This window comes from Scyliorhinus canicula, chromosome 4 (assembly GCF_902713615.1).
Source record: "Scyliorhinus canicula chromosome 4, sScyCan1.1, whole genome shotgun sequence".
Taxonomy (NCBI): Eukaryota; Metazoa; Chordata; class Chondrichthyes; order Carcharhiniformes; family Scyliorhinidae; genus Scyliorhinus; species Scyliorhinus canicula.
The window spans coordinates 240,699,804-240,771,892 of NC_052149.1; positions in this window are offsets into that span (position 1 = coordinate 240,699,804).

Consider the following 72,089-nt stretch of genomic DNA (forward strand, 5'->3'; position numbering starts at 1 on the left):
AGGTCAGAGTGGAGGTCCGAGTGGAGGTCGGAGTGGAGGTCAGAGTTGCGGAGCTTTGGGGTTGTCCAGCAAACCTGGATTTGGTGCCGCAAACACCTGAAGGAACTTTTAAGACCATCGAGGACGAGTCAGACACCATTGTGGAGATGGACAGGCATCGATGGCGATGTGAAGACTCCAGTAGGGGATTGTCTTCTGTGTTCCCCAAACATGTGAGGCCGCATGACACACACATGTTAGTCTACACGAGACCTGGAACTTTAAAGGGGTTTTGTTTGAGGAGAGGATGGTCATGTAAAAGGCTCAACGGTCAGTTTACGCAAATTGTAGCGTCCTCACGGCCCATATGTGGAAAGAAATGATTGGACAGGAGAATCAAAACCATAGAAATGTAGCATTTTAATGACAGGTGAAGATGGCACACATTGGCAGGAAGAGAAGCAAGGCTGGAGGTCGTGTGTGTGCCAAATGTGGCCATCCTTACACCATAGAGAAGAAGGTCCTGTAGCTGGTGCTGAATGAGTGGAGCTGGTTCACTGTGCCTGTGAGTGTAAGAACCATCGCAGCTCCCCGTGTATTGTGCACACACCTGTACTATAAGTGAGTAAATTTGCCATAGTCCCAGATGACCATAGGCTGCTTTCCCCTTTGAGGGGGAGAGCTGACAGGTGGTGGTTTAACCTGAGGGTTGCCACACCTCAGGCGAGGGTCAAAGTTGAGAAGGCGGGGCCTTCAGGGATACCTATGTTATACATTGTTGGTGAATACACACTGGCAGAAAATTGAAGGAGTGATACCCATTTCTGAATATAAACATTCCTGGTTTCCCTGCTGGTGCCTCAGTGGTGACTTGAGTGTGAGCAATGACACCTTGCACCCGCTGGAAAGCCAGCCTTAAGTGTGAGCAATGATACCTTCAAACCATTGGGAAGCCAGCCTTGAGTGTGAACAATGATACATTGCACTGGTTGGGAAGCCAGCCTTGATTGTGAGCAATGACACCTTGAAACCATTGTGAATTCAGCCTTGAGTGTGAGAAATGACACCTTCAAACCATTCGGATGCCAGCCTTGAGTGTGATCAATGATACCTTGCACCCGTTGGGAAGCCAGCCCTGAGTGTGAGAAATGACACCTTCAAACCATTGTGAATTCAGCCTTGCGTGTGAGCAATGACACCTTGCACCCGTTGTGAAGCCAGCCTTGAGTGTGAGCAATGATACCTTGCACCCATTGGGAAGCCAACCTTGAGTGTGAGCAATGACACCTTGCGCCTGTTGTGAAGCCAGCCTTGAGTGTGAGCAATGACACCTTGCGCCCATTGGGAATTCAGCCTTGAGTGTGAGCAATGACACCTTGCACCCGTTGTGAAGCCAGCCTTGAGTGTGAGCAATGGCACCTTGCACCCATTGGGAATTCAGCCTTGAGTGTGAGCAATGATACCTTGCACCCATTGTGAAGCCAGCCTTGAGTGGGAGCAATGACACCTTGCGCCCGTTGTGAAGCCAGCCTTGAGTGTGAGCAATGACACCTTGCACCCGTTGTGAAGCCAGCCTTGAGTGTGAGCAATGACACCTTGCACCCGTTGGGAAGCCAACCTTGATTGTGAGCAATGACACCTTGCGCCCGTTGTGAAGCCAGCCTTGAGTGTGAGCAATGATACCTTGCACTGGTTGGGCTGCCAGCCTTGGCTGCAAAGCCTCCCTGGCTTTTTCCACGTCTCAGGATGTTGTCAGTGTTGAAGGGATTGAATTTCTCAGCCCAGTGAATCGTGGTATTTGTAAGAACCTGTCTGCAGTGGTGTGCTGCCAGCTGTATCATCCCACTCGAACCAAAGCAGGCATCCTAAAGTGACACAGATGTGAAGAGGGTTCGTGTCATTGTGTCTTTCACTGCCACAGAATCAGGTGACCATCCACACAACTGGACAATATCTCAGGGGCCAGCATTTCACATCGAGAGGGGAGAATGGTTCACGAGAGGAGAAGCCTCCAACGCTTAAGCATTTGCAGATGTGTCACATGCGTCCTCTGCACACGATTGGCAGGATATGGCCTTTGTTCGAGTCGCTGTGCCTGCTGCTCCCTGCCGTCAGCAGCCCCTTCTGTGGCTGCTGCTCCAGTATAGCTGGCCTCCTCTCTCTCCCTCTCCTACTGACTGGATGAGCTATCTCCAAGAGAATATAAGGTGCTTATGTTGGACTCGGCATTAATACTGCAGTGATTCGAGGTTAGAATGTTTGCAGACATTACATTCGTTCATGGTTTTTTAAATGACAATAGTTTCAATAGTCATCAGACTTTTAATTCAAATTTCACCATCTGCCACGGTGGGATTTGAACCCGGGTCCCCAGAGCATTGCCCTGGGTCTCTGGTTTACTCGTCCAGTGACAATACCACTACTCCTCTATGTATTGAGGTGTACACAGATATATTCCAAAGGTTCATCCACATCCAAGGTTAACCAATAAAATACCTGTCAGCAGCCTCTCCTCTGGATGTTTCGTCAACTTAGGGACTGCAGTGGTTCAATAAGGCAGCTCACCATCACCTTGCCAAGGACAATGAGAGATGGGCAGTAAATGCTGCCCTCGCGAGCGAAGTCCACATCCCGTGAACAAATCTTAAAAAAAGGGCATCGTCCCACCTCCACATTTTATAGCCATAAAACCAGAACATTTAAGAGCAGAAGTTGGCCATTTGGTCCATCGAGTCTGCTCCATCATTTCAATAAATCATGACTCATTTGATATGATAATCCTCAACTACACTCTCCTGCTTTATTCCCATAACCCTTGATTCAATTACTGATTAAAAATCTGTCCATCTCAGCCATGAACATACGTAACGACCCAGCCTCTACAACTCCCTGCGGTAAAGAATTCCACAGATTCACTACCCTCTGAGGGAAGAAATTCCTCATCATCTCTGTGTTAAATGGGTGCCCGCTAACTCTGAGATTATGCCCTCTGGTCCCAGACTCTCCCACAAGAGGAAACATCCTCTCAGCCTCAACCCTGTCAAGTACCCTGTTAATCCGATCTGTCTCAATAAGGTCACCTCTCATTCTTCTAAACTCCAATGAGACAGTCCCAAACTACTCAATCTCCCCTCAAAAAGAAAATCCCACCGTACACGGGATCAACCTGGTGAACCTTCTCTGGACTGTCTCTAATGCCAGTAGATCTTTCCTTCGATACAGGGACCAGAAATGCTCACAGTTTTCCAGGTGTGGTCTAATTAATGCATTGTATAGTTTTAGCAGGACTTCCCTATTTTAATACTCCATTCCCGATGAAATAAAGGCATTATTGCATTTTCCTTTCCTACTACCTGCTGAACTTGCATGTTAGGTTATTGTGATTTAGGCACGAGGACCCCCAATCCCTCTGTGCTGCAGCTTTCTGCAGCCTGTCTCCATTTAAATAATTTTCAGCTCCTTTATTCTTCCCACCCAAAGTGCAGAACTTCACATTTTCCGACATTATATTACATCTGCCAATTTTTTACCCCTCACCTAACGTGTCTATATCCCTCTTAAGACTCTTTGTGTTAGGGCGGCACGGTGGCGCAATGGTTAGCACTGCTGCTCACTGCGTCGAGGACCCGGGTTCGATCCCGTGTGGAGTTTACAAGTTCTCCTTTGTCTGCGTGAGTTTTCTCCGGGTGCTCCGGTTTCCTCCCACAGTCCAACGATGTGCATTTAGGTTGATTTGCCGTGCTAAATTGCTCATTAGTGTCTAAAGATGTGCGGGTTACGTGGGGTCGTGGGTGGAGGGCAGGGGAGTGGGCCTGGGTCGGGTGCTCTTTCAGACGATAGGTGGAGACTCAATGGGCCAAATGGCCTCCTTCTGCACTGTAGGGATTCTATAGATTCTATGGTCATGCCCAAACCCGGCAATAATACATTCACTTTCCTCATCAAAGTCATTAACATATATTGTAAACGATTTTGGCTCCAGCACTGATCTCTGTGGCACACTACTGCCATCCTGAAAATGCCCCTTTTATCCCAACTACCTACCTTCTATTACTCAGCCAATCCTCTCCCTGTGCTGTTTGGAAGTTGGAATGAAAAGTAAAAGTGAAAGTAAGTCACCACAGTCCCAGATGACCAGAGGCTTCTTTCCCCTTTGAGGGGGGAGCTGACTGGTGGAGATTTAACCTGAGGATCACCACACCTCAGACAAGGGGCAAGGTTGAAAGGTGGGACGTTCACAGATAACCTCAGCCAGTACGGGAATTGAACCCACACTGTTGACCTTGCTCTGCATCACAAACCAGCTGTCCAACCAACTCAGATAGTCCTTAAAAAAATAAACTGACAGTGATTTAACTTTACTGAAGATTTGTAAGATGCAAATTAACTTTCTAACAGGATATCACAGATACTTTGATCAGCAAAATGGAGACTAGCAGTCTGGAGACCCAGATTATAACCACGTCGAGTTGCAAAACACAGCTCCTGCAGATTGCTTCTGATGCCAAAGTGGTAATCTTATGGCTTTTCCTGTTGGCAGAAATCCTGTCCTGTTACAAATGTACACTGAAAGTTGATGCCTGTTTCATTAATTCAAACACACAATAATTAATGATCCTTAATTGGATTGGTTAACAAATCGTGATCCACAGGTACAGCATTTCCAACACACGCGATGGGCTCCCCACTGAACCACTCAACTTCTCCTTTGGAAATTATCCTTTGAAGGTCACCTTCTGCACTAAGGCAATTGGTATGAAGTTGGTTCTCTGCTTTTATTTCATATTTTCATCCATGAACGGAGCAGGTTTCAACTCAGTCTGACAATGGGAGGGCTCCTATCGTAGGTTTAGCAGCCTGCTCTGATTGTATCGCTATGATGGTTTCCTTAATTGAGGCTGATAATTCCAAGCATGTTGCATGTGCTTCACCCAGCTGTGGTATTGGGAGATTTGCACGAGTGAGTTTCAGAGTGGAAGGCTCACGCATCCAAGCAGTGTAATACCAAGCAGCGGTTTGAGATTCAGAACTCATAAGCTAATCGTCGGATAATGTGAAGCTCCCCTAATCTCCCTATTTTGATCATGGGGGATTGCAAAGGATCACAGAATAACAGAGTTGGTGAAGGGCATTTGGCCCATCTCGACCTTTTGCAAGACCTATCCAACTTGCCCTACTTGCCCGATCTCCCTGAACGTCTTTCCCCTGCGACCATTGATGCAATTCGCTTTGGAATTATTATTGAAACTGCTTCAGCCACGCTTTCAGGCAGCACATTCCAAATCTTAATAACTTGCTGCGTACAAAACATTTTCCTCAAGGTGTTTTGTCGTCCTGTTGATTACTTTACATCGGTGGCCTGTGGTTACCAACCTTTCCGCCATTGGAAATAGTTTAATCTTACCAGGCTGATTAATGGTGGACATGCGGCAGAGGAAATTTAACATGGACAAGTGTGAAGCTATTCATTTTGGTGAGAAGAATGGGGTGCGGTAAAATAAAATAAAGCATGCGATTCTCAAGGGGAGCAGGAAAATATGTGCAAAAATCATCAGCAGGGCAATACCGGAGAGTGGCTGATCTGTCATACAGCATCCCGCGGCTTTAGAATAGATGCATGGAGTTCAAAAACAGGGAAGTTATGATCAGCCTGTACAAAACACTGTTTGGTCTCAACTGGAGTATTGTGTACAGCTGTGGGAAACACACTTTGGAAAGGAAGTGAAGGCACCAGAGAAGGTGCTGGAAAGAGTCCAGGGATGAGGGACTGGAGAGTTTGGAGAATCTGGGGTAGTTTTCCTTGGCGAAGAGAAGATTAAGGGAGATTTGATGAGAAGTATACAAAATCATTTGGGGTCTGGACAGAGCAGATAATGAAAAATTTGGATCTCGAATAACGGCGAGTCAGAATACAGGAGGGAGATAGAGAACCTAGTGGAGTGGTGCAGCGACAATAATCTATCCCTCAACATCAGCAAAACTAAAGAGCTGGTCATTGACTTCAGGAAGCAAAGTACTGTACACACCCCTGTCAGCATCAACGGGGTCGAGGTGGAGATGGTTAGCAGTTTCAAATTCCTAGGGGTGCACATCTCCAAAAATCTGTCCTGGTCCACCCACATCGATGCTACCACCAAGAAAGCACAACAGCGCCTATACTTCCTCAGGAAACTAAGGAAATTCGGCATGTCTACATTAACCCTTCCCAACTTTTACAAATGCACCATAGAAATCATCCTATCGGGCTGCATCACAGCCTGGTATGGCAACTGCTCGGCCCAGGACCGCAAGAAACTTCAGAGAGTCGTGAACACAGCCCAGTCCATCACACAAACCTGCCTCCCATCCATTGACTCCATTTACACCTCCCGCTGCCTGGGGAAAGCGGGCAGCATAATCAAAGACTCCTCCCACACGGCTTACTCACTCTTCCAACTTCTTCCATCAGGCAGGAGATACAGAAGTCTGAGAACACGCACGAACAGACTCAAAAACAGCTTCTTCCCCACTGTTACCAGACTCCTAAATGACCCTCTTATGGACTGACCTCATTAACACTACACCCTGTATGCTTCATCCGATGCCGGTGCTTGTGTAGTTACATTGTATACCTTGTGTTGCCCTATTATGTATTTTCTTTTATTCCCTTTTGTTCCCATGTATTAATGATCTGTTGAGCTGCTCGCAGAAAAATACTTTTCACTGTACTTCGGGACACGTGACAATAAACAAATCAAATCCAAATGTTTGCCATTTGCAGAAGAATTGAGAGTCAAAAGACACCGATTTACGAAGATTGACAAGTGAACAGAAGGTGCCAGGAAGAAAAACCTTTTTACACAATGAATGGTTAGGATCAGGAATGCATTGCCTGTGACTGTGTTGAAGGCAGATTAAATTAAATGTTAGGAAACTGAGATAGTTTAAGTAATGTGTGTTTTAAGTAAGGTTTAAGTTTCATTTTTGTTTCTGTGTTTTTGTGCTAAAAAAGGCTTAGTTTCATGTTAAATAACCGTCTGAGGGTTTAGTTTTACTTTCAACTTTGCCTGCATTTGTAATGGAGGTTTTTACGACCTAAAAGCAATTCTCGTTTTTTTTTTAAACAAAGCTGTTGCTTTGCAATCAATGGCCCATACTAAGAAAGGAGTTTGAACTCGGTAATGCAGAGGCAAGAAGCATGCCACAGAAACTTCCTGAACAAGCGGGGCTGCAAGTCTCAGGAACCAGGGAGAGGAATACCGAAAGGGGAGGTTGAAATCCTGGATACAGATCCTTGGTGAAGACATTTGAGAGAGAGCTTTGTGTGGGAGAAGATTTTAAAGTGCGTTCTTCATGGGTGAAGTTTGGAAACTTTTGTGTGAGATCTAGATTTCCAGTGAGACAGGTTGGCTCAGAATGTGACAAGTATCTGAGGGGATTTCATGAGAAATCCACAGAAGTCGTTTGGGTGGCATCTGTCACTTAGTTTCAGAGTGTCATGTATCTGACCACATTTCACCTGTTGGTTTACGTGGACTGTGTACTTGCCGACAACAGTAGAGAATCAGATAAAGTTTGTATCTTATGCTACGCTTAGAAGTCTGTACACACCTGCAAAGGTATAGCTGGGGTGAAGGAGTAGTGCATTAATGTTTAAATGTGTTTGTTTATTGAAAGTTAATCCTGTGACTCTGCTCATCCATGTCTCTAGACAAAAAATAAAAATTAGGCAGTCGGTGTCTCCATTCCTGAGACTAAGTGTTGTCGCTGGGGCAGCCTTCATGACGTTCTGCCACAGCACAACTGGTGCTGCACATGAAACGATTCATCGACCATTGAGGGGAGCAGCGGCAGCACATGGAACACGACCGATTCCAATAAAAAATGGTATCAGGCTCGCTGGGGTCGGGATTGACACTTGATAGGCTGACAAGCTGCAGCCTCATATGAGCACTCCGCTCCCCACACACACTCTTCCCAGCCAGCAAGATGGCACTGGGTGTGCTTGTGTGCGCGCCCACCCCATTGGTGGGTCGGCTGGAGCCAGAGAGTACTTAGGAGGGGTGGCCTGTGGGGGCACCCATATGACTCATGGTGGCAGGTTCACAGTGGGATGTCAGTGGTGTGCACAGCTGCATGGCGGCCTGGCAGGCTCCGGAAATTGTGCGCCGGCAATGGTGCTCTGGCAATGGTGCTCCGGCAATGATGCTCCGGCAATGGTGCACCGTCAATGGTGCGCCGGCAATGGTGCTCCGGCAATGGTGTTCCGGCAATGGTGCGCCGGCAATGGTGCTCCGGCAATGGTGTTCCGGCAATGGTGCGCCGGCAATGGTGCTCCGGCAATGGTGCTCCGGCAATGGTGTTCCGGCAATGGTGCACCGGCAATGGTGCTCCGGCAATGGTGCTCCGGCAATGGTGCTCCGGCAATGGTGCCCCGGCAATGGTGTTCCGGCAGTGGTGCACTGGCAATGGTGCTCCGGCAATGGTGTTCCGGAAATGGTGCCCCGGCAATGGTGTTCCGGCAGTGGTGTTCCGGCAATGGTGCACCGGCAATGGTGCCCCCGCAATGGTGACCCGGCAATGGTGCCCCGGCAGTGGTGCTCCGGCAGTGGTGCCCCGGCAATGGTGCCCCGGCAATGGTGTTCCGGCAATGGTGCGCCGGCAATGGTGCTCCGGCAATGGTGTTCCGGCAATGGTGCGCCGGCAATGGTGCTCCGGCAATGGTGTTCCGGCAATGGTGCGCCGGCAATGGTGCTCCGGCAATGGTGTTCCGGCAATGGTGCTCCGGCAATGGTGCTCCGGCAATGGTGCCCCGGCAATGGTGTTCCGGCAATGGTGCTCCGGCAATGGTGCCCCGGCAGTGGTGCGCCGGCAATGGTGCTCCGGCAATGGTGCTCCGGCAATGGTGTTCCGGCAGTGGTGCACTGGCAATGGTGCTCCGGCAATGGTGCTCCGGCAATGGTGCTCCGGCAATGATGTTCCGGCAATGGAGCCCCGGCAATGGTGTTCCGGCAATGGTGTTCCGGCAATGGTGTTCCAGCAATGGTGCCCCAGCAATGGTGTTCCGGCAATGATGCTCCGGCAGTAGTGTTCCGGCAATGGTGCTCCGGCAATGGTGCTCCGGCAATGGTGCCCCGGCAATGGTGTTCCGGCAATGATGCTCCGGCAGTGGTGTTCCGGCAATGGTGTTCCGGCAATGGTGCCCCGGCAGTGGTGCGCTGGCAATGGTGCTCCGGCAATGGTGCCCCGGCAATGGTGCCCCGGCAGTGGTGCGCTGGCAATGGTGTTCCGGCAATGGTGCCCCGGCAGTGCTGCCCCGGCAATGGTGCTCCGGCAATGGTGCTCCGGCAATGGTGCTCCGGCAATGGTGTTCCGGCAATGGTGCTCCGGCAATGGTGCTCTGGCAATGGTGCCCCGGCAATGGTGCCCCGGCAATGGTGTTCCGGCAATGGTGCCCCGACAATGGTGTTCCGGCAATGATGCTCCATGCTGGCCACTCTGACCACACGGCCCACCTCCTGCCCACCCCCCCGGTACTCCCCCTAATCCTTGGAGAAGCCCCCCAGCCAGCAGCACTCTTGTCAGCAAACTATGGCGATGTTGGACACTATTTCGCACCCCCTCGCTCCCCATCAGCAGCCATGGTGCCTGTTTCGGAATTTCTGAAAGCACAATTCAACCGCGCCATTGGAATTTCCATGGAAGCGGAGGATCACGGAGAATACCGGGCCAGGCCCGCTAATGATATGACAATGCCGTTTCTTTGTGCAGAGTTGAACACATCGGGCTGGATTGTCCAGTCGCTGCTGCCGAAATCGTGTTCGGCGATTGGTTGGAGAATCAAAGTTCCCGATGAAATGAGGGGTGGGGCCACTTTCGCGATGCACCGCGCCTTCCAAAGCGGCATACTCGGAGAGTACTCAATACACGCCACGTATCGACAGGCTCAGGACATTGCCCAAGGCCCACCCCCTGATGCTCCACCCCCAGCTGAGTTCCCGACAGCGTTGATCGCGTGTGGCCTCATCCATCAGGAACTCGGCGTGGCTGCTGCAGACTCAGTCCAGCTCCGGCCCAGTCATGGAGGGACCGATCCATGGACAGGGGGGACTTTATCAGGGACTGGGAGCACTGTGGACGGGAGGGGGGGGGTGGGGGGGTGGTCCGGGGCACGCAAGCCAGTCGAATGGGGGGAATATTTTGCGGGCTTGTGCCTTGTTGCATGGCTCGCCCGCTGCAGGCTGAGCTGTGCGCCTGCACAGCCATGGACACGGCAATTCTCCGGGCCACATCGGCAGCTGGAGCCGGGTGATCTACGCTGCCGGCATGCTAACCCCCAACCAAACGGCACCGTTCCCACGCCGGTGTGAGGACATAGTCTCAGAATCAGAGAATCCAGCCCATTTACTCCGCTGAGAATTGCGATTTTGTGTGAAACCTGCGCCGGCCACGATTTTGTCATCGAAACCAACTCTCCGCTCAATCACATTTTGCGATTCCCACGCAGGCTGATGGAGAATTCTGCCCAGGTTCTATCAAGCCAGGTTCCATTTTGAGTTCTGACCTGTCCGGTGGTAATATCAGCTGGGACTGGAATGCAACACTTACAAAAAAAAATCCTAGAATTATCTGAAGAGAAAAATAATCCAAGGCTGTGCAGAAGGAAACAGGGAAATGGGACTGAGTGAGTTATTCTTGCACAGGTGGGACAGGCATAATGGGCTGAATGGTTTCCTTCTGTCCTGTAACCATTCTATGATTCTGCAATTTAAGACAGATGGTGGCGCAGTTGTTAGCACTGTTATCTCACGGTATCGAGGACGCATATTCATAAGAACATCAGAACTAGGAGCAGGAGTAGGCCATCTGGCCCCTCAAGCCTGCTCCACCATTCAATGAGATCATGACTGATGTGGACTCAGCTCCACTTTCCCGCCCGAACTCCAGAACCCTTTATTCCTTTGTTCTTCAAAAAACTATCTACCTTTATCTTGAAAACATTTAATGAAGGAGCCTCAACTGCTTCACTGGGCAGGAAATTCCATAGATTCACCCTTTGGGTTAGAAGTTCCTCCTAAAATGAGTCCTAAATCTACTTCCCCTTATTTTGAGGCTATGCCCCCAAGTTCTGCTTTCACCCGCCAGTAAAAATAACCTCCCAGAATCTATCTTATCTATTCCCTTCATAATTTTATATGTTTCTATAAGATCCTCCCCCACCCGCATCCTTCTAATTTCCAACAAGTACAGTCCCAGTCTACTCAACCTCTCCTCGTAATCCAACCCACTGAACTCTGGGATTAACCGAGTGAATCTCCTCTGCACACCCTCCAGCGCCAGTACGTCCTTTCTCAGGTTAGGAGACAAAAACTGAACACAATACTCCAGGTGTGGTCTCACTAACACCTTATAGAATTGCAGCATAACCTCCCTAGTCTTAAACTCCATCCCTCGAGCAATGAAGGATAAAACTCCATTTGCCTTCTTAATCACCTGCAAACCAACTTTTTGGACTCATGCACTAGGACACCCAGGTCTCTCTGCACAGCAGCATGTTTTAATATTTTATCATTTAGATAATCCCTTTCGTTGTTATTCCAAACAAAATGGATAACCTCACATTTGTCAATATTTTTTTTCTATCTGCCAGACCCTAGCCCATTCACTTAAACTATCCAATTCCCTCTGCAGACTTCCAGTATCCTCTGCACTTTTTGCTTTACCACTCATCTTAGTGTTGTCTTTAAACTTGGACACATTGCCCTTGGTCCCCAACTCCAAATCATCCATGTAAATTGTGAACAATTGTGGGCCCAACACTGATCCCTGAGGGACACCACTAGCTACTGATTGCCAACCAGCGAAACACCCATTAATCCCCACTCTTTGCTTTCTATTAACTAACTCATCCTCCATCCATTCTGCTATGTTAGTCTTGACGCCATGCATCATTATTTTATGCAGCAACCTTTTGTGTTGCACCTTGTCAAAAGCTTTCTGGAAATCCAGATATACCACATCCATTGGCTCCCCCTTGTCTACCGCACTGGTAATGTCCTCAAAAGATTCCACTAAATTAGTTAGGCACGATCTGCCCTTTATGAACCCATGCTGCGTCTGCCCAATGGGACAATTTCCATCCAGATGCCTCACTATTTCTTCCCTGATGATAGATTCCAGCATCTTCTCTACTACCGAAGTTAAGCTCACTGGCCTATAATTACCCGCTTTCTTCCTGCCTCCTTTTTTAAACAGTGGTGTCACGTTTGCTAATTTCCAATCTGCCGGGACCACCCCAGAGTCTAGTGAATTTTGGTAAATTATCACGAGTGCAAGTGATATTTCTCTAGCCATCTCTTTGAGTACCCTGGGATGCATTCTATCAGGGCCAGGAGACTTGTCTACCATTTCTACCTTTCTCCCTGTGTCTGCGTGGGTCTCACCCCCAAAACCGAAAATGATGTGTAGTGTAGGTGAATTGGATGCGCTAAATTGCCCCTTAATAGGAAAAAAAATAGGGTGCTCAAAATTTATTTTAATAACTGTATTTATTCTGTCAAAACCCTTCATGATTTTGAACACCTCTATTCGCTTTACCCTTAATCTTCTCTGATTTAAGAACACCACTTGTTCAAGCCAAGCTACATTGAATGACAATCATATGTCCCTCCTTGTTATTGCTTGATTTATTTCCTTGCATTGTGATCTGTCGACATTGGACCAAGGCACAGATATCTGGAGTGTGCGTCAGCGGCTCCGTAAAGGCACTCTTGCCTCCCAGCTGTTCAGTTGTGAATTCAGGTATCACTCCAGAGGTTTGAGTACACAACATCTGCTGGCACCCCAGTGCAGAATTGAGGGCGTGTTGCACTGTCAGACATGCCGATCCCATCTACACTTACACATCTCCCCGGACCTCTGGTCAATATTTATATTCCTCCCCCAATATAATTAATGCAGGCAGTCGCGCTGCGGTTCGTGGGGCCTGGATGTATGCAAATAGGCTGCCGTACTTGTACATTCCTGGAATTACTACATTTTCAAACGTTGCAACACTCTGAGATTGTGAAAGATGTTAAATGTAAATTGTTCTTCTTCCTCTTTTTTCTTTTCTGGAGGCTGGGAAGTCAGAGTTCTGTGGGGTCTTTCCGCAGCTGTCAGCACTTCTTCGCTTTGTCTGGGAGATGCTGCTTGTACTGCCGTTAAACCCTTCAGGAACATTGAAAGTACAAGGGCTACAATTGTCATGCCATCCATTTGATGAAATAGACAGCACCAAGTAATCCGGTTTGGTTTAAATCTTTCGGAAAAACTTCTGCCTCGGCCAGCTGCTCACTTCTGCGTTCCTCATTCTGGCTTTAACGACTTGGAGATAGACCGACATTTCCTGAATTATGAACTGGAGGAACCTTGTGATTTAATCTCAGAGTTGGAGAGGCAGATCAGGGAGCATTGCACTCTCAATTCTCCCGATGAAATCGAACGTGACTGCCTGTCTCTCTCTCTTCATGACTGCCTGCCTCTCTCTCTCTTTCTTTTCTTGAAAGAACTTGTTCTCCACAACTATTTGAAAACACTTTATTAAATTTTCTTCATGATTCGCAATATTAATGCCACTGTTGAAGGCTTGATCCCTTTGCTTAAAAATGGTTGCAGTGATGTTGCCCTTTATCATGTCACAAAAATATCTGTCGGTGCTTCACGCTGAATTAAACGCCCCCACCACCAAATACGCCACGGGAGAGGGCATTGCATTCCGACCACAACTCCCTCTTGTTGGCAAATCAACAGTGATGAGTATGGGGTAGCGTTGACTCTGAGCAACAGTGCAAATTGTGAAATATCAAATCCTCTTACACATTTGCACAATGGTAATCAGGAGAGTGGGCAGCTGATCCACAATCCCGTATCTTACACTCTCGTCCAGAACCCCTCCTAAAAATCCCAGTGTCTCTGATATTATCCCATTGCCTCAAGCTGGCTCTGGAGTGTCAGCCAGTTTGTTGTGTGGGGATTGAACACAAACCAATTCCCCTGGACTCCATATCCCCAATCGTTGAGTCAAGTTGAGCTCTAATTAGTTTCTTCAACCAAAAGTAACAAGGAAAAAAATAATTTACATTAACCTGTGTCAATTTTCCTCTCTCTCATTCACCTTTGATTTTGAATTAAGAACAATGACAACACAATATCTCGATTTCCTGCCGACCTGTTGATCTAATGGGGGTGGTGGGTGGAATTGGGGGGGGGGGGGGGGGGGTGGGGGGTACCCTGCTGCCCGCTGCTGGTAACAGAGTGCCCGATGCAGCAGAGAACCTCATGTTGGGCAAAAAACAATATCGTCGACCGGCACCCATCCCATTGCGATGCTAGGACCCCCGCCAGCGGGAGGATGCAAATTGGTCGCTTGAAACAATTTGCATCCTATTAAAGGGCTGGACCCTGGATTCTCCATGCCTCTGTGATGCCTCCTCAGCTTGGATTTGCGTGGGCGTGGATTGATACAAGTATTTCCCAGAATGGTCCTAATGAGGTGGACCTCGCGGTGGGGGTAAGTACTTAAAATAGGAAGGCCCCCTTCCCCCACAATGTAAATCCTGCCCACCTATTTCCCATCTCCCTATCAGACCCCCCCCAACTAAGACTCAATCAGAACCCCACATCAGAGACCACCACCAGCCCTCCCCCCCAATGGAACCATCCATCAGATCCCCATATTGTAATCCCCCATCAAAGGATCCACATATCAGAGATCCCCCTATCAGAGACCCCCCCATATCAATAACCCCCTGATTCCCATCAACTACCCCTGCTTGGAAGCTAAAGAACAGTCCAGGCAGAAACAATGAAAAATCACAGCCTTTTCACTCATCCATCCCTTCCACAAGTTGCGTCAGACAGAAGAGTAAAAAGCAGCGACTCTTACTCCATAGAAAGTCAAAACCACACCACAAGGCTTTAAACCCGCTGAGATCCTTTGATCTGCAAGGCTTCAATTCACTTTCAAAGTGGAAAAGCTTTTAGTAGGCTGTAATTGACCAGGTAACAGCTTCCAGACAGCCAGGTTCCGGTATTGTTTATTTTAATTTCCCCTCACACTTGAATGCATCCCAAGTACCCTACTTTGAACCTAACATCAATGTTTACAAACATCTAAGAGCTTTCAGTTCCTCTTTTTCTCAGAAGTAATCACTTAACTGCCTTTGATGTGCTCAGAAGCTGTCAATAATAGCTAGATGAGGGCTTTGGTGGAATTTTCTGTTCAGGGTCTCCGGTGGGGGTCACTGGTGGGGGAATCGGATGGAAGGGTCTTATGGGGATCTTATGGGGAAGCCACTGGTGGGTCTGTTGTGGGGTCTGTTGGGAGTCTGGTGTGGGGTCGGTGGGGTCACTCTCATGCGTACATTCTCTGTGTGAGGTGGTAATTTCCGTGGCATCGGGCAAGATGTCCCTAACTGTCAGCAAGAAGGACAGGATATACGTTGTGGGGGTGAGGCGGGGCCATCCTCGGTATCAGGCTGCCCACCCACCCAAAATGGTGGCCCGATAGCAGGACTCAGAACAGAATCCCTTGCGTTCCCCACCATGCATTCCATTTGCATGGCAAGGGAGAGGGAATCGCTTCTGGGCGCTGATCACAGCCCCAGCACAGACCAGAAGTGATTCAGTTCCGGCGGGAGAACAGTCTCTCAAAGGGAGAATCCAGCCCAATATTAAAAATTATGTCAAACAATTTTTAAAAAGGATCCTTATTTCCTTCTTCATATTCTACTGCATCAGTTCATTAAAGGGCGAAAGGAATTAACTACTTTGTTCGACTTTCATTTACTAAGATAACTTCTGATTTCGATTTTTAATTAAATTTAATCATGAAAATATGCCAGGGACATGCAAAAGTGAAAAACCATCTTTTTTAATGGATTCTAAAACACTACTTTGTAGCTTTTAAAATGAATTTTTAATGCAATTACATATCTCCTGCAAATTGTTCGTGAAGGATCATAAAAGGCCACTGTTGAGTGTGATTATAGTTATTACAGAGAACAAGCTGAAAATTACCCAGGTGTGTGTCATTACCCTAATTAGAGAATTAAGCAAAATGTCCTCTTCGCTGAGAAGAGGTGATGAGAGCAAAAATGAGAATATCTTGAAAAACAATTGCTTTATTTGTACATATTTGCATTCAGGGATGGAGATAATACAGATGACATTTTTTTCCCACCAATTTGTGGCCAAATCTTTGCTGCTCCTTTTTGCATGCTGATTTCAAAACAAAATTCTTCATCGCCGCTCAAGTTGCCACGACCTGTTGGTGAAGCAAATGGGCTTGTCCCACGGCTTTGATACTTAATGCCTATTTAAAGCTTTCTGGAATCTTCCGCAGCTGTTTTTCTTATGCAAAATGCTGAGTTTCTATCATTAACAAGTAATTTACATCTTCATTTTAGCTTCTTTTGCATTTTGATCCAGATGTGCGGCATTTTTATTACGATAAAAAAAAAGGCAAACTTGTCAAATTGATCTGCTGGCATTTTACCATTGTTCTTTCTTGGCAATTATTCAACCAATGCTATCTGTAAAAAAAAGAATATGGTCTGCCCTGCATCCTTAAAGCTGCCCTACCCTTTCTGTCAAGCAGTAACATATCAGTCTTCAGGCATGCGGCCTAGCTGAGATTCCTTTGAGCCTGTTATAACCTGCCTGCTTACCATCGGCTGGGGACTAATGACAATCCCACAATCCTATGGGAATATGAGCTTCCCCAATGAGGGGGGCGGAGAAATCATTAGCAGACTCCCTGCATAAATAGAGCTGGCCAGTTTGGAACCAGCAGAGAGAGAAGAGTGAGCAGCAAGGGAAGTTGCTGTTGCTGCTGCTGTTGCTGCCGCTGCTGCTGTTGCTGCTGCTGCTGCTGTATATATATATATACATGTTGTTGAAAATAAATGTTATTTCTTTGTATCCTGAAAACTCGTGCTGGATTCTTCGTGGCCCTCACAGAAGAGCCTTTGCCTGATAGAACCATCTGTAACCAGGTTCGAACAAATGAACCGTAATTTTTACAACTGCAGGCAGCAGTTTATGTGATTTTCGTTTTGGTGGACAGGGAAATTTCTGATTGGAATGAGCTCTATTAGTTCTGATTCATTTCAGAATTTCTTTCTCAATTTTAAGGCAGTTTCCCACTTTAACCCAAAGTGATGATGCTATTTGTGGTTCAACAAATGATCCTGATGTTCCATGAAGAACATTCAATGGGAAAAGACGTGCGACGACTGTGATTTAAAAAAAAATAATAATTCATGGGATATGGGCTTCGCTGGCTAAGCAAGCTTTTATTGCCCATCTTTAATTTCCCTTGAGGAGGTTCCACGCCTATGTTCCCTTTTTCCTTGTGTTTTCCACCCTTCCTTACAGTAAGAAGTCTTACAACACCAGGTTAAAGTCCAACAGGTTTGTTCCTCAGGAGCTGCGCTCCGAAAGCTAGTGATTTGAAACAAACCTGTTCGACTTTTTCCTGGTGTTGTAAGACTTCTTACTGTGCTCACCCCAGTCCAACTCTGGCATCTCCACATCATGGCTTCCTTACAGTGGTTATGCAGAATTTACAGCACAGAGTCAAACCTTTGGTCCAAAAGGTCTTTCTTGTTTTCATGTTCCCTCAGAGCCTCCATCCCTCTTACATCATCTGCACTGATTGAAAACTTCCCATTCCTTTCGGGGCTGGTTTAGCTCACAAGGCTAAATCGCTGGCTTTTAAAGCAGACCAAGCAGGCCAGCAGCACGGTTCGATTCCCGTACCAGCCTCCCCGAACAGGCGCTGGAATGTGGTGACTAGGGGCTTTTCACAGTAACTTCATTGAAGCCTACTCGTGACAATAAGCGATTTTCATTTCATTTCATTTCATGCACTCAATTAACTTCCCCTTAAGAGAGTCCAAAAGGCAAAATGTGACAGATGTCGGAAATCTAAAACAAAGAGAGCAAATGTGTCCGGATCTTCTCAAATCTGAGGAGATTGAATTACAACATCAGCATAATTTTGACCCTTGTTGTGACATTCCAGATGCCCATGTTTTCAAGTGTGGCTGCCTTATGATCAAAGTAAACATTCAGTAACGTATTCTCAAGGGACTGAAATATATTCTTGTGCTGTCTCTTCAGTCCTCAATAGTGGTAGACCATCACAAATTTAAGTTTCAATCTGTAAGGAGCTGGTTTAGCACAGGGCTAAATAGCTAGCTTTTAAAGCAGACCAAGGCAGGCCAGCAGCGCGGGTTTAATTCCTGTCACGGCCTCCCCAAACAGGCGCCGGAATGTGGCAACTAGGGGCTTTTCACAGTAACTTGCCTACTTGCGATAATAAGTGATTTTCATTTCATATCATCTGAAAACACAAAGTCAAATTTCACAACTATATCCATATATATAAATGTGTACGTTAATTTCACACATACACTGACTGGAATTATACGCCACCTGCGATCGGGACCGGTGGGTGAGCAAAATTGGGTGCTATGGCAGCAGGGCAATACCCATCTCTTACCTCACCTGATGAAGTAGCTAAGCTCCGAAAGCGAGTGGTTCCAAATAAATCTGTTGGGCTTTAACCTGGTGTTGTACGACTTCAAACTGTGCTCACCCCAGTCCAACGCCGGCATCTCCACATCATCGTCTCCTGCCTGACTCTGCTGGGATTTTACCCATAATGACAGAACTGCGGAGTGGCCACTGAATTGCTTCTGCTGCGTTTTTCTCCATGGTGGGAGGTGCCTGCCCCAAGTGGCACGGTCACGAGAATAAACCTGGAGAATTATATTATGCTGAGGGGCCCGACTCTTTGGGAACACTGTACATAATGGAAGTTCGCCTGCAAAGGTAGTCTCCTTATGCCTCCATTCACACCTTCTCTGCTCTGATGAACACAGCCTCCCATACCCCCTTGGCCAGAGCTTGCCACCTGGGCCCAATAAAATAGCGGACTTACCTTCAGGTCCGTGTCCAGGGGTTCTCTTCTTCAGGGGCTGGCTGTACTCTCATCACACCCGGTGACAACACTGGGAGTGAAGGGCTTTTGACTTTTTGATTGGCCAGCAGTTCTAGGAGGCAGGATGTCCTCCCAGGTGGGGTTAGAAGTTTCACCTAGAGCCATTAACGGAACTGTCAGAAAATGGCTGTGGGGGTGGCCCTCACTATGTGGAGCTGGGCCCACCACTAACTTTTCAGTGTTGACCTCTGCTCCCCCCATATAAACCTCTGACCACTTGCCTTCATTAGCCGAGGCACAGAGTTTAAGAGCAGGGAGGTTATGCTGGAATTGTGTAAAGCATTGGTTAGGTCACAGCTAGAGTACCGTGTCAAGTTCTGGAATCCACACTGTAGGCGGGATGTGATAGCACTGGAAAGGGTGCAGAGGAGATTTACCTGGATGGTGCCTGGGCTGGAGAGTGTTAGTTATGAAGAGAGATTGGATAGACTGCAGCTGTTTTTCCTTGGAGTAGAGGAGACTGAGTCGGGGGGGGGGGGGACATGGGACATGATGAGATGTATGAAATTATGTGAGGCTAAGATAGAGTAGACAGGAAGAAACCGTTCCCCTTGGTGGATGGATGAATGACCAGGGGGCAGAGATTTAGGATAAGAGGCCGGAGGTTGAGAGGGGATGTGAGGAAAAATGTTTTCACCCAGAGGGTGATGGGAGTTTGGAACTTGCTCCCTGACGTACTGGCTTAAAAGGTTCTCCAAATTTAAAGACTGCGCTACTGTACCTGACCTGTGATACCACATTAAAAACATATTAAAGCCCCTGAGGCCGTCAGCATTCTTGAGTAACATCTCCCAGGAATATCCAGTGCTGAGTAAAAGAAGAATTTTGTTGCTTTTGCCCTTCACAACGATTGACATGTGCAAGGTTGGATTTTCCATTTTCATAAAGATGAAGATGGAAGGGGGCGGCATATCATATATCATACAGTGCAGAAGGAGGCCATTCGGCCCATCGAGTCTGCACCGGCTCTTGGAAAGAGCACCCCACCCAAGGTTAACACCTCCATCCTATCCCCATAACTCAGTAACCCCACCCAACACTAAGGGCAATTTTGGACACTAAGGGGAATTTATCATGGCCAATCCACCTAACTTGCACATCTTTGGATGTGGCACAGTGGCACAGTGGTTAGCACTTCTGCCTCGCAGCTCCAGGGACCCAGTTTCAAATCCAGCCTTGGGTGACTGTCTGTGCGGAGTCTCCTTGTTCTCTCTGTGTCTGCGTGGGTTTCCTCCGGGTGCTCTGGTTTCCTTCCACGGTCCAAAGATGTGCAGGTTACGGTAGATTGGCCGTGATAAATTGAGCCTCAGTGTCCAAAAGGTTAGGTAGGGTTACTGGGTTATGGGGATAGGGTGGAGGTATGGGCTTACTTAGGGTGCTCTTTCTAAGGGCCGGTGCAGATTCGATGGGCTGAATAGCCTCCTTCTGCATTGTAATTATGATTCGATGATAAGATGACACAAACGGTCTGGCTGAAATCAGCAGCTGGTATGTGCATTGTGTTCTCCTCCTTTGATTCAAGTGAGATCATGAGGACCGAATATGCTCTGCTGTTGCAATAAAGATACACGAACGTGATGTGTGTCGCGATGGCTGGCCGGTTGGCAAAAGTGGGTTCCAGGAAAAAAAAGTTTAAAAAGCATTGATCTGCAAGATGGACTTTGGACACTCAAGAAGACTTCTTCAGCAGTACCTCAGAGAAGGCTCACTCGATTGATACCTGGGAATAGTGGATTATTTCATGAAGAAAGATTGGCCAATCTTGGCCTCTTTCTGGAGCTTAGAAGAATCAGTCATGACCTTACTGAAACATGCTGGCCGGGATTCTCCAATCCCGCGGCCAAGTTCTGACGCCGGCGTGAGAAGCGGCGTGAACCACTCCGGCGTCAACGATCCACAATATGCTCCCCTTTCTAGGGGGCTAGGTCGGCGCCGGAGTGGTCCCCGCAGCTCCCGCACGGCTGGCGCGAGTTGGCGCCTGCTCGCTACGGGCGTCGTGATTCCGCACATGCACGTGGGTTTCCTTCTCTGCGCCGGCCCCCAGGCAATATGGTGGAGCCCTACAGGGACCCGCACGGAGGAACATAGGCCCCCACGGAACCAGCCCGCCCACCGATCGGTAGGCCCCAATCGCAAGCCAGGCCACCAATGAGAACCCCCCAGGGTCGGATTCCCCCCCCCCCCCAATACCCCGTCCTCCCCACCAGGACGGCCCCCGCAGACACGGGCAGCACGGTAGCATGGTGGTTAGCATAAATGCTTCACAGCTCCAGGGTCCCAGGTTCGATTCCCGGCTGGGTCACTGTCTGTGCGGAGTCTGCACGTCCTCCCCGTGTGTGCGTGGGTTTCCTCCGAGTGCTCCGGTTTCCTCCCACACTCCAAAGATGTGCGGGTTAGGTGGATTGGCCATGATAAATTGCCCGTAGTGTCCTAAAAAGTAAGGTTAGGGGGGGGGGGGGGGGGAGGGGGGGGGAGAGGGGGGGGGGGGGGAGGGGGGGGAGAGGGGGGGGGGAGGGGGGGGGGGTTGTTGGGTTACGGGTATAGGGTGGATACGTGGGTTTGAGTAGGGTGATCATGGCTCGGCACAACATCGAGGGCCGAAGGGCCTGTTCTGTGCTGTACTGTTCTATGTTCTATGTTCTAACTCTGAGGTCCCGCCATGTGGGACCACACCTGACCCATGCCGGCGGGACTCGCCAAACTCGGTGGCCACTCGGCCGTCGAGGCCCAGAGAATCGCCGGGGGGGGGGAGGGCACGGGGTCGGACAATCCCAGCCACAATGTCCTGAGTGGATTTGATCTGGTTGAAGTGTTTCCACATTTTAAAAATAAGGATGGAGTTGAGGGGAATATATTTGTCTCAGAGGGCCTTGCGTCTCTGGGACTCTCTTCCCAGAGAGCGTTGAGGTCGAGTCGGTGAATTTAGATTTGAAGGCAGAGGTAGATTAGTAAGGGGATCAGGGATAATGGGGAGAACCCAAGAGAATGGGGAGAAGAAAAATATCAGCCATGAATGAATGGCGGAGCAGACACGAAGGGCCGAGTGGCCTAATTCTGCTCCTATATCTTATGATCTTATGGTCTGAGATAGATTATTGACTAACATACTCCAAAATCCAAATAATTTACACATAATTAATTTGCACATACATATTCAACATATAGATATATATATATATCAATAAACAATGGTCCAGCCATAGACCCTTGGAAAACACCACTGACTCACATCCTCCAGTCTGAAAAACGAAAACATCTTGCTGTTTCCAGCTGTTCCGACAATTTTCAAAATCAATGTTGACAATGACCCTCCTATTCAATCAACCCCAATTTTATTAACCAGACTGCCCTGTGTTACTTTAGTGAACACATTCTTAAAGTCCATACAGACAACATCCACGACACCCCCTTCATCAATCTTCTCTGTTGCTTCATCAAATGATTTGATGAGTCAAGCATCAACTGTCTGTTACAAATCCATGCTGGCTTTCCTTAATGAACTAAAACCTCTCCAACTTCCAGTTAATTTCCCCCCAATTATAATTCTTAACACCTTACCAGCCACTGATATGAAACTGACCAGCCTGCAGTTCCGAGGAATGTCCTTTCATGAATACGGGTGTTACATTTGTGACTTCTCAATCCACCGGCACCTTGGAAGATTGGAAGATTGTGGCAAATGCTTCTGCTATGTCCAACCCCACCCACCGTAGAACCTGGAAAGCAAACCAGGCGACGTCCACCCTTTCCAGTATATCTCCCTATTAACATTCACACCATCCTGGTGTGTGATGTGAGCCATCAGACTTTATTTAAAAATTCACATTCCGTCAATTTATTTTGCCTGGGAACGTTTCTTGTAAAACTTCCCCTTAAAAATATGATACCTTAGAATTTCTCTTTGATCCTGTCTTCACTTCAGCCTGTGAGGAGGAGGTTAATGTGTGAAATTATCGTTCAAGATGTCTTCACCATCCTCCAATACATTGTGCATCATAGCTGAAGAGTGAAGATGAAGAACAGCGTGCACCATGCTGTTTAGGCATCTTTTCTTTTCCTTTGATGTCTAAACTGGCACAACGAAAGTTTGAAAAAAAAGGTATACTTCATAATAAATCAGAACACCGGAACTTAAATTAATGTCTGCAGTGAAGGGAACTCATAGATATAAACATTTTAATAACCCTGCCAATGATAAAGTAACTAATAGAGCCAGAGTATGCTATCCAACACAGAGGTATATTTGGTTTTGTCTTGAGTGCTTTGTTGAAACAAAGGTGACCATGATGTGGAGTTGCCGGTGTTGGACTGGGGTGGGCACAGTAAGAAGTCTGACAACACCAGGTTAAAGTCCAACAGGTTTGTTTCGAATCACTAGCTTTCAGAGCGCAGCTCACCTGATGAAAGAGCTGCGCTCTGAAAGCTAGTGATTTGAAGCAAAGTTATAAGACCATAAGGCCATAAGGCCACAAGACCATAAGACATAGGAGCAGAATTAGGCCACTCGGCCCATCGAGTCTGCTCCGCCATTCAATCATGGCTGATATTTTTCTCATCCCCATTCTCCTGCCTTCTCTCCATAACCCCTGATCCCTTTATTAATCAAGAACCTATCTATATCTGTCTTAAAGCCGCTCAGTGATTTGGCCTCCACAGTCTTCTGCGGCAAAGAGTTCCACAGATTCACCACCCTCTGGCTGAAGAAATTCCTCCTCATCTCTGTTTTAAAGGATCGTCCCTTTAGTCTGTTGGATTTGTGTTGGTGTTGTAGGACTTCTGCCTGAAACAAAGGTGGTGATACAAATGTAGCATCCATAACTTGTCAATACCAAGGTAAAAGTGTAAATAATGTAATGAAAATGTATCTGAACACATTAGGGTGTGCAACATATGTATTGTATAAAGTGCACTGGATGAGGATTCTCCATTTGGGAGGCGATCTCCTTCCGCCAGAGCTCAATTCCACCTGGCTGGTGCTGGGATTGCAAATCAGGAAGCCATTCCCAATTTTAATGCAAATCTACACATGGTGAGGATTGCGAGAGGTTCCCAGGGGAATCCCACGATCGGGCCGCCATTGTGAGCAGGCGGCCTGATAGCGAGGTTTGGCAGCTGGGCACTCCCCACGCAACATAATTCAGCCTCCACCCCCCCCCCCCCCCCCCCCCCCCCCCCCCCCGAGGTTTTCTGGGTCACCCTCCACCACCCTTCCCATCAGTGTGTGTGGGGGGGGGGGTGATCCAACCTCCCCACTTCCCCCCAACTGAGACCGTCTAATTAAAGAGACTTCCACCGAATACCCCTCAGAAGAGAGACCCTTACCTCGAAGCTCGAGGGCAATAGAGAGGGTTCTCCCTTCTGAAGGGCCTCTGCTGGGGGCCTTTTTAATTACGGGTGATGGCAGTGGGGGGATCAGGGAGAGGGGGAGCCTGGGTTAACCCATATAGGAGGGAAAGTGGGGTGACCCAAAAAATCCCAGGGTTTGGGCTCAGTTGTCTTGTGGGGGGGTTGACTAAATTGTGCTGCGGGGACACTGAATTATATTGGCGGGGGGGGGGGGGGGGGGGGGCAGCCCCTGCATCTCGCTGTTGGCCGCCTGCTCAAAATGGCAGATCGATAGCAGGCATCCCATTGGTAATCTCTCACAGTCTTTGCAATGCAGAAATTGTACCTTGCATTGTGGGGAGCAGGGTGGCCCCCCGGTGGGCTCTGGAGTTACGCCCTGAAAGAGGTAACTCCTTTGGCTCACCGCGGGGTCCATCCAGTCAGGTCGAACGGATGTCAACATCTGCACCAAGAGGGCCTCAGATTCACGAGGTCCCAGGAAAACTGGTGACCGACCCACTAATTGGTTACGAATGGGGATCAAACTTTGATCGCAACGTTCGCCGGTGTCTTGAATCGGAATGGTCGCCAATCCCGTTTTCTGCCCGCTGCTGGGTTCTCGGCCTGCCGCTGCTGGTGGCGGAGTCCCTGATTCCACGGAGAATCCAGCCCACTCTAAGTGTAGTAACTTCCTCAGGTGCTTCACATTGGTGTTTTCAGGCAAAACCTGACACCAAACCAGATAAAGAAATATTAAAAATAAAAACACAGTTCTGCAGAAGTCATACTGACTCAAATTGTTAACTCTGTGTTTCTCTATCCCAGTTGCTGCCTGGCCTGCTGAATTAATCTGGCACAGAGGCTGGTTTAGCACAGTGGGCTAAACAGCTAGCTTGTAAAGCAGAACAAGGCAACGGTTCAATTCCCGTACCAGCCTGCCCGAACAGGCGCCGGAATGTGGCGACTAGGGGCTTTTCACAGTAACTTCATTTGAAGCCTACTTGTGACAATAAGCGATTTTCATTCATTTATTTCATTTCATTTTCTGATTTCATTTCAAGATTTCCAGCATCTGCAATATTTTGCTTCTGATTAAGAAATATTGGCACGGGTAAACAAAAGCTTGACAAAGCGATTAAGTTTTTTAAGTTGCGTCTTAAAGAGACGAAAATTCAACTTTTAAAGACATAGCTCGCGCTAACAGATTCAAAAAAAGTTCCTTCCCCGCTGTTACCAAACTCCTGAATGACCCTCTTAAGGATTGATCTGATCTCGCCACGCATCTTCTCGACTGAGTCGGACTACACTCCATATGCTTCACCCGATGCCTGTGTATATAATTTACATTGTGTATTTATCGAATGTCCTATGTTTATCCACCTATGGAACGATCATGTCTGGACTGTATGCAGAACAATATTTTTAACTGTACCTCGGTACATGTGACATTAAACCCAAATCGTGGTCCCTCCAAATCTCCTCTGCATCAAACAATTTGGCTAGTTCCCACACCGCGGATGTGGCGAGCCATTCAAGTGTCTGTTGACTTTGGGGGTTGGGGGAACGGACAGTCGATCCTGATTTATTTCCATATTTATCTTTTTCAAACCATAACTACTACGCAGCTTTAATAACTCAGTTGCTGCTGACCAACCTTTACGGTTGGATCATATCAGCGTTAAAAATTGTCCAAAAAATAAAGTGAATAAAAGGAAGTGGTGTGTCCATTTTGGGGGGGGGGATAAAAGGCAAATAATTATGCTGCACATTATGGTTTCAAATGATTATTTGAACAATAAATATCAGGATGATCCTAATAATCTTGTTCCAGCAACGCAACTTCACCATGGTTTTAGATAATGCCTCTGATTCAAAGGGCAAGTTTCAGGGTTGTGTCCAGAATTATTTCTAATGGGGCTGAGGTGACAAATTATTCAGAATGTGCTGTTAAAAGCATTTTTAATCATGACAGTCAGTAACTGGAAAAGTTGTTCTAATTCTATGCATCTTAAGTTAAAGTTTGTTTTAAAGATGACTTTTCTGCCAGAATTGCAGTGAGAAAAGGGCAGTAAGGGCAGCACGGTAGCATTGTGGATAGCACAATCGCTTCACAGCTCCAGGGTCCCAGGTTCGATTCCGGCTTGGGTCACTGTCTGTGCGGAGTCTGCACATCCTCCCTGTGTCTGCGTGGGTTTCCTCCGGGTGTTTCTTCCCACATTCCAAAGACGTGCAGGTTAGGTGGATTGGCCATGATAAATTGCCCTCAGTGTCCAAAATTGTCCTTAGTGTTGGGTGGGGTTACTGGGTTATAGGGATAGGGTGGAGGTGTTGACCTTGGGTAGGGTGCTCTTTACAAGAGCCGGTGCAGACTTGATGGGCCGAATGGCCTCCTTCTGCACCTTTGATTCTATGAAAAGGAGATAATGCATAGCAAAGTCTGTTTTAATTTTGTCTTTTTCTGTTTATTTATCAATTCAATGCATGTATTTTATCATATATTCAAATCATGCCCTTCTGGCCTCTTTCCCAATGTAGTGCTAGCTCATGCGAACTGTTGCCACCAGCATATTCCCATGGCTCCTTATCCCAACACCAGAGGCAGGATCCACAGTAGCCACCTCAGGTACCACGCTGAGATGAAATAAAATAACATTCCAAATATTTATTGCAGACTTGTCCATCATTTAAAAATTCCCCATTCATGAAAATCTTTTTGATACATTTAAATCCCCTCAAGCATCCCCTAACTTAATCCCTTATAAAAACACATATTTGTATTGATAACCCCACAAGAAATACAACTAATTATGTAATAGCCTTTTTGAGCTACCAATCGAACCATGAACTTATGGCCCCACTCTGTGATAATGATAGGCCGCAGAAAGCAGTCACGCAGTAATCATGTTTCAATAATCTCACTTAGGGTTAATTAAGGGATCTCACTTTGGATGGCCCGGTGGCTCAGTGGTTAGCACTGCTGCCTCACCGGGCCAGTGACCAAGGTTTGATTCTGGCCTTAGGTCACTGTCTATGTTCAGTTTGCACAATCTCCCCCTGTCTGCATGCATTTCCTCCAGGTGCTCCTGTTTCCTCTCACAGTCCAAAGATGTGCAGGTTAGGTAGATTGGCTACACTATTTGAACCCTTCGGGGCTGGTTTAACACAGTGGGCCAAACAGCTAACTTGTGATGCAGAACAATGCCAGCAGCGTGGCTTCAATTCCCGTACCTGCCTCCCTGAACAGGCACCGGAATGTGGCAACTAGGGGCTTTTCACAGTAATTTCATTGAAGCCTACTTGTGACAATAAGCGATTATTATTATTATTACTTAGGCCGGGATTCTCCTCTACCCGGCGGGGCAGGGGATCACGGCATGTTGGAGTGGCGTGAACCACTCCGGCGTCGGGCCGCCCCAAAGGTGCGGAAGTCTCCGCACCTTCAGGGGCCAAGCCCCCACATTGAGGGGCTGGGCCCGCGCCGGAGTGGCTCCCGCTCCACCGGCTGGCGCGAACGGCCTTTGGCGCCATGCCAGCCGGGGCCGAAAGGACTTCGCCGGCCGGCGTACGTTCGCACATGTGCCGGAGCATCAGCGGCTGCTGACGTCATCCTGGCGCATGCGCAGGGGAGGGGGTCTCTTCCACCTCCGCTATGGTGAAGACCATGGTGAAGGCAGAAGAAAAAGAGTGCCCCCACGGCACAGGCCCACCCGCCGATCGGTGGGTCCCGATTGCGGGCAAGGCCACCGTGGGAGCACCCCCCGGGGTCAGATCGCCCCGCGCCCCCCCTAAGACCTCGGCGCCCACCTGCGCTGCCAATCCCGCCAGTCAGGTAGGTGTTTGATTCCCGCCGGCGGGAAAGGCTTGTCAGCGGCGGGACTTCGGCCCATCGCGGGCCGGAGAATCGCCGTGGGGGGCCCGCCGACCGGCGCGGCGCGATTCCCGCCCCCGCCGAATCTCAGGTGGCGGAGAATTCGGGACACGGTGGGGGCGGGATTGACGCCGGCCCCGGGCGATTCTCCGACCCGGGGGGGGTCGGAGAATCCCGCCCTTAGTGTCCAAAAAAGATGTATCAGTTAATTTAGGGCGATGGAGTAAACTTGGGTGGGGTACTCTTTCAAAGGGTCAGTGCGAACTAAATGGGTCAAATGGCCTCTTTCTGCACTGCAGGGATTCTATGTCGACTAACAGCTATTGAAACTACAAGACTAGATTTTGTTCAAATCTCACACAGAGCCAGGCATTTGTTTTAAAGGTCAGGAAATTTAAATATTTGACAGCTTCAGAGCCCTGCAGACCATAGGCAGGATTCTCTGTTTTGGAGATTAAGTCGCCTCGCCGGCGTGAAAACGGTGATCTTTTAGGCCAGGAAAACCGAAGTAAAACAGCGACTGATTCCCCGTTTTGCTGGGGTATGCAGGGAGGCAGCTGAGAGTTCACAGCTCCAGCTGCTGATTTGGCCCTCAGCACATCTGGTTCAGAGGCCACGCAGGTAAAGGTCGGCGGCCTGCAGCGGCCGCGCCGTGCTCCATGGCGTAAACAGCCGGCGGACCTGGACCACTAAAGTAGTGCACTACTTCGGCCGCTCGTGCGCCCCGGACCATCCGTCCACAGTGCCCCCAGCCCCGAATGAAGCCCCACCTGCCCACCGATCGGCCCTCTCCCGACTGTGGCGGCCCGGGACTGAGTCCACAGCCGCCACGCGAGGATCCCGGATGGCTGGGACCATGAGAGTCCCACGCCGTCGGGAACTCGGCCGGCCGGGGACGGGGCATCGTGAGGTGTTGCCTGAGGCCGTGAATAATCGGCCCGCGTACTCCCGGAGTACGCCGCGCTTCAGGGAGCGGAGAATTCAAAAACCGGCGGCGCTCCCGATTTTGGGGCCAAAACGCATTCTGCGCCCCGTCGCCGAATGCAATTTCAGCATCGGCGAGCAAAGAATCCAGTCCCATGTCTGCCCTGAAAGAACACTTGTGACTACTTTGAAAATTTGTAACTCACACACTGCATGATGAAAGGCCCTACCTTCAGCAAAAAGAAGGTCTGTTTGAATTCAGCAATGAGTGCAAATAGCGCCAATGGGTTTCCCTCATGTGTGGGTCATGCACTGATGCCCCCTTCCCCCTCCCGTGAACTCCCCCTGGCAAAACAATGTTTCTGCCGAATACAGAGGCAGGATGAGGGGGGTGGGGTACCTCTGGATTCAGGGTCCAATGCCATTTTGGATACAAAGCAGAGTCTCCGCAATTCCTCAAAATCCAGGAGTCAATCTGTCTGGAATGGAGTTTGAAATCACAACCTTGTGAATCAGCGGTAAATGAGCTGCCAATAGAGCCATGGCTGTCGCTGAGCGTTACAATCCAACAGCCCTCTGTTCACCAGCACCACTCGCGCTTAATGAAGGAGGAATAGATCAGAAGATGGAAGAATGAGGAAGAAAAGACGTTTGTGTTCACAGTGTTTGACCATTTCTAAAACTTTTCGACTCGCTTCACAGAATGTATTTCATGGCTAGTGCGGCGAGTTTTACTGTGTTGAAAAATCTCAGTTGCGCCTTAATCAATATTCCATAGTTAGAGGTGAACGATGAACTGAGGGACAAAGACACAAGTTGCAAAGATGAAGATAATTGAGAATGCTGGATTCTGTAATTCTCTCCTGTGATCCCTCTGGGAATCTTGATCTTTTCAAAGATAATATCAGGGCTGTGATTTAGTGTGGCATTCCATCATTTATTTTTCGGGTGAACTGGCATCATTGAGACATATACCAGTTGATCTTGCAGACATCCTGGAAGTCTTTAGATGTATTCTTTCAGCAGGTTTAAATGTTGAGAGTAAAGGCAACACTCCCCCGTGACAAACTGTACCAAAAAAAAGCAAGACATAGGATTGTGCTGAGGGCGGACGTAACATGTAGCAAAACAGTAGCTGCCATCAGCACTTGATATAATAATGCAGAGCTGACTACACAGGTGTCCGTGATACAAGAACTGTAATGAGTTTCATAGTCAATGATGCAGTTCCCCTCTGAGCAAATCAATGACTTAAAGAATGTCAAACTTCGATAACAGTTTCATGAAATTACTGAAGTATGAGCAGGAAAAAATAATGCAAAATTGTCCGTTTCCCGCAGAGCAGGCAATGGTTTGCACAGATTTACAACAATTTGCTGCATTAACATTGCAGGAATTACTTATCATTGCAACAGCTTCTGCTGTGTCGAAAAAATCTTTCTGTGTCACATGCTCTGGTAAAATGATGCTACGATTAAAGATGGCACAGTGGTAAACATATCAGAGTGCCCTGGTTATGAAAGAGATCCGGGTTTCGAATTGAAAGACAAGGGAAAAGAACATTAAATTGATTTTTTTTCACGAATGAGAAGCATGAATAGGCCCAATAAGTCCTTCTTTTTCTTAATAAGTCTCTCCAACCTTTCATCAAATTTGTCTCCAGGAAAGCTTGAAATTGTTTCTTAAATCCACTCGGGCCATCATTCTTCAGAGGCCTTTCCTGAGCTCCTGAACTTGCCTTGCTAAATCTGGCTCACTTATCTTTGCAACAGATTCACTTTTTCTCGTGTCTGTGGCTCTGTCACTGAGCTGTATTTAAGAATGCTTCCTCGAGGCAGATCTAAATGAGCTCCAGTGATCTAGGGCCCATCAACTCCTCACTGCAATGCTGTACATACCTTCCCTTCCTCCTCCAATGAAACATAAATCAATTTAGATTGCAGTTCTTAAACTTGCCTTCTGGAAGTGGATTGCGACTTTCTTGGCGAGGATTATGAAGTAGAATGGATTGGGGGGGTCAGCTTACATCTGCAGCCTTAGACTTTCCTCAGCAGTGGAGTAATAACTAAGTTGAGTTTACTCTATGGGGATGTTATCTCAGCCATGATAATGAAGAGGTAGATTTAGGTATAAAAAGGTAGATTTAGGTATAAACGTACATACTAAGTTTAAATAAAACCTAAGGGCTCACATGAGCTCCTGCTTGCAGAGACTAGTAAGTATCTGTCCACAAGGGACCTTAGGCCATTGCAATGGTAATAGATAAAACTCCCAAGGACTTGTGGTCATGGCAAGGATGCCTGCACACATAAAGTTAATTGGTGCCAGGCAGCTGCCGCTCACGCGATCATCATAGAACACAGGATAATGGAAGGGAGTCTGCGGGCTACAGTTCAGGTGTATACTTAATCTAATAACTGTCTGAAAGTTTGTAGATAAGTAGAGGCAGCTATGCAGCTGACAATATTATATATTATGTATGGAGGGGAAGTGCGGTGGCGCAGTTATTAGCACTGCTGCCTCATGGCGTCGAGGTCCCAGGTTCGATCCCGGCTCTGGGTCACTGTCCATGTGAAGTTTGCACATTCTCCCCGTGTTTGGATGGGTTTCGCCCCCACAACCCAAAGATGTGCAGAGGAGATGGATTGGCCGCGCTAAATTGCCCCTGAATTGGAAAAAAATAATTGGGTACTCGAAATTTATTTTTAAAAATAATTATATTATGTACGTGCCTTGATTATGGGTGGTAACTATACTTATGTAGAATGCATTATGTAATCCTAATTATAAATTGTGAGTGGACACAGTAAATTTTTGAACAAATGTATTCTTTTGATTGGTGCAGGGTAATTATTTCAGATAACACACAAGGTATAATTGTATTTTTTGTGCTCGGGGAGCTGGCACGTCATCTCGTGATAGCGCAGCTTCCTTGCCAAAGCATGCAATAAAAGTTTGAACTGAACTTCAACTCTGTGTGCCATCTGGTCAGCTGGAGAGTGAAGTATGCTGTAGTTGAATGGCTACTGGTGAAAATCTCACAACAACAAAAAAATAAATTTGACAGCGAGATGCATAAAGAGGTATTAGCCGGGTGGCCAACTGCTTTGTCGGTTTTAAAGAGTATCCTGAAGGAGGAAAGAGAGGAAGAGATGCAAAGACTTCAGAGGAATCTCAGGATTTAGGGCCTCGCCAGCTGAAGGCACGATTGACAAAGTTGGAGCCGTTAAAATCGGGGATTTGCAAGAGGATGGAATTAGAGGTGCACAGAGGATTTTAAGGAGGGGTTTACAGAGATAGGGAGGGACGAGGCCTTTGAGGAACTTGAAAACTAGGATGAAAACACACAGAGGAATGGTGGGTTACTGGGACTTGATGTGAGTTAGGGAACAGGGAGCAGAATTTTGATGAAGTTCTTTGATATTATTGTTGCGAAACATGAATGAAATGAAATTAAATGAAAATTGCTTATTGTCACGAGTAGGCTTCAATGAAGTTACTGTGAAAAGCCCCTAGTCGCTGCATTCCGGCACCTGTCCGGGGAGGCTGGTACGAGAATCGAACCGTGCTGCTGGCCTGCTTGGTCTGCTTTAAAAGCCAGCGATTTAGCCCAGTGAGCTAAACCTAAATGCTGCTGCTTCATCAAGCCTCACCTTTCCCCAAGCTTCCTTACGAAACATCAACAGTATAATAGATGACAGAAAGGAGATAGATCAGGTGGTTGCATGGTGTACAAAATCAACCAATCTCTAAATCTCGGAAAGACCAAGGAACTGATCATTGACTTCAGGAAGCATAGCACAACACCCCCCCCCCCCCCCTCCCTCCACCCTCTCTCTCTCTCTCTCTCTCTCCCCCCCCCCCCCCCCCCCCCCCACCCCACCACCATCCACATCAATGGCTCCGAAGTGGAGATGGTCGATAGCTTTAAGTTCCTAGTGGTCACCATCACCAACAGTCTGTCCTGGTCGACTCACATTGATGCAACAGTCAGGAAAGCCCAACAACATCTCTACTTCCGATGGAAGCTAAAGAAATTTGGCATGTCCGCACCGACTCTCACAGACTTCTACAGATGTGCGATAGAGAGCATCCTATCCGGCTGCATCACAGCCTGGGATGGCAACTGCTCGGTCCATCACAAGAAACTGCAGACTGTGGTGAACTCAGCCCAACACATCACACAATCTTGCCACCCCCACACTGATTCTGTATACACCTCCCGCTGCCACAGGAAGGCAGACAGCATTATCAGAGACCCCTCCCACCCAGGCTTTGGCTTCTTTCAAACCCCTCCATCAGGCAGAAGGTATAGAAGTCTGAAGACCCAGACATCCGGAGAATGGCTTCTTCCCCACAGCTACAAGACTCTTCAACGTCTCCCCCTCGGACTTATCTGTTCTGTGTAAGAACACTATTCATGATGCCCAATGCCATTCTTGTTCATGTATTTGCTTTGTTTGGCCCTTGTTCTGCACTGTAAACAATCACTGTTTGTCGATGTACCATTTGTCAATGTTCTCTGTCGATTATTCTTTTTTGTCTTTGGTGTACATACTGTGTACGTTCCCTCAGCCGCAGAAACTTCAGTACATGTGACAATAAATTAAATCAAATCAAATCAATAGTTGGAGTATTAACGGGCAGTGGCTAAACTGGGGGTAATCAATCTCAAGCTGAAAGGCACACTTAACAGACGACCATTATACTGTGAATTTCCTTCAGTCTGATTAGTGCTATGGTGCTGTAGCAAGAATGCCAAGCTGAAGGATATTTTGATGTTGACGTTGAGCTATGGGCTGATTTTCACATTAGCATGGAGACTCTAGGCAGCTGTAAAAATGGTGGATGTCATCTGGATTCAAAAGACCCGCCCGCATTTCTGACAGATCCTATTTTTGCCCAGGGTTAGGGTGAATGGGGGTGCAACGTGACTTCTAGATATGGGAAACCTGAACTTAACAGGGTCATTTGAGCGAAGTGCTGAGTTTAAACGGGTTCCATTTTTGTTGGAGTAAAGATCTCACACTGCACTATAGGCACTAAACATTTTTAGAGAGGTCTTAAAAACTCATAGGTAAATAAGTAAGGAAAGTCAGCGCAGTCATAGAACATAGAACATACAGTGCAGAAGGAGGCCATTCAGCCCGTCGAGTCTGCACCGACCCACTTAAGTCCTCACTTCCACCTATCCCCGTAAACCAATAACCCCTCCTAACCGTTTTGGTCATGAAGAGCAATTTATCATGGCCAATCCACCTAACCTGTACATCTTTGGACTGTGGGAGAAAACCGGAGCACCCGGAGGAAACCCTCGCAGACACGGAGAGAACGTGTAGACTCCAAACAGACAGTGACCCAGCAGGGAATCGAACCTGGGACCCTGGAGCTGTGAAGCCACAGTGCAGAGGGGAGAGCTGACTGATGGCGATTTAACCTGAGGATCCAAGGCCGGGGCTTTCATGAAAAACCTTAGCCAGTACGGGAATTGAACCCGTGCTGTTGGATTATATCTGTGTCACAATCCAGCTGTCAACCAACTGAGCTGTATTGCGCCGCACCACACACACACACACACACACACACCCCCCCCCCCCCCCCCCCCCCCCCCCCCGGATAGGTAAATAAGGCTTGTTGAGCTGCCAAGTTATTTAAGTCTCCAGTGCTTTAAAAATTGAAGAATGACTGTCTGCCTGTGTCTGTGAGAGTTGCAAAAATGTGTTTGAGTAGTTTCAATAGCTGTCTGTTGACTTAAATCCAATATATGTTTCACGTTATTCATGCATGGCTGCTTTCCACAACTTGTGTCATTCTCGTAATGGGGACCTGTAAGTTCGCAGTTTGACTGACAGCTCAGAGGTTTTTAAATAATCAGCTGTCTTTCATGTGGTGCTGTGAATAACAACGTGTTATATTTCTTCATTACAACAAAGAGAAAACGTATGGAAGTGCCCACACTCCGGATTCTTGTCAAACACGATGAGAGGTTTATTGATTGTGTTTCTCACCCAATCACGATGGTGATCTGCTCAAAGACCTCGCGATCCCTCTGCAGCATCATCACATGGCACAGAACCAGTGAGAATGTATTCCCAGATACATAAGACCCTTACTTTTTTACCTCATCAGCGCAATGGCAACAATTAACATATATACAACAGATCCCCTGACATGTTATTTCTGTACAGATATACAATTTAAGCAGATGTGGTGGACGTCGATTCGCTTTTGGTAGAATTTGGCATTATTGAACCTGGCTACTTGTGACCTGAGAAATGCCCTCATTCTTTTCAGTAAATGGTACTTACTGAGTAGTTACTCCAGTATCTGTCACTGTAGACATTGAAAAGTTCTCAGAAAAAGAATCTGACCTCGTCACTGTCTCTGATCTCCATTCAAACTCTAGTTCTTCAGATCTTCTAAAGGGAGAACGACTTGAGAGGTTTCTGAAATCTCACTTCATACAGCAAGTCACTGGTCAGCATGACTCTTACAACCCCTTCAGGGGCCAAGCACTATGTTGTATCTAATTCCTCTCCCACACCATGGAATATGAACTCCCCAGTAATCGAAGGGGCGGAGCCTTCCCCCTGAATGGATGGAGTTTCATGGTGCATACACACCGGTCTGGGGGCAGGTCGGGGAGGGTGTCCCTTCGGGGTGAGGGTTTGTAGCACTTGTAGTTGTTGTTCATAGTGTAAATAAACCTTGTTCGTGTTCAGCTTACCGTGCATTCTATGAAGTCTCTTTCTTTGGCTACCACAATGATGTAGCCAAACTCGTTCATCATCCGTCTGTATGGTGTATGATACTGGACCTACTTTTGCGAGGATCATAAATGCTACCCATTTCTTGTTGGTGTTGTAACTCCAAGCTAACCCTCTCTCTCCTTGGCCGAATGCTCACTTTTTAAAGTCTCCCCCCTCTGAGAAACTTGTGCATGTTGTTGGGATTTGATAATCTCTGAAGTATCAGGTGGAGTTCACAAATCAAACAGTGTTCATAATTTACTCGTAAACAACAGCATTGCCGGCGAACTTTTCATGGTAGCATGGTAACAGCGTTCTGCTAAGAGATGAGAAATTTGTATCCTCTTCTTGATAATGTCGATGCTTTGATAGAATGCTTTAACAATTGCATAAAACCTTCAGCCAATCCATTAATTGCTGACTTGATATAGTGCATACCGTTCACCTTCAAGTAATCCTCAAACGCCTTCTAAGTAAACTGCACACCATTATCACCGAACATCTGCTCCGGTGTTCCAAATATTGTGAATCTTTTGACCAATTTTCCATGGTCTGTGCAGTCATCACTGACTTCATTATCATGACTTCTGGCCATTTCGAGTGTGTGTCCACAATAACTAAGTACATCTGACCCTGACCAGTGGACCAACATAATCAACGTGTATTCGTTTATAAATATGTTGAAAATAAAATGAAAGGAAGATAATTTTTTAAAAATCTTTAGTTTATCATGAGGCTCTTAATTCCATTGAAAAGGTATTTTACTGCACAAAGTGAGTTTGGTGTCACAGAAAGTGCAAGAAATATTTTTTTAAACTTTGGTTTCTCATGAAATGAAATGAAATGGAAACCGCTGATTGTCACAAGTAGGCTTCAAATGGAGTTACTGTGAAAAGCCCCTAGTTGCCACACCCCGGTGCCTGTTCGGAGAGGCTGGTGCGGGAATTGAACCGTGCTGCTGGCTGCCTTGGTCTGCTTTAAAAGCCAGCTATTTATCCCTGTGCTAAACCAGCCCCTACATCATAAGAACATAAGAACATAAGAACTAGGAGCAGGAGTAGGCCATTTGGCCCCTCGAGCCTGCTCCACCATTCAATGAGATCATGGCTGATCTTTTGTGGACTCAGCTCCACTTTCCGGCCCGAATACCATAACCCTTAATCCCTTTATTCTTCAAAAAACTATCTATCTTTACCTTAAAAACATTTAATGAAGGAGCCTCAACTGCTTCACTGGGCAAGGAATTCCATAGATTCACAACCCTTTGGGTGAAGAAGTTCCTCTAAACACAGTCCTAAATCTACTTCCCCTTATTTTGAGGCTATGCCCCCAAGTTCTGTTTTCAGCTGCCAGTGGAAACAACCTGCCCGCATCTATCCGATCTATTCCCTTCATAATTTTATATGTTTCTACAAGATCCACCCTCATCCTTCTAAATTCCACGAGTTCAGTCCCAGTCTACTCAACCTCTCCTCGTAATCCAACCCCTTCAGCTCTGGGATTAACCTAGTGAATCTCCTCTGCACACCCTCCAGTGCCAGTACGTCCTTTCTCAAGTAAGGAGACCAAAACTGAACACAATATTCCAGGTGTGGCCTCACTAACACCTTATACAATTGCAACATAACCTCCCTAGTCTTAAACTCCATCCCTCCAGCAATGAAGGACAACATTCCATTTGCCTTCTTAATCACCTGTTGCACCTGTAAACCAACTTTCTGTGACTCATGCACTAGCACACCCAGGTCTCTCTGCACAGCAGCATGCTTTAATATTTTATCATTTAAATAATAATCCCGTTTGCTGTTATACCTACCAAAATGGATAACCTCACATTTGTCAACATTGTATTCCATCTGCCAGACCCTAGCCCATTCACTTAACCTATCCAAATCCCTCTGCAGACTTCCAGTATCCTCTGCACTTTTCGCTTTCCCACTCATCTTAGTGTCATCTGCAAACTTGGACACATTGCCCTTGGTCCCCAATTCCAAATCATCTATGTAAATTGTGAACAATTGTGGGCCCAACACGGATCCCTGAGGGACACCATTAGCGACTGATTGCCAACCAGAGAAAAACACATTAATCCCCACTCTTTGCTTTCTATTAATTAACCAATCCTCTATCCATGCTACTACTTTACCCTTAATGCCATGCAGCTTTATCTCATGCAGCAACCTTTTGTGTGGCGCCTTGTCAAAGGCTTTCTTGAAATCCAGATATACCACATCCATTGGCTCCCCGTTATCTACTGCACTGGTAATGTCCTCAAACAATTCCACTAAATTAGTTACGCACGACCTGCCCTTTATGAACCCATGCTGCGTCTGCCCAATGGGACAATTTCTATCCAGATGCCTCGCTATTTCTTCCTTGATGATAGATTCCAGCATCTTCCCTACTAACGAAGTTAAGCTCACTGGCCTATAATTGCCCGCTCTCTGCCTACCTCCTTTTTTAAACAGTGGTGTCACGTTTGCTAATTTCCAATCCACCTGGACCACCTCAGAGTCTAGTGAATTTTGGTAAATCATCATTAGTGCATCTGCAATTTCCCTAGCGATCTCTTTTAGCACTCTGGGATGCATTCCATCAGGGCCAGGAGACTTGTCTACCTTTAGCCCCATTAGCTTTCCCATCACTATCTCCTTAGTGATAACAATCCTCTCAAGGTCCTCACCTGTCATAGCCTCATTTCTATCAGTCACTGGCATATTATTTGTGTCTTCCACTGTGAAGACCGACCCAAAAAACCTGTTCAGTTCCTCAGCCATTTCCTCATCTCCCATTATTAAAACTCCCTTCTCATCCTCTAACGGACCAATATTTACCTTAGCCACTCTTTTTTGTTTTATATATTTGTAGAAACTTTTACTGTCTGTTTTTATATTCTGAGCAAGTTTACTCTCATACTCTATCTTACTCTTCTTTATAGCTTTTTTAGTAGCTTTCTGTTGCCCCCTAAAGATTTCCCAGTCCTCTAGTCTCCCACCAATCTTTGCCACTTTGTATGCTTTTTCCTTCAATTTGATACTCTCCCTTATTTCCTTAGATATCCACAGTTGATTTCCCCTCTTTCTACCATCCTTCCTTTTTGTGGGTATAAAAAATAAATTTCACCATCTGCACTGGTGGGATTTGAACCTGGATCCCCAGGGCATTACTCTGGGTCATTCGTCCAATGACAATACCACTACGCCACCACCTCCCCTCCCCTTCATGAGGATGTTAATTGCATTAAGGAGCTATAATGCACAGAATGTGGTGATCACTCTCTACCAAGTATGATTGTCCACCTCAGATACTCTCTGTTGTTGGCCTCAGATTCTGTGGGTCCTTGTGTAATGGGAGTGTCCCTTTAAGAAATGTTTTGTCTCATCAAATGGTTTCAGTGATGTCATTGTCTGGGTGGAGCTGGGATGTGGCGCTGGGTTTTTACTTTCGTTTTTGAGTTGGAAGCTGCTGTGTGGCACTGAGATGTTTTGCTCTGGTGTTCACATTTGGAAGCTGGATTCAGACAGAGAAGTCTTGTCTTACCTCTCTCTCTCTGAATGTCAAAAGGTGTCTCCAGATCACTTGATCATTTTCTGGAAGGAATTCAAACCTATTGTATTGGTAAAAGGGATTTCTGGTTCATGGGATCTTATTATTAAATTGGAAACAGCTTAAGGGGGAATTTATTAAGGGTTACATATAGAGTACTGGAGCCGTGTGGCATATTTATATTTGTAGTTGATAAAAATGCTTACTGTGTGCGTTTATAAAAATGTGAACTGAATTTGTAGAATAAACTTTGTTTTTGATTAAAAGTGCTTAAATCCTCTGTTGAATAACACCTGAAAGGCAGGTCCTTGTACTCATTGTAATCAAAATCTTGGGGCTGGTTTAGCTCACTCGGCTAAACCGCTGGCTTTTATAGCAGACCAAGCAGGCCAGCAGCACGGTTCGATTCCCGTACCAGCCTCCCCGGACAGGCGCCGGAATGTGGCGACTAGGGGCTTTTCACAGTAACTTCATTGAAGCCTACTCGTGACAATAAGCAATTTTCATTTCATTTCATTTTTCATTTCATTTCATTTCATTTTCATTTTCAAATCAATCAACAGTTGTAAGTCAGGTGAACTGCATGATATACTTTGGAGTTTTCTAAACCCTGGCCCACAACAAATTGGGGGCTCTTCCTGGATAAAAGTCCATCTTTCGTGATTGGGTTGGCTTAGTGAACTTAGAGACATGAGGGGTGAAAATATTTGCCTTTGCTTTTCAGGTGTGGTATTCCAGTTTAAGTCGCGAGTGTGTTGTGGATAATGGCATTTTCAGAGGCTGTTTTTGGGGATGGCGAAGGTTTCAAACAGTACCTGACAAACAGAGACTAGAAAAATGATTTTAAATTGTGCAAAAACATTGCAGTTAACATTACCTGACAAAATCCAAAAAGAAGAGGTAATTGTGGCAGTAGTTGAGCATTTTGAAATTGCCGGAGACACAGACAGAATCATTGGAAATGGCAAGAATTTATTTACAGATCAAGCAGCTTGAGCATGAAAAAGAATTAAAGCAGCTTGAATATAAAGAAAGGAAAAAGAAAGAATGGCCGTGACATAACAAAAAAAAGAGAAAGGGAGGCACAGATCAGGGAAAAAGAGAGAGACTTTGAACTTCGGAAAATGGCCATGAAATGTGAAAGTCAGTTAAAATTGGTGGATGTAAAGAGAAATGTACAGTTTGAGGGTAGTGATGAGGATAGTGAGAAAGAGCGTCATAGTCAAAGGCTTGGTGGAGATATATTTAAAAATGTCTAAGCATTGCCAAGGTTTGATGAGAAGGATGTAAACGCCTTTTTCATTTCATTTGAGAAGGTAGCTAAATAAATGAAATGGCTACAGGGCATGTGGGTGTTACTGATTCAAACAAAGTTGTTAGGTAGGGCTGGTGAAGTGGTTGCATCTCTACCAGAGGAGGTGTCTAGGACGTATGAGGAGGTGATAAAATCCATCTTAGGTGCATATGAACTAGTGCCTGAAGCCTACATGCAAAGGTTTACAAATTTGAGGAAAGGATTTGGTCAAACATACATGGAGTTTGAAAGAATCAAACAGAGTAATTTTGATAGGTGGATAAGGGCTTTCAAAATTGACCAAACGTATGAAGCTCTCAGAGAAATTATACTTTTGGAGGAGTTTAAAAATTAAATTCCTGATGTAGTGGGAACTCATGTGGAAGAGCAGAGGGTTAAAACTGCAAGGTTAGCAGCAGAAATGGCAGATGATTATGAATTAGTTCAAAAATCAAAGTTTGGTGTCCGACATCAGTTTCAGCCTGAGGGATAGAAACTGTAGAAAAGAGCAATAATCAAGTGGTAAAGGTAAAGGGGATCTGATGAGATATAATGAGGAGAGTATACCTCAGATTAAAAGAGAAATCCAGGAGGGTGAAAGAGAAATGAAAAGTTTCAGATGTTTTCACTGTGATAAACTATGCCATGTAAAGTCTGTGTTGGGGGTTGAAGGAAAGCACTGAGAAGGCTGATGTGGTGAAACAAGATAAGCAGTGGGGTTTGTTAAAGCGATGAAGGAAAGCCCAAGTGAAACGAAGGAGGTGCAAAAGATTGTACAGATTGATCAAGAAATGATTGATAAGAATGTGCAGATTTCTTTAAAGAATTTACTGGTGTGGGTAAAGTTTACTCATGTGTACCAGGAGGAGGAGGAGGTAAAGAAGTCAGACTTTTAAGAGATATGGGAGCTAATCCATCTTTGATGATAAGAGATGAGGAGTTATGTAGTTTGGGAGGAATATTGCTAGAAAAGGTGGTAATATGTGGAATTCAGGGTGAGAGGAGTAGTGTTCCATTATATAAGGTAAGGTTGGAAAGGTCAGTGAAGAGAGAAGTGGTAGTAGGAGTAATAGAGAAACTATCTTGTCCAGGAATACAGTTTATCTTGGATAATGATATAGCTGGATCGCAGGTGGGAGTGATGCCTACTGTGGTTGATAAGCCAGTGGAAAATCAAACAACTGAACTGTTGAAGGACGAATATCCTGAGATTTTTACGGACTGTGTTGGAACAAATGTGCAAAGTCACAGGAAAAGAGGAGAAATCAAAGAGTGAAGATAAAGTTGAAGGTCAATTATCAGAAACGATTTTTGATCAGATGGTTGGAAAAGAACAAGAACAGCTGAAGGATGAGGCAAATATTTTTAGTTCAGGAAAATTGGCGGAGTTACAACAGAAACAAATGGAAATAAAACGGATATATCAGAAAGCATACACAGACGAGGAATCAGAGTGTATACCAGAATGTTATTACCTTAAAAATGATAACTTAATTAGAAAATGGAGACCTTTACATATGCAGGCAGATGAAAAGTGGGAAGAATTTCATCAAGTGGTATTGCCGATAGGGTATGGAAAGGAGGTGTTGCGAGTAGCACATGATGTACCAGTGGGAGGTCATTTGGGATTCAGGAAAACTCAAGCTAAAATAAAAAAACATTTCTGTTGGCTTGGACTGCATAAAGATGTCAGCAAATTGTGTTGATCATGTCACACATGTCAAGTGATAGGAAAGCCTAAAGCAGTGATAAAACCAGCATCCTTAATACCCATTCCAGCATTTGAGGAACGTTTTACAAATGTCTTAATTAATTGCGTAGAACCGATTCCTAAAACAAAAAGTGGGAATCAATATCTTTTGACTATAATGGGTGTGTCTACTAGGTTTCCAGAGGCCATTCCAGTGCACAATATTACAGCGAAAAAAATTGTGGAGGAGTTACTGAAATTCCTTGCTAGATATGGATTATCCACAGAAATACAATCAGATCAAGGATCCAATTTTACCTCAAGGTTATTCATGGAAGTTATGGATAGCTGAGGAGTAAAACAAATTAAATCAACTGCGTACCATCCAGAATCACAGGGAGCGTTGGAACGGTGGCATCAGACTTTAAAAACAATGTTGAAGGCTTGTTGTCAAGATTATACAGAGGATTGGGATAAAGGAATTCCATTCGTACTGTTTGCAATTAGGGATGCACCTAATAAGCCAACCTAATTCAGTCCTTTTGAACTAATTTTTGGTCATGAGGTAAGAGGACCAATTAAATTGATTCAGGAGAAATTGGTGAGTGAGCAGTCTGAAATTACATTTTTGGATTACATAACAAATTTTAGGGAACGATTAAATAGAGCGGATGAATTGGCGAGATGGCATTTACAAGTTGCACAGCATGTGATGAAAATGGTAGCGGACAAGACAGCAAAAATTCATAGTTTTGCCAGTGGAAATAAAGTTTTAGTATTATTACCAGTGTTAGGTGAACCTTTAAAAGCAAGGTTTTGTGGACCTTATCAGATTGAAAGGAAATTCAGTGAGGTGAATTATGTGGTAAGAATGCCAGATAGAAGGAAAACTCACCGAGTGTGTCATGTGAATATGCTTCAACGGTAATTTCAAAGGGAAGGAGAGAAAAAAGAAGAGGTTTCAGTAATTCTAATTCAAAGTGTGAAGCACCAAATCCAAATGACTCTGAATTTGACATTCCTCAAATTAAATTGGAAAATGAGGATGTTCTTAAAAATTGGGATAAATTGTTGAATTACATTCCAGAGGAAAAGTGAAGTGACCTGAAAGAGTTATTAATATCATACTGGCAGGTTTGTGGAGATAAGTTGGGAAATACTAAAATGGCTATACGTGATGTAGATGTGGGAAATGCAGTTCCAATTAAATAACATCCATATTGACTTAACCCTTTAAAATTGGCACAGGTTAAAAAAGAAATTGAAAGTATGCATTAAAATGGCATAATTGAAGTGGGTTGCAGCCAATGGAGCTCACCCGTAGTAATGGTACCAAAACCGGACGGTAGCCAACGGTTGTGTGTGGACTATAGAAAGGTTAATTCAGTTACAAGAACAGACTCTTATCATATCCCATGTTTGGAGGACTGCATTGAGAAAGTGGGACAATCAGCTTTTATTTACAAACTGGATTTACTTAAAGGTTACTGGCAGGTACTTTTATCCGAAAGGGCAAAGGAGATTTCAGCTTTTGTGACTCCAGATGGTATGTACCAATTCAAAGTTATGTCATTTGGTATGAAAAACGCCCCAGCAACATTTCAACGGTTAACTAACAAAGTAGTTTCAGGATTACCCAATTGTGCGGTGCGCATCGATGATCTGGTGATTTTTAGTCAGACATGGAAAGCACATTTGAATCGTCTGATGGAGTTATTCGATCGACTTTCGGAGGCGCGATTGATGGTTAAAAACTCGCCAAAAGTGAACTTGGAAAAGCTCAAGTCACTTTCCTTGGCCATACAATTGGACGGGGTCGAATGGTCTCATGGGATGTGAAAACAAAAGTTATTGGGGAGTTTCCAATAACTTTGACACAAAGGGAAATAATGCGATTTCTTGGCATGAGTGGATTTTACCGGAAATTTGTACCGCATTTTAGCAGCGTGGTTGCCTCACTGACGGACTTGCTGAAGAAGCGTAGCAGTTTTCAGTGGATGGCGGAGTGTCAACAGGCATTTGACGGCCTGAAGGCTGTGATAACCACTGCTCCTGCGTTGGCCATTCAAATTACACAGAACCATTCAAAGTGGCTGTTGATGCGAATGCTGTGGGGGTAGGTACGGTGCTCTTGCAAGAAGACGACGAAGGAATAGAGCGCCCTATTGGATATTTTTTCAAGAAATTGAATGATCACAAGAGGAAGTATTCAACGATTGAGAAGGAAACTTTGAGCTTGGTGCTGTCTTTGCAATATTTTCGTATTTATGTTACGAGCAAATTCGTCTGAAACAATTATCTCTACTGATCATAATCCATTGAAGCTTTTCGAACGATTCCGGAATAACAATGCTAGGCTTTTTCGATGGAGTTTATTGTTACAGCTATTTCATTTAAAAATTATACATGTGGCAGGACGAGAAACCGTGATAGCCGATGCTATCATGAATGTGATGAAGAAACGCAGGTTCGATGGTGGACGAATAAGAAGTAAAATGGACTGTATTATTATTAATGATTACCTGTTTTGTTTTTGTTTGAAAAAAGTATATTTAATGTCAATTATTCTTGAAGGAAAATAAAAAGTTGAAAAATGAAACCATCTTTGAAGTTGATGGTTTATTTTTTTCCTTGGGGGGAGGTGTCATGGGAGTGTCCCTTTAAGAAATGTTTTGTCTCATCAAATGGCTTCAGTGATGTAATTGTCTAGGTGGAGCTGGGCTGTGGCTCTGGGTTTTAACTTTCGTTTTTGAGTTGGTAGCTGTTGTGTGGCACTGAGATTTTCTGCTTTGGTATTCACATTTGGAAGCTGGATTCAGACAGAGAAGTCTTGTCTTGTCTCTCTCTCTCTCTCTGAATGTTAAACGGTGTCTCTAGATCACTTGATAATTTAAAAGTGATGACTCTTTTCTGGAAGTTATTCAAACCTACTGTTTTGGTAAAGGGATTTTTTGATATATAGGATCTTGTTATTAAATTGGAACAGCTTAAGGGGGAATTTATTCAGGGTTATACATAGAGTATTGTAGCTGTGTGGAGTATTTATGTTTGTAGTTGATAAAAATGCTTACTGTGTGTGTTTATAAAAATACTAACTGAATTCGGAGAATAAACTTTGTTTTTGATTAAAAGTTCTTAAGGCATCTGTTGAATAACACCAGAATGGCAGGCCCTTGTGTTCACCGTAACCAAAATCTATAACCAGTTGTAGGTCAGGTGAACTCCATGATATGCATTGGAGTTTTCTAAATCCTGGCCCATAACACTTGTATGACTGATCAAGCCAATCCAATAGCCACATCTTCAATCACTCATTTGGCAGGAGTTTCCAAAAAGGTGGGAGCGGTCTTTGGATGCTGGGTCATGCGGAATCCTTTCTCAGGCTCTTTTTCCGGGGCTGCTCTTGCCGTCTGGTGTTCTCATAGATTTGTGCCCCTTCAATCTGAAAACTTGTGCTCCAGAACTTGCCGCCCCCCTAGCCAAGCTGTTCCAGTACAGCTACAACACTGGCATCTACCCAGCAATGTGGAAAATTACCCGGGTGTGTCCTGTACACAGGAAACAGTAAAAATCCAACCCAGCCAATTACCACCCTATCAGTCTGCTCTCCATCATCAGCAAAGTGATGGAAGGAGTCAACATCAGTGCTATCAAGCAGAAACTGCGGGACTGAGAATCCCGCCCACAAACCTTTAAGCATGTCACACGTAAAGATATGAAATAATATAGCATAGATTTAAATAGTTAAACAGATATAAAACCAATAACTAAACTTATGTTCACTTATAAATAAATAATAATCACCTTTCATCCTAAAAAATCTAAAAAGTACTTTAAAAGAGCCAACAGCAACAGCAATGCTTGTATTAAAGAAAGAGCATTAAAAACTTTTTAAAAAACTTGTACAATGTTTTAAAGCACTTGTCAAACTGCTTGCCTGTTCTCTTCAGTATAAACCTGCCGTTTAATTGACTGCCCTTAATGGGTGTTCCCGTAGCTGCTGCGTAACAGGAGGGCGGAGCTACATCGAAACTGTGCTGTGCTGGAGCCTGTGCGGACTGTCCCGCTGGACGCCCGAGCGATATTCCAGTGCAGACAAGTGCGCGTTTTTCTAACTCAGAATCGGTGGGCGGTGGCTTTCCGTCACTGACTGTATGTTACGGGCCAATATATACGTAATATTTTTAAAGACGCTGTAAACTGTAAAATGGTTTCATCTCCTTCCTGCCCGCACCAGTGGAACCCAAACCTTTCTCCAGTCAAGAAGGGTTGAGGACAGAAATGACCCTCGAAGATTTTCATTAACTCATAGAAGGACTTGTCTCCTGGTTTTTTTGGGTGAACGAGATTCTGTAGCAGCACAAACGCTTTACAGCAAACTGTGTTCTGAAACATTGTGACCTCCAGGTCCCCCGGTGTCTGATTTGCTTTTGAAAAAAATTAAAATCTTTGCTCATATGAATTCCATGTTTCATAATCCTCATCAAACCCATCCATGGTGTCCATTTTTCCCACCATTTTTTTTGGAGCCCAGCTCCGAGGTTCTACACTTCCTCCCTTCCGACTGTGTTGGAAAGTCTGGCATAAAAAATCCCTTGGACAACCAACAAGGAAATGTTTCCCTTTTATATGCCTGAGTATTTCAACTCTTTGCCTGGGTATTGTCCTGATGCTGTCCCACAACTGGTTGACCAAAATTTGCCTTGCAGCGATTTTCCCCGCCACAATCCTCGTCGCCAGTTTTCTCTTCTGTATTTTTTTGTTGACGCAAAGGTCGTGAGGTGCCCACGCTCTAGATTATTGTGAAACACGATGAGAGGTTTATCAAGGGTGTCGCTCAATACAATCAAGATGGTGATCTTCCCAAAGCCCGCGCAACACTCTGCTGATGTCACTACCATCACGTGATGGAGACCCAGCAAGAATGTATTCCCAGACACATAACAACAGTCTTTGTTTGTATTTTAGAGGAATTTAATGTTTTCTCAATAGGTTTTCATAAATAGGAGTGTACTTTCTTAATTGTGAACTCTATGATAGATATTTAGAGTTTCACTTTATTTCATCTCAGCATGACCCCTGAGGTCTGCACATGGTAGATACTGGGTGAGTTGACATGAAGAGGCAAGGGCAAAGGGTAATGGCTGGGTAACACAATCCCAGATCAGACCCCAACAGTGGCTAAGTTACCGAATCAAAACTCCAATATTTTATTATATTTGTAGGATGGCACGGAAAGAATGATTTGTTCCAGGATTGCATGAAGAAATAGGGCTTTGGAATTTTGAAAATAAATCTTTCCTTAGATTTCTAATCTTTTGCCTGAAGGCTTCTGGCACTAGTTCATTATGGTTTACCTCACCTCATACAATTCCTGAACAATTCCTCTGATAGTGATGCAAACACATCATTAGCTCCACCTACAAACTACCCACATGGACTTTTGCCTAATCAATTGGGGAGCCACTTTCTCAAATGAGATGAAAAAGATTTCCACATCTTTCTCATCAAATCCTGGCAATGCTTGAATATATTTAAACATATCCCCACTGAGCTTTTGACTAGGAAGTATTCCACAGATCCATGGTCCTTTGGGTGAAGAAATTCCTCCTCAACTCAGTCCCAAATCTGCTCCCACTTATTTTGAGGCTATGCCCTCTAGTTCTAGTTTCAACTGCCAGTGGAAACAACCTCACTGCTTCTATCCTATTTATTCCCTTCACAGCTTTATATGTTTCGATAAGATCCCCCCTCATTCTTCTAAATTCCAATGAGTACAGTCCCAGTCTACTCAGTCTCTCCTCATAATCCTCTCAACTTCGGAATCAGCCTAGTGAATCTCCTCTGCACCCCCTCCAGTGCCAGTACATCCTTTCTGAAGTAAGGAGACCAAAACTGTGCACAGAACTCCAGGTGTGGCCTCACTAGCAGCCTATGCAGCTGCAACATAAGCTCCCTACTTTTAAACTCCATCCCTCTAGCAATGAAGGACACAATTCCATTTGCCTTCTTAATTACTTGCTGCACCTGCAAACCAACATTTTGTGATCAAGGCCAAGGTAAGTAACAGCAAAGATCTGGCTAAGGCTCTGTGGACATGGATTCCAATCCCACCACAGCAGCTGTTGGAATGCAGTTAGTCTCAGTAATCACGGCCATTAAATTATCAGCCATTGTTTTAAAACCATTTTGGTTCACTCATGCCCTTGATGAGGGAAGGGCTGCAGATGTCATATACATGGACTTCAGTAAGGCGTTTGATAAAGTTTCCCATGGCAGGTTGATGGAAAAAGTGAAGTCGTATGGGGTTCAGGGTGTACTAGCTAGATGGATAAAGATCTGGCTGGCCAACAGGAGACAGAGAGTAGTGGTGGAAGGGAGTGTCTCAAAATGGAGAAGGGTGACTAGTGGTGTTCCACAGGGATCCGTGCTCGGACCATTGTTGTTTGTGATATACATAAATGATCTGGACGAAGGTATAGGTGGTCTGATTAGCAAGTTTGCAGATGATACTAAGATTGGTGGAGTTGCAGATTGCGAGGACTGTCAGAGAATACAGCAAAATATAAATAGATTGGAGAGTTGGGCAGAGAAATGGCAGATGGAGTTCAATCCAGGCAAATGCGAGGTGATGCATTTTGGAAGATCTCATTCAAGAGCGGACTATACGGTCAATGGAAAAGTCCTGGGGAAAATTGATGTATAGAGAGATCTGGGAGTTCAGGTCCATTGTACCCTGAAGGTGGCAATGCAGGTCGATAGAGTGGTCAAGAAGGCATACAGCGTGCTTGCCTTCATTGGACGGGGTATTGAGTACAAGAGTCGGCAGGTCATGTTACAGTTGTATTGGACTTTGGTTAGGCCACATTTGGAATACTGCGTGCAGTTCTGGTCGCCACATTACCAGAAGGATGTGGATGCTTTAGAGAGGGTGCAGCGGGGTTTCACCAGGATGTTGCCTGGTATCAAGGGTGCTAGCTATGAAGAAAGGTTGAGTATATTAGGATTGTTTTCGTTGGAAAGACGGAGGCTGAGGGGGGACCTGATTGAGGTCTACAAAATTACGAGAGGTATGGACAGGGTGGATAGCAACAAGCTTTTTCCAAGAGTGGGGGTGTCAATTACAAGGGGTCACGATTTCAAGGTGAGAGGGGGAAAGTTTAAGGGAGATGTGCGTGGAAAGTTTTTTACGCAGAGGGTGGTGGGTGCCGGTAACACTTTTCCAGCGGAGATGGTAGAGGCGGGCACGATAGCATCATTTAAGATGCATCTAGGCAGATATATGAATGGGTGGGGAACAGAGGGAAGCAGAACCTTGGGAAATAGGCAACAGGTTTAGATAAAGGATCTGGATCGGCGCAGGCTGGGAGGGCCGAAGGGCCTGTTCCTGTGCTGTAATTTTCTTTGTTCTTTGTTCATTATAGAAAGGATGTGGAGAGGGTACAGAGAAGATTTACCAGGATGTTGTCTGGACTGGAGGACATGTCTGATGAAGAAAGATTGAGTGAGCTCGGGCTTTTCTCACTGGAGCGATGATTTGATAGAGGTGTCCAAGGTGATGAGAGGCATGGATAGAGTGGATAACCAGAGACTTTTCCCCAGGGCGGAAATGGCTGTCATGAGGGGACATAATTTTAAGGTGATTGGAGGAAGGTATCGGGGAGATGTCAGAGGTAGGGTCTTTACACAGAGAGTGGTGGGTGTGTGGAATGCATTCCCAGCAGAGGTGGTGGAGTCAGAGTCGTTCGGGACATTTAAGCGACTCTTGGGCAGGCACATGGACAGCAGTAAATTGAAGGGGTGGAGGTTAGGTTGATCTTAGATTAGGATAAATGGTCGGCACAACATCATTGGCCGAAGGGCCTGTACTGTGCTGTACTGTTCTATGTACTGTAAAGATGTAAATATAAATTAGTACTGGGGCCGCAGTCATGGTTATGGTGACAGTGAAGGCTGTTTCTATTTTTTAGCTATTATTGTTGTTGCATTGTCTTTGCCCTGCAAAGCTCAGTTTTTTTTAATCTAACGCCAAATGCCAATAAAAAAATATTAAAAATATAAATATCCATTGGCCATGATCTAATTGAATGATGGAGCAGATTTGAGAAGCTGAATAGTCTCATCCCCTTGTTTTGTCTCTATGTTGAGTGGCTCCAGTGTTGCAATGTGATCGGGTGTTTTTGATCTATTTTCCTGGTTCATGCACAGGCACTCAAAGCGAGTGCTGCTTCTGAACATGATAAAGCGTTGATCTAATTACATTCTGGACGTGGCGCAGCATTGCGACTTCAAGCAACTGAGCTTTTGAATTTCCTCAAAGCTAACTGAAGGTCCGTCTACTTCAGCAGCGTTTAACACAGGTGATTACCAGAATCAAATCTGCAGGAAGGAAGACTGAGAGAAAAAAAAAAATCAAATAATCTGAAGCTATTTTCCCGGCAACGAAAAGTGTGTTGGTAATTGTAAATAAGCTCTTTGTGGTTCAGCTGTGGGAACGTTTCTTACTTTGTTGTCTTGAGTGGGCTGTTTTTTAATACAAATGCACATATGTGTAACACATATATATTATTCCCAATGCTAAAGGATGGGGTATAAGCGTTTATCTACCTTTGGGGTGTTAGCAGTGTTTGGTACCAGCTGATCCCGACATGATGGAATGAAAATTAACAGCTGGTTTTGTGTTGGAATGTACATCAGGAATGTGGCTCTCACTGTCTCATTGGAAATGTGGGGAAACAAATTGCCATTTCGCAAGGTTATATATTCCCCAAGGTTAGAGACGACGGAATTCTCCCATTTTGAGATGAATTGCCGTGGCAGGTGGCACCTGACCCGCCAATCAGAATAGCAGGATCCCGCGCCAGATCCCACGCCAGATCCCGCGCCAGATCCCACGCCAGATCCCACGCCAGATCCCACGCCAGATCCCACGCCAGATCCCATGCCAGATCCCACGCCAGATCCCACGCCAGATCCTGCGCCAGATCCCACGCCAGATCCCGCGCCAGATCCCGCGCCAGATCCCACGCCAGACTCTCATTAACCATGCACAAGCGTGTTCCCCTCTGAGTTACCGGTGGGTCGGCAGCTGATTTGTCCACCTGCCCTCAGCAGGTGAGTTTTGAAGGTCCTGACGCCAGGTCTAAACAGCAGCCCAGCCCACTCAGATCACTCTCTCCAGCCCACTCTCTTTACCAGACCCTGCAGGGTGTTGGCAACCCAGAACGTGGCACCCTGGCGCTATGAAGCAACAGTGATAACCTCTGTGCTACTGTGCCGCCCTCTTGCTTTCATTTGACCACACCCCCCAGCCCCAGTTCTCACCTCGCATTCTACCTCCCCCCAGTTGAACATCGGACCTTTGTTGTGGTGGCTACATGAGTGCCCTCAGCTCAGGGCAGGCCAGATAGACACTGGTGTGTGATACCAGGGTAAGGATATCCCTGTATCCCCAACCCCAGACTCTGCATTGATCTGATTCGGTGACAAAGGAGGTTCCATAGTTCCAGCAGCACGGTGCTGGCCATGAAGACCAGCTCAGCCTGAGGATGGAGAACAGGAACCGGCCTGCCCCAGCCTGCCTCAGCCTGCCCCGGTGTGCCCCAGCCTGCCTCAGCTTGCCCCCTGCCCCAGCCTGCCTCAGCCTGCCCCGGCCTGCCCGACCTGCCTCAGCCTGCCCCGGGCCCCAGCCTTCCCCCTGCCCCAGCCTACCCTGGGCCCCAGCCTGCCTCAGCCTGCCCCGGGCCCCGGCCTACCCTGGGCCCCAGCCTACCCCGGGCCCCAGCCTACCCTGGGCCCCAGCCTGCCCCGGGCCCCAGCCTACCCTGGGCCCCAGCCTGCCCCGGGCCCCAGCCTACCCTGGGCCCCAGCCTGCCTGGCCTGCCTCAGCCTGTCCCGGGCCCCAGCCTGCCTCAGCCTGCCCCGGGCCCCGGCCTGCCCCAGCCTGCCCCGGGCCCCAGCCTGCCCGGCCTGCCCCAGGCCCCAGCCTGCCCTGGGCCTCAGCCTGCCTGGCCTGCCCCAACCTGCCCCGGGCCCCGGCCTGCCCCAGCCTGCCCGGCCTGCCCCGGGCCCCAGCCTACCCCGGGCCCCAGCCTGCCTGGCCTGCTCCAACCTGCCCCGGGCCCCGGCCTGCCCCAGCCTGCCCCGGGCCCCAGCCTGCCTGGCCTGCCCCAGCCTGCCCCGGGCCCCAGCCTGCCTGGCCTGCCCCAGCCTGCCCCGGGCCCCAGCCTTCCCCCTGCCCCAGGCCCCGGCCTGCCCCAGCCTGCCCCGGGCCCCAGATTGCCCCAGCCTGCCCTGGCAGAGTGGTGATCAGCGCATTAGGAGCAGTACAGTACTGTGGCAGAAAGTAGTAGTAGTTGCACTCAGTCCGAAGTCTCTGGCAAACTGGAGATCTCTTTGTATCTGCCATTCTTTATCAGTTTTGATGCCATTTAATCTGCCATTGGCATGATGTAAGGTTGAAAGGCATGATGGGACATAGCTGGCCAGCTGTTTTAATGAACATTCATGAGATGCAAATGAATGCAGGTGGCGTTTATACCACCAGGCAGCAGAAGGACCGACCCACCATAAACTCGCCATTGGTGGAATTGTAACAGGATTTTACACCGACAAGTTTTCAATCGTTTGCCTCTCGCCAGATTCTCTGCAGCTCCTTCTGCCAAACCCGCCATGGTTGGGCTGGGAGAATTCGGCCCATGATTGTGGGAAGTGCAATGACTCCTCTTCCCATTTTGTACTCAGTTACATTTCAGTATGACTCAGAGGGTAACACTCGTGTCTCTGAATCACAAAGGATCTACGTCTGAAACGTGGAAAAGTTTGTCAAAGCTGCCAATGCGATGTTGTGATATCGGAGATACAAGGCAGAATTCTCCATTCCTTTTTTAAAAATAAATTTAGAGTACCCAATTAATTTTTTCGAATTGAGGGGCAATTTAGCGTGGCCAATCCACCTACCCTGCGCATCTTTGGGTTGTGGGGACGAAACCCACGCAAACACGGGGAGAATGTGCAAACTCCACACGGACAGTGACCCAGAGCTGGGATCGAACCTGGGACCTCGGCGCCGTGAGGCAGCAGGGCTAACCCACTGCGCCACTGTGCTGCCCTGGAATTCTCCATTCCGGAGACCAAGTGTTGATGCACCTGGACCAATTCACCCACCGCTGAGGGGCGAGCACCGGCGCCAGGTGGAACACAATCGATTCCAATGGAAAACAAGATCAGATTTCCCAAGGTGGGGGCTGGCACTCGAGAGGTTGATGAACTGCAGCCACTTATTGGCACTCAACTTCCCACACACACTCATCCCAGGCAACAGGATGGAACTGGTTGTGCTGGAGCGCACCCATACAGGTGATTGGTCAGCTGGGGCCAGAGGGTACCTCGGGGTTGCCCTGGGGGCGGCACCCATATGGCCCCTGACGGTAAGATTACAGTGGGCAGTCAGCAGCACGCGGAGCCAGCTGGCTGACTGGCAGGCTGCAGGAATGTTGTTCTGTGCCTGTCCACCCCGCCCCACAGCCCATCTCCTGGTCACCCCGTTACTCCCCCCCCCCACCCCGGGCAGAAGCCCCCCCGGCCAGCGACACAACTGTCAGCGCACTATAGCGATGTTGGACACTTTCCGTATTCCACCCCACTCTCCCCCTCATCAGCCACAGCGCCTGTATCAGGATTTTTGAAGAACAAGTGAACCCCGCCAATGGAAATACCCCCAATGGAGGTAGAGCATCACGGAGGCCCCGGGGAATACTGGGGTCAGGCCTGCTAATGATATGTCAACTGCGTTTACTGAACATTCTGAGTGGAATTCATTCACACCACTTTCGAAGCACCGGAGAATTGCAATTTGGCGTGAACCAGCCACCCGCCACAATTTTGGCGTCAAAACCAATTCTCCCCCCAATGGCCATTCCTGATTTTGATGTTGGCCAACAGAGAATCTGGCCCACCATCTTTCCAATTAAAATGCTTAAACTCCAACCAAAGTGGACGTGTAAGATCCCAATGTGCAAAGAAGGGTGCGGTACTTTCCCCTTTTGTTCTGATCTGCACTTGTCCCTCAACTAATGTCGTCTAAAACCGAGTATCTGTCTTTAACTTAATGATAATAATAATCGCTTATTGTCACAAGTCGGCTTCAATTAAGTTACTGTGAAAAGCCCCTTGTTACACTTTCTGGCGCCTGTTCGGGGAGGCTGGTACAAGACTTGAACCCGCGCTGCTAGCATTGTTAGAATATAAACATAGAACATGGAACATACAGTGCAGAAGGAGGCCAACTGGCCCATCGGGTCTGCACCAATCCACTTAAACCCTCACTTCCACCCTATCCCGCAACCCCTCCTAACCTTGTTGGTCACTAAGGGCAATTTATCATGTCCAATCCACTTAACCCGCACATCTTTGGACTGTGGGAGGAAACCGGAGCACCCGGAGGAAACCAACGCAGACATGGGGAGAACGTGCAGACTCCGCACAGACAGTGACCCAGCCGGGAATCGAACCTGGGACCCTGGAGCTGTGAAGCCATAGTGCTATCCACTTGCGCTACCGTCCTGCCCACGTGTTCTGCATTCCAAACCAGCTGTTTAGCCCACTGTGCTAAACCAGCCCCCTACTGAACTTATTGCTGTCTGGGGGACCTGAGCTGTCTGAAAATTAGCGGCCGTGTTTCCTAATGTGCAACAGTGACTACACTTCAAAAGTAATTCATTGGCTGTCAATTGCTCTGGGACACCCTGAGGTTGTGAAAGATGCTGTATAAATTGAAACTCTTGCCTCCTTTTTATTTATCATTGTGCTGGAATCCAAACCAGGTGACAGCAAATCAGAAAGCCATTTTTACTGAATGCCCAATTTTCTTTTTCATTGGCTTCAAAGTGAATTTATCCCCCAAAGATCTTGACTGCATGTCTTAAAGAAGCAGAAACAGTTGATGACAGGAAATATTTTCCTGTCATGACCGAGGAGAAAGTGAATATTTGAATTCCCTATTTTTTGCTAACCAGACCGTGCATGGTGTTGACAGCAATTTCCGGAGCTTTATTCCAAATATTATTTCCCCATCCACCAGCAATAACTTCCCTCATAATGTCTTCAAGGACATTTCATTAAATATCGAGCATAGTACACGGCTCTCTGACAACAGCCCAGAGTTCCCCAATGAGAAATTGTTCCCATATCTTTTCCTTCTGTACTTTAATGATGTTAAAGGGCCCTCTCCTGTTGTCACAACGAAAAAGGAGGATTTTCATGAAATGTTTTCTCGATGTAAATCTAAGCAGGTGATGGAAGCCGCTTTAACCTTATGCTTTCATTGACATGGTATTTTTAAAGGATAGGCTTGCAGATCACAAATAAACGAGTTACAAATAAACAAGAGTTTTATTGGAATGTGTTTACACAACAGGCTTTAAGGATAAACTGCTCATTTTCCCTCGCAAACGCTAATGACATTATCAATATGTCAACGCGATAGGACCACTTTGATGTGACATTGTTCCAACGAGGAAAATACATGAATACACAACATTTCCTTCCCCCTTTACATCAGACATTCCTGCAATGAAACACAATACAACGGTAACAATCAACATTGATAATAGGAGCAATTAATAAATAGAACGATCAATAAGTTAGACGATTTAGGGGATGTCTCTCATTGAATTCCAGGCTACTGCTTTTTCACGTTGAATGTAACCTCTGGTGATTTTAGTTTAGTTTGGACGTCGGCCGTAGTTGTCTCAACTGGTGTTGACGTAGGATTTGGGGGCTAATTCGGTTTTGAAGTGTCCTCCACTGGGGCACCGTCCTCCGCAGTTGTTTCTGCTATTGTCAGGTTCTCAGGGCTGTCTAGGTCTTCACTTGGCTCAGTTTGTTACGGACTCTTGTTTGACTCTGTCTCTGGTAAACTAGTTCTAATTGCTAAAGGTTGATCAGTGTGTCTCCTCCACAATACATCCTCCTGAGTTTGAACGGTATATATTATTATATTATTATTAGTATAGGAGACTGCTCCTGTCTGTGCTGGTACATGTGGCAGGTATCCACTTCTCACTGATGTTAGGGTCCTTCCTATTTATCCCCTTATTACCCCTTTCTTTTATGTTTGCTGTTACATTTTTGATCCATGGATGATTTATGGACATGTGTCTTTAATTCAAGCAGAAGTTGCAAATTTTAAATTGGCAGGCAGTAACTAATGAGGTGCCACAGCGATCGGTACTGGAACCCCAGCTATGAACAATATACATTAATGATTTGGACGAGGGAACAAACTATAACATCTCAAAGTTTGCAGATGATACCAAGTTAGGTGTTATGGGAGCGGCGTTTTCAGAACCCCAAATTGTATCATGGAGTTCAACCAACCTTTCCCTTTAATATATTGTTGCTTTTGAAGCACACGGCTTGGTCTCCAGGTGTGGTATTACAATTATGGACACATGTGTTTTTCAACACAAAACAATGTTTATTCCATGATTTCAGCTTAACCTTTTTAAATAAACATTGGATCACTTACCACCCCTTACTTCAAAGATAACCCCGAAAATAATACAACACTAAATAATCCCACAAAATGTTCCTTCAAACCTCCAAAAGACTTAACACCTTTAAACAGAAACACATCAGGTTAAAGTCATTACTATATTGAGTTTAAATCACCCAAATGATTCAGATAGTCTTTCCTGGCAGAGATCACAGCAGATCCAGTTTACTGCAAAAACACAGACACACCCACGCTCCTTTCCTCAAAACTGAAACTAAAACTCTGCAAAATGGCTGAGCTAAACTCCCAGCTCCACCCACACTCTGATATCACTTCAGTAATATGAGCTGCTCCATTTCTTAAAGGTACATTGCTTAAACATCCATTTTTTAAAGGTACTCTCACATGACATAGGTGGGAGGGTGAACTATGACAAGAATGCAGGGATCCTACAGCATGATCGGGACACGTTGGGCGAGTGGGCAAATCAATGGCAGATGCAGTATAATTTGGATAAGTGTGAGGTTATTCACTTTGGAAGCAAGAACAGGAAGGCAGATTACTACCGGAATGGTTATAAATTGGGAGAGGGGAGTGTGCAGTGGGATCTGGGTGTCCTTGTGCACCAGTCGCTGAAGGTAAGCATGCAGGTGCAGCAGACGGTAAAGAAGGCTAATGGTATGTTGGCCTTCATTGCGAGAGGTTTCGAGTACAGGAACAGGGCTTTGTTGCTGCAATTATACAGGGCCTTGGTGAGGCCACACCTTGAATATTGTGTGCAGCTTTGGTCTCCTTATCTGAGGAAGGATGTTCTTGCTCTCGAGGAAGTGCAGCGAAGGTTTACTAGACTGATTCCTGGGATGGCCGGACTGTCATATGAGGAGAGATTGACGAAGTTTGGATTATTCTCACTGGAGTTCAGAAGAATGATGGGTGATCTCATAGAGACTTATAAAATTCTAACAGGACTGGACAGGGGAGATGTAGGGAAGATGTTCCCGATGGTGGGTGTGTTCAGAGCCTGGGTCACAGTCTGAGGATTCAGGGTGAACCATTTCAGACAGAGATAAGGAGACATTTCTTCACTGAAAGAGTGGTGAGCCTGTGGAATTCATAACCACAGGAACTAGTGTCATGTGAGAGTACCCTCTAAAATAATGGGTGTTTAAGAAATGTACCTTTAAGAAATGAAGCTGCTCATGTTACTGGAGTGATGTCAGATTGTGGGTGAAGCTGAGCTCTGCTTCTGCTTTTTAGTTTCAGTTTGAGAAGAGCTTGGGTGTGTCTGTGTTCTTCAGGGAGCTGCATCTGAAGTCTGCCATCCAAAGACTATCCTAATAATTTGGTGAATTCAGAATTATAAATGATTTCAGTATTGAATGTAAAACCTAATGTGCCCCTGTTTGAAGGATTGTTAAGTTTTTGGATGATAAAAGGACAGCATACAGATTACTCCGTGTTATATTCTTTGAGGGTGTATTTGATTTACTGGTTGTTAAGATATTCACTGTTTGTTTTAGAAAGGTTAACTTGAGTTCATAGAATAAACATTGTTTTGTTTTAAAAACCACTGGTCCATTTTCTGCTGTACCACACCTGTAGAGTACGCCATGTGCTCTCCATACCACAATCTATTAAAAGTTGTGGGTCAGGTGAACTCCATGATACACTTTGGAATTCTCTAAACTCCTGACCCATAACAGTAGTTGATGCTAAAACTTTGAATATATTCAAGAGGCGGCTAGATATGGCACTTGAGGTGAATGGGATCAAAGGCCTTGGGGATAAAGCAGGATTAGGCTATTGAGTTGGATGATCACCCATGGCCGTGATTAATGGCGGAGCAGGCTCGAAGGGCCGAATGTCCTCCTCCTATCTTCTATGTTTCTATGTTTCAACAGTGGCTTGTGCAACTTTCATTCAAACAGAAGATTCTGAGGGCTATGCTGTTTTAGATGGGTGATTGAAGACGGGTCAGTGGTAGTGATGACTCAGTTTGATTGATTTATCTGTTGCCGGTGAATGGGCCCAAAGGGCTGTGCTCTGCCCAGTAACAGGTGCTGATTGATCGTATTTCACAGGAATGTTTTCAGAATCACGAAGTTCTAGTTTGGCTTCACTTTTAATTCTGCAGCCTGATTGGGGGGATCCAATTAGCTCGCTCAAAAAAATCTATCTAATCCTCATCAGAAGGCAACAATGGGGCTGATTTCTCTCTCCAGCAAGTCTGGCTCTTGTTCTTTGGGACTGCAGAGACCTGAAGCTAAACCATGAGTTGAAAGCAAGGTTTGATGTGCAATAAAGTGTCTCTACGAAAGATATAGACCTGAGGTTCTGTTAATTTCCAGCTAAGCACTTCAAAAACACTCAAACGTGAAGGGTGGTGATTGGAATGCACTTAACTCTCTTTGAAGTGGGAAATGTATGACTTCAGAGTTACTCAACCATCAAGGAGGATAAATGAAGTAAGGGTGATGGCAGTGTGTGTGTGTGTGTGAGAAATCACAGCCCAGTGAGGGAAATTAATGAATAGTTGCAGCTCATGGATCTGAGGGTCATTGTTTTTCCAGTGGATATGTGGTGCTTCCTCTGTCTTAACCAGCATGTGTATTACCCAGGTGAGTGTTGCAACAGTAATTGTTTCACTGCCTCTGTCTGGACTGCTCTCTAGCTCCCAGACAGGGATCTCTTTTCTGGGGTTTCTTTATTTAGGGGGTCTTTGTGGTGTCCCCTTATTAAGGGGGTCTCTGTAGGGAGTCCCATTATTTAGGAGATCTCTGGGGGTCTCCCTTTGTTGGGGGTGCACTTATTTCACTCCTGTACCTAGGGTAACGGGGAGAAGCCCAGAGAATCTTTCATTGGGCGTTCAATAGCAATGTGGGGGGTGCTGAATTACGATGCAAGAGGATGGCAAGCCATGGGACCTCGCTATTGGGCCACCCACTCAAACTGGTGTCCCATAGTGGGACTTCCTTGAGAGCACAAATCAGATGCAAATTAACTCCAGCGGGAGAACCTGAGGCTAAGTGTTGACGCCGTCGTAAATGCCGTCGCATTTTACGATGGCGTCAAAAGGCCCTCAGGATCAGCGATCCTGCACCGCATAGCGGGCCAACATGGCACTGGAGCGACTCACGCAGCTTCAGCTGCTGATACTGGAGTCAAATGGCCGCCGCGGATCTGTACATGTGCGCTACGGCTACCGTGAATTCGCGCATGCACGTTACGAGCGGCGTGAACCTGCGCATGCGCGCTAGTAGCCTTCTCCGCACTGGCTCCGACGCAACATGGCGGAGAGCTACAAAAGTCCACCGCGGAGGAACCAGGAGAAGCCGGCCCACGGATCAGTAGGCCCCGATCAGGGGCCAGGCGACGGAGGAGACCCCACTCCCGGGATTGGATTGCCCCTCCCCCCCTGACCAGGTCACCCCCCCGCAGGATGAACGCCGAGGTCCCGCCGGTAGGACCACACGTGAATGGCACCAGCGGGACTCGGCCTATCTCGGTGGCCACTCGGCCCATCGCTCATGGAGAATCACCGGGTGGGGCTGCATAGATTTTTATTGAATTCAAATTTGACCATCAGCCCTGGTGGGATTCGAACCTGGCTCCACAGCATTATTGGGTCTCTGGATTTCTAGTCCAGTGACAATCCCACTATGCCACCACCCCATAAGTGACTGACTTTGCATTCCAGGTGGCAGAGATTGCAGGTTTGGAAGATACTATCTCGCCACTTGTAGTAGGTATCCTGTCATTCATCCACACTTCAGCTGCAGTGTGGCTGGAGCGGTGGGGTGAGGTGGCGGGGGGCGGGGGGGAAAGAATTTCCACCCTTCCCTTCTGAAGACAGTTATGGTGTACTCCACCGGACAGCAGCAGTGCCCAATCACTCTGCAGTTCCTGTATCCAACACTGACGGATTTCACTGACGGATTTCACTGACGGATTTCACCATGAGAATGTCTAGTCACATCATGCGCCGGCCATCCAGACACTCACTTCCAGCAGGTATGGTTGGACCTGAATTGGTGACCAACTCCGACCCCCTCCACAACCAACAATCTGTCACTCCCCTCGCCACCTCCTCATGTACCCCCACCTTCCCTCGCCATTACATGGCTTGGAGGGCAGTACTGGACATGTTGGAGCATTGAGGGTTAATAATCAAACTAAACTTCAGTAACCACAACTGGTTGGTTGGCTAGCTGGTTGCCTGGGAAACACAATGAGATGAAACATAGAAAATAAATGAATGACTTACACTCTGTGTCGGATAGCTGCTTATCAACTGAAATGCAAGGGAGGTTTTCCTTGAACACTGATGGATCATAAGTGATTCATGTAGAATGATGAAGCACTATAATTAAAACTGAGAAATGGACAAACAGTGATCTCACAAAGATGCTTGCAATTGGATGGCCTGTCCATGTATAGCACAGGATCTTTAAGGTTGGCGTACACAAATACAGAGAGGATCCAGTTACAAAACTGAAGCAGGTGGTTAGAAAAAGCGATAAACTGAAATTTCTATCCTTTGCATTGCAATGACTGATCACATCGATTCTACAGTAAAGGCTGCACCATGCACCATCCTGTTTATTTGAGGCATGTTATAATGTTGCAAGGGAAGGAGGTTAATGATGAATAGTCAGCAGGAGATAATACTCCGAAGACTGACGAGTTCCCAACCAGTTGTACAGCTTTGAACACAGACTGTATACCTGAAAAATGATAACTAGGATGATAATCAGAGATTGGCTGTTCATGGTATGACGATGACCATAGATTGCATGGTAGCACAATGGTTAGCACTGTTGCTTCAAAGCGTCAGGGTTCCAGATTTCATTCCTGGCTTGAGTCTCTGTCTGTGCGGTCTACACTTTCTCCCCGTGTCTGTGTGGGTTTCCCCCGGGTGCTCCGGTTTCCTCCCACAAGTCCTGAAAGACGTGGGGCAGGAATCTCTGAGGGCATCCGGCGGAACCCCCGCCGAGCCCTGCCGGCGAGGGTACAGCCTGGTACTGTCCGGTAGGAGCTCGGACCCGCAGCCGCGATGGATGTCCTGGTGGGGGGAGGGCAGGGGGATCTGACTCCGGAGGGGGTGGCTTACGATCGGCGGGCGCCTGTGATCTGGAGGAGGCCTACCTCCTTCTGCGTGGGCCCGCTGTAGGTCTCCGGCATGTTGCTCTGTTTCGCCACAGAGACGGCAACCATGCACATGCGTCGGCGAGGAGACGGCCGTCGAGCACATGCGCGGACCCGTGCCGGCTTGGCAGGGCCGCTTTCAGCATCGGAGCAGCGCGCAGCACTCCGCCTCCATGCTAGCCCAATGAAGACCGCTGAATTGCTGAGCCAGGAGGCCCGTTGACACCGGCGTACACCACTCCGGTGTTTATGCCGGCGTCAACACTTGGCTCGGATTTCGGAGAATCCCGGCCGTGCTTGTTAGGTGAATTGGACATTCTGAATTCTCCCTCGGTGTACCCGAACAGGCGCCGGAGTGTGGCGACTAGGGGCTTTTCACAGTGACTTCATTGCAGTGCTAATGTCAGCCCCTTTGTGACACTAATAAAGATCATTTTATTGATCATAATGTGAAAATCTGAACTTTTTATCAGTACGTGCAGATATTTAAAGTTTAATGTTGCTTTTGTTTAGCTTGAAATTTGGCTTCTCTAACTTTAAATATAATTCTTCAGGGTGAAATGAAATGAAATGTGTTTTTCAGAATTTTGTTCAATGCTCTTGTCCCCATTTTGAATTAAAATGGTTACCACTTAGAAATCGGAATCACGGCTTGGGGAACTATAAAAAAGACAGGCTCTAACTTTGAACAACATTGTGTAATTGAATGTGCATCCGGCAAAGACAGGGCTGGCCCTGGAGATATCGCGCTCATCCGCTTGGGAGAAACCCGGCTGTGGGGAAGAAAATTAATGTGTTGCAACCTTGCAGTTGACTAAAGAGCAACACTTGTGATGGGAATATTTTCTCTTCAAATCTACTTCAATCCATTTCCGCACAGACAACGGCTGGAAACAGGATCGGATTGAAGAATGAGACAGAGACCGGCTCTTCGGAGAACAAATGCATTGTTGTAGCTGGCTGACTTTGCTCGATCGCGATGTGTAACTTCGGAGAAAAAGCAATTGCACTTGTACAGCTGATGTAGAGGAACTGTGTGTCAGTTCGGGTTAGGTGGCAGTATTCTACCCTCCAGGTCAGGAGGTTGTAGGTCAAACTTGGCTTCAGGGCTTGACTGCATGTTTCAAATTGACACCGCAGTGCCGTGCTGAGGGTATGTATTGCCATTGGAGCTGTGCTTTGCAGGTCCTGCTGCCGACTGCACCAGCTGTGGAGGTCAGTGGACATCCTACGGCATTCTGTGAAGGAAAGCAAATGTTGTTCTAGCCACTGTTGCTGAGGACGCTCCCTCAATCAGCACCATGGTAATAGATGAACAGGTTATTCAGTGCAGATAGAAACTTGCACCTTAGAAACAGGTCATTCTGCGCATGTGAAAATGAAATGAATGAAAATCGCTTATTGTCACGAGTAGGCTTCAATGAAGTTACTGTGAAAAGCCCCTAGTAGCCACATTCCGGCGCCTGTCCGGGAGGCTGGTACGGGAATCGAACCGTGCTGCTGGCCTGCTTGGTCTGCTTTAAAAGCCAGCGATTTAGCCTTGTGAGCTAAACCAACCCAGTATGTATTCTTCTGCTTGTGAAATCTTGCTCTGTGCACAATGGCTGCCACTGTTGCCACTTGACTCATCGTCACAACACAATCAAAATGAATAAATATTTCAGGGAAAAATATCCAACGTTCTTTGGCCCTTGGCTGCCCAATAACTACAGCCACCAGGTTTGGATTTAGATTTGGGTTTATCGTCACGTGTACCGAGGTGCAGTGAAAAGTATTGTTCTGAGTACAGTCCAGACAGATCGTTCCATATATGAAAAGCAACGGACATATGATAAATACACAATGTAAATACATCGCCACAGGCATTGGGTGACGTGTACAGAGTGTATTACCGCTCAGTAGAGAAGAAGCTGCTTTTCAATCTGTTGGTGCGTGTTCTCAGACTTTTGTATCTCCTGCCCGAAAGAAGAGGTTGGAAGAGAGGATATCCTGGGTGGGAGGGGTCTTTGATTATGCTGCCCGCTTTCCCAAGGCAGCAGGAAGTGTAGACAGAGTCAGTGGATGGGAGGCGGGTTCACATAATGAACTGGGCTGTGTTCACAACTCTGTAGTTTCTTACGGTCTTGGGCCGAGCAGTTGCCATACCCAGGCTGTGATGCAGCCGGATGGGATGCTTTCTATGGTGCACCTGCAAAATTTGGTGAGAACCAATGTGAGTATGACGAATTCCTGAGGAAGTATAGATGTTGTTGTGCTTTCTTGGTTATAGCATCAACATGTGTGGACCAGGACAGGGAGTTGGTGATGTACGCACCTAGGAATTTGAAGCTGCCAACCATCTCCACCTCAACACCATTGATGCAGACAAGGGTGTGTACAATACTTCACTTCCTGAAGTCAATGACCAGCTCTTTAGTTTTCTGACATTGTGGGAGAGATTGTTGTTTTTACACCACTCCACTAGGTTCTTCATCTCCCTCCGGTACTCTGACTCATCGTTGTTCGAGATCAGACCCACTATGGTCGTATCGTCAGCAAACTTGCCGAGAGAGTTGAAGCCAAACTTTGCCACACAGTCATATGTGTGCAGTGAGCATAGTGGGGGGCTAAGTACGCAGCCTTGCGGGGCCCCGGTATTGAGGACTATTGTGGAGGAGGTATTGTTGTTTATTCTTACTGATTGTGGTCTGTGGCTCAGAAAGTCGAGGATCCAGTTGCAGAGTGAGGAGCCAAGGCCTAGGGTTTGGAGTTTGGACGAGAGCTTGGCTGGGATTATGGTGTTGAAGGCAGAGCTGTGGTCAATGAATAGGAGTCTGAAGTAGGAGTCATTGTTGTTGAGATGCTTCAGGGATCAGTATAGGGCCAGGGAGATGTTGTCTGCTCTGGACCTGTTGTGGCGGTAGGCGAATTGCAGCGGATCAAGGAATTCTAGAGTATGAAGCAGCTGTGTCTCATGTCTAACCTCTCAAAGCACTTCTTGGGGCAGCACGGTAGCACAGTGGTTAGCACAAATGCTTCACAGCTCCAGGGTCCCAGGTTCGAATCCCGACTTGGGTCACTGTCTGTGTGGAGTCTGCACGTTCTCCCCGTGTCTGCGTGGGTTTCCTCCGGGTGCTCCGGTTTCCTCCCACAGTCCAAAGATGTGCAGGTTAGGTGAATTGGCCATGCTAAATTGCCCTCAGAGTCCAAATTGCCCTTAGTGTTGGGTGGGGTTACTGGGTTATGGGGATAGGGTGGAGGTATGGGCTTGGGTAGGGTGCTCTTTCCAAGAGCCGGTGCAGACTCGATGGGCCAAATGGCCTCCTTCTGCACTGTAGATTCTATGAAATAATGATAGATGCCAAGGCCACCAGACGATAGTCACTGAGGCACATTGTCTGGTTCTCCTTTGGCACCGATAGGGGCTGGTTTAGCACAGGGCTAAATAGCTGGCTTTTAAAGCAGACCAAGGCAGGCCAGCAGCGCAGGTTCAATTCCCGTACCAGCCTCCCCGAACAGGCGCTGGAATGTGGCGACTAGGGACTTTTCACAGTAGCTTCATTTGAAGCCTACTTGTGACAATAAGCGATTTTCATTTCATTTCATTTTTCACATGATGGTGGTCTTCTTGAAGCAGGTGGGAATCTCGGAACAGAGTAGGGAGAGGTTGAAGATGTCCATAAGCACACCCGCCAGTTGGTCCGCGCAGGATCTGAGTGCACGACAAGGTACTCCGTCAGGTCCCCTTGCTTTCCGAGGTTTCACTTTCAAGAAGGTCGCTCTGACTTCGGAAGCTGTGATGGTAGATATGGATGTGTCCTGGGCTGCTGGGCAGTTCACAACGGTTTGATGGTTTCCTGCTCGAACCGAGCAAAGAATGCTTTGAGTTCATCAGGGAGATTCTGCTCGGCTTCGCTCTGTAGCTCGCTATGTTGTTTAAGCCTTGCCACAACCGATGGGAGTCCGAGTTGTTAGTCTGTGACTCTAGCTGAGTCTGATATTGTGTCCTGGCATCCCTTATAGTTTTGCGGAGGTGGTACGTGGATTTCCTGTAAAGGTCAGAGACGCCTGTCTTGAATGTCTCAGACCTGGTCTTCAGTGGGGAGTGAATCTCCCAATTAAATTTTGGGCCGGGATTCTCCCCTAACTGGCGGGACGTGCCGTACCGGCACCAAAGAGTGGCGTGAACAACTCCGGCGTGGACCGCCCGGAAGGTGCGGAATGTTTGGTCACAGGACAATGTGTGTTATCTCCATCTGTGAAATTTCAGTCACTTGTTGCTGTAACTTGTTCCGTATACATTATGCTAATTTTGTTCGTGTTTAATAACAAATTCGCATGGCATTCCCGATTGCAGATATAGATGGTTCGGAAGAGCTGAATCTGAGACTGAGTGGTTTACTTTGTGTGAGGCAGTTCGTCCAAAACGTTATGGTTTCAGCTTATGCTTTCCGAGTGACACCCTCCTCTCAGTCTTGTCAAAAGGCCAATATATATCCTGTTGCTGCCTGCGTTGGTGACCTCAGTCTTGTATAGTTTGTATATTTGACTTTCCTCAGAGCATTGTGGAGGTGGCACTCCTCTCTGAGGGTTACAGGGTTCATACAATGCTATAAACATCTCCACCGTGCTCCAGCCCTCAGCTTCCAGTAGCTTCCGTAAGTCTGTTTTCTGTTCTCTGTGTCAACACCCAGGCTTAACCGATCAAGAATAGATCAGTTAACAGGCACATTTAATCAAACACAGAACAACTGAACCATTGAACACCAAGATCAGACATGTGGCTGGAGAATGAAAGGTGGTCTGTCACTCCCTACGCCATGGAAGATGCCAAAAAACGCTTCGTACAGATAGACTCTGGAGAATGCCCGCTTTTGGTGCCGCACTCGGTATTATCCCAGAGGCTTGGTGGCAAATGAACTAGAAGCAGATGGAGGCCACGCCTGATCATCCATTCCATAAGAACATGGCTGATCTGATTGTAACTGCCACTCCACATTCCCGCCTACCCACAGAACCTTTCGACCGCTTGCTTATCAATAATCTATCCAGCTCTGCCTTCAAAATATTCAAGTCTCTGCTTCCTCCATCTTTTCAGGAAGAGAGCTTCAAAGACTCACTCCCTCCTGGGAGAAAACATTTCTCCTCACCTCTGCCTTAAGTGGGCAACTCCCTAATTTTCAAACAGTGACCCGAGTTTGAGATTCTCCCACAAGAGGGAATACCCTCTCCACATCCACCTTGTCAAAACCCCTTGGGACCTTATATGTTTCAATCATATCACCCCTTACTTTCCAAACTCCATTGGACACAAGCCTAACCCCTCCAACCTTTCCTCAGAACACAACCCACCCATTCTAGGTTTTAGTCTGGTAAACATTCTCTGAACTAGAGTGAGATCTTTCTGATCCAGGCAAGGGGGCAGGAGAAGAGATTGGGGGAGATGCCAGTCAACGTGGTGGGTTGGAGTTTTCGATATTTGGGCATTTAGGTGGTGTGGGGTTGGGAGCAGATGCATAAGTTAAGTCTGGCTCGGTTGGTGGAGTAGGTAAAGGGGGAGCTTTAGGAGGTGGGATGCGCTCCTGTTGTCATTGCCGGGAGGGTTCGGAAGGTGAAGATGACGGTCCTCCCGAGGTTCTTGTTTGTATTTCAGAGCCTCCCAATCCTCATTCCCAAGGTGTATTTTCAGAAGGTGGATGCGATAATCTCAGGGTTTGTGTGGGTGGGTAAAGCTCCGCTGGTGAAGAAGGTGTTGCTGCACAAGGGTCCGGGGGGGGGGGGGGGGGGGGGGGGGGGGGGGGTGGCTCTCCCACTACTACCGGGCGGCAAATATAGCGATGGTCAGGAAGTTGGTATTGGGGGAGGGTTCAGTATGGGAGGGGGTGGAGATGGCCTCATGTCAGGGCACGGGTTTGGGGCACGGTTAACGTCGCCTCTGCCGTTCTCGCTGGCCAGGTGCTCCACAAGCCCAGTTGTGGTGGTGGCCCTGAGGGTATGGGGTCAGTGGTGGCAGCACATGGGGCTAGAGGGGGGGGGGGGGTGTGTGGTCCATGTGGGCACTGATATGTGGCAATCACTAGTTTGCTCCAGTGAGGCTGGGTGGGGAATTTTGGGGGTGGCAGCAGGCGGGGATCGAGCGGGGATTTGTTCATGGACGGGGGCTTTCCGTTTTTGTAAAAGTTGGAGGAAGAGTTTGAGCCGGTTGGTGGCAATGGGTTTCTCTACTTGCTGGTGGGGGACTTTGTGCAGAGGCAGGCATTGACCTTTCTGCACCTACCGTGCCAGGGACTACAGGATGAGGTGGTGTCGAAAACAGGAGTGGGGGAGGGGTAGGTATCAGAAATATGTAAAGAACTGATGGACTGGGATGGAGCCCCGATAGGGGAGGTGAAGCAGAAGTGGGAGGAACAGCTGGGTAGGGAGTTGGAGGCTGGGTTATGGGAGGATGCCGTGAGGCGAGTCAATGCATCCTCGTTCTACACCAGGCTTAGCTGTACGCAATTTACGGTGATCCTCAGGCACATATGACTGTGGTCCGGATGAGCAGGTTTTTTGAAGGGGCGGAGTTGTTGGGTGGGGGGGTGCGGGTGGGCCTGTGAATCATGCCCATGTGTTTTGGACATGTCCGAAGCTTGGGGGATTTTGGCAGGGGTTTGTCGATGTCACGTTGGAGGTACTGAAGGTGAAGGTGGTCTTGAGGACAGAGGTGGCGATTTCTGGTCTGTCAGCCCACCCGGGAGTCCAGGGGGGGGAGAGAGGTCGATGTCTTGGCCTTTGCCTCCTTAGTAGCCTGGAGACGGATCTTGTTAGCATGGAGTGACTCACAACCCCCGAAGTGAGGAGTTGGGTAAGGTGGGGGAGGTTAGTGAGGAGTTGGGTAAGGTGGGGGAGGTTAGTGGGGATTGGGTAAGGTGGGGAGGTTAGTGGGGAGTTGGGTAAGGTGGGGGAGGTTAGTGAGGAGTTGGGTAAGGTGGGGGAGGTTAGTGGGGATTGGGTAAGGTGGGGGAGGTTAGTGGGGAGTTGGGTAAGGTGGGGGAGGTTAGTGGGGAGTTGGGTAAGGTGGGGGAGGTTAGTGGGGATTGGGTAAGGTGGGGGAGGTTAGTGGGAGTTGGGTAAGTTGGGGGAGGTTAGTGGGGAGTTGAGTAAGGTGGGGGAGGTTAGTGGGGATTGGGTAAGGTGGGGGAGGTTAGTGGGGAGTTGGGTAAGGTGGGGGAGGTTAGTGAGGAGTTGGGTAAATTGTGGGAGGTTAGTGGGGATTGGGTAAGGTGGGGGAGGTTAGTGGGGAGTTGGGTAAGGTGGGGGAGGTAGTGGGGAGTTGGGTAAGGTGGGGGAGGTTAGTGGGGATTGGGTAAGGTGGGGGAGGTTAGTGGGGAGTTGGGTAAGGTGGGGGAGGTTAGTGGGGATTGGGTAAGGTGGGGGAGGTTAGTGGGATTGGGTAAGGTGGGGGAGGTTAGTGGGGAGGTTAGGTAAGGTGGGGGAGGTTAGTGGGGATTGGGTAAGGTGGGGAAGGTTAGTGGGGATTGGGTAAGGTGGGGGAGGTTAGTGGGGAGTTGGGTAAGGTGGGGAAGGTTAGTGAGGAGTTGGGTAAGGTGGGGGAGGTTAGTGGGGAGTTGGGTAAATTGTGGGAGGTTAGTGGGGATTGGGTAAGGTGGGGAGGTTAGTGGGGATTGGGTAAGGTGGGGGGAGGTTAGGTGGGGAGTTGGGTAAGGTGGGGGAGGTTAGTGGGGAGTTGGGTAAGGTGGGGGAGGTTAGTGGGGATTGGGTAAGGTGGGGGAGGTTAGTGAGGAGTTGGGTAAGGTGGGGGAGGTTAGTGGGGATTGGGTAAGGTGGGGAGGTTAGTGGGGATTGGGTAAGGTGGGGTAGGTTAGTGGGAGTTGGGTAAGGGGGGGGAGGTTTAGTGGGGAGTTGGATAAGGTGGGGGAGGTTAGTGGGGAGTGGGTAAGGTGGGGGAGGTAGTGGGGAGTTGGGTAAGGTGGGGGGGTAGTTGGGAGTTGGGTAAGGTGTGGGAGGTTAGTGGGGAGTGGGTAAGGTGGGGGAGGTTAGTGAGATTGGGTAAGGTGGGGGAGGTTAGTGGGGAGGTGGGTAAGGTGGGAGGTGGGGGAGGTTAGTGGGGAGTTGGGTAAGGTGGGGGAGGTTAGTGGGGAGTTGGGTTAAGGTGGTGGAGGTTCGTGGGGACTTGGGTTAAGGTGGGGGAGGGTAGTGGGAGTTGGGTATAAGGTGGGGGAGGTTAGTGGGGAGTTGGGTATAGGTGGGGGGGTTAGTGGGGATTGGGTAAGGTGGGGGAGGTTAGTGGGGAGTTGGGTAAGTGTGGGGGGAGGTTAGTGGGGATTGGGTCACGCGTGGGGGTGGTAGTGGGGGGGGGGTTGGGGAGTGGTACGGTGGGGGAGGGTTAGTGGGGAGTTGGGTAAGGTGGGGGAGGTTAATGAGGAGTTGGGTAAGGTGGGGGAGGTTAGTGGGGAGTTGGGTAAGGTGGGGGGAGGTTAGTGGGATTGGGTAAGGTGGGGGAGGTTAGTGGGGAGTTGGGTAAGGTGGGGGAGGTTAGTGGGGAGTTGGGTAAGGTGGGGGAGGTTAGTGGGGATTGGGTAAGGTGGGGGAGGTTAGTGGGGAGTTGGGTAAGGTGGGGGGGGTAGTGGGGAGTTGGGTAAGGTGGGGGAGGTTAGTGGGGATTGGGTAAGGTGGGGGAGGTTAGTGGGGAGTTGGGTAAGGTGGTGGAGGTTAGTGGGGAGTTGGGTAAGGTGGGGGAGGTTAGTGGGGATTGGGTAAGGTGGGGGAGGTTAGTGGGGAGTTGGGTAAGGTGGGGGAGGTTAGTGAGGAGTTGGGTAAGGTGGGGGAGGTTAGTGGGGAGTTGGGTAAGGTGGGGGAGGTTAGTAGGGATTGGGTAAGTTGGGGGATGTTAGTGGGGAGTTGGGTAAGGTAGGGGAGGTTAGTGGGGAGTTGGGTAAGGTGGGGGAGGTTAGTGGGGAGTGGGTAAGGTGGGGGGAGGTTAGTGGGGAGTTGGGTAAGGTGGGGGAGGTTAGTGGGGAGTTGGGTAAGGTGGGGGAGGTTAGTGGGGATTGGGTAAGGTGGGGGAGGTTAGTGGGGAGTTGGGTAAGGTGGGGAGGTTAGTGGGGAGTGTGGTTGGGGAATTATTTCTGTCAGCCATGTTGGCTGGGTTTTGTTTTACTCGGTGAATGGTTGTTTATTCTGTTAATATTTGATATAAAGCATTCTCTGAACTATTTCCAACTCATTTACCGGCAGTGAGTGCCTGACACCCCACTATCTCCTGGGTAAAAAAAAAATGTTCCTCATTTCCCAGAATCCTTCTGCCGATCACTTTAAATCTCTGCACCCTAGTCACTGACCTCTCTGCTGAGGTCAATAAGCCCCTTCCCATCCACTCTACCCAGATCCTTCACAGCTTTGTACATCTCAATCAAACCTGTGGGCAGTACCATAGCAGTGGGCAGCATGGTAACACAGTGGTTAGCACAGTTGCTGCACAGCTCCAGGGTCCCAGGTTCGATTCCCGGCTTGGGTCACTGTCTGTGTGGAGTCTGCACGTTCTCCCCGTGTGTGCGTGGGTTTCCTCCGGGTGCTCCGGTTTCCTCCCACAGTCCAAAGATGTGCAGGTTAGGTGGATTGTCCATGATAAATTGCCCTTAGTGTTCAAAAAATTTGGGTGCGGTTACTGGGTTACGGTGATAGGGTGGAGGTGTGGGCTTGGTGGGGTGCTCTTTCCAAGGGCTGGTGCAGACTCGATAATCCGAATGGCCTCCTTCTGCACTGGAAATTCTATGGTTCTATGACTCCTCTCAGTCTCCTCTGTTCCAAAGAGAACAATGCAAGTCTGTCTAATTTTTCTTCAGATCTGCAATTTTCCTCGTAAATCTTCTCTGAGCCCCCCCCCCCCCCCGAAGCAATTTCATCCTTTCTGTAATAAGGTGACCTGACCAGCACACAGTGCTCAGGTTGTGGTCTAACCAATGCGTTTTTTATACAGTTCCAGCATAATCCATTTGTTCTGACATTATAAACCTCAAATAAGAAAGAAAAAGATGCAATTTGCCTTTTTAACCACCTTATC